This window comes from Cydia strobilella, chromosome 9, assembly GCF_947568885.1.
Source record: "Cydia strobilella chromosome 9, ilCydStro3.1, whole genome shotgun sequence".
Lineage (NCBI taxonomy): Eukaryota > Metazoa > Arthropoda > Insecta > Lepidoptera > Tortricidae > Cydia > Cydia strobilella.
Window position 1 is genome coordinate 4,589,885 of NC_086049.1, and position 72,089 is coordinate 4,661,973.

A 72,089-nucleotide genomic window follows, 5' to 3' on the forward strand; every position below is an offset into this window, starting at 1 on the left:
GATGTGGATAAGATGGTGGAAAGTCTTATGCGATGGTACGGCAGTGTAATACGACGGGACGAGAACAACGCTGTAATGAAGGCCCTAGCTATCCCGGATAAAAAGAGAGTAGAGGGCGACAGCTAATTGCTAATTATCTAGAACGAGCTCAACTAGACAAGCAGACGACTCTGTTTTTGTAAATTGTCAATCAAAACAAAATTACTAGAACATGCCAAAATGGACAAATTATCATTGACATGAAAATTGCACTATTGGCTTGCAAAGAATACAGACATGATGATTGTGACAAGTCAGTTGATACGATTTGCAATAAAATTATTATAAATTGGTTTGATGTGCTACGTACAGTTCGTCGTATAAAGAAGACGTGTCAAAACACGTTATAAGTGTTATAACATATCTTTCGCGACTAAAATGACAGATGCGTTTCAGTTGTTTTGTTTTGTAATCCTAATGTGTATTTGAAAGGGTGTAATAAATAATACTGAATTTTATGAAACTTTTTTTAGAAAGATGCGTCACGGAGTAGGTAAAAGGGCGGATTGACAAAAGAAAAAAATATAATTATTTAGGTAGGTTAGGTACTTGTTCACAATTTTCTCGAGAATCGGTTGAAAATGCGAAATGTACTTTACAGTACATATGGTGCTACTTTCTCGCACTAGTGCGTAAAAGAGCAATTTTCGTGCGTATTTCGAAAGTTTAAATAGCCATATGTACTGTAAAACGTTGTACGATACACGTGTGAATAGGTAATTCGCAACTCGGGTCGATTTAAAACACTCCCTGCGGTCGTGTTTTAATTTATCGCCACTCGTTTCGAATTTCCTCTTTTCCGCACTTGTATCGTAAATAACTATAGAAAGGAGCAGCCGGACACAAGAAAGCATATTTGCCCAAGTTGAAACGGAAACGTTCACTTCGATTGGTAAAAAACTCTTGTCTATTTTATGTGTCCTCAAGCTTTTGAAACTAACTGTACTTGATGAACATCAAAAGACAAATTATAAATTCATGAATCCAAGTCTATAAGAACGTCGACCTACTCTACCATTCTTTATCGGCCAAGATGCTCCGTAAAAGCATTTTATTTTTTCTATTATCTTCCGTTGCAGGTTTTGAAGATAGCGACATAGATTTTTCCGTAGGCTTATTAAAAGCTAGAGATGTTAAATCTATTTGCTTGCTAACTTGTGGCGATAGGACTTGTAAGGTTCAGCATATATTGTTTTAACTTAGGTTTAATTTTGAGATTTTAGAAATCTTTATTTAAAAAGGCTAACCCGAGGGCCACGGAACGAACGCTCCGAGCGAGCACGCTTGACGATGACGCCGACTGTCATATTTGGTGACAGCTGCATTACTGTCGCGGCATCGTTGTTCCCCCTGATGTACACAGTGACATTCGCTGCCGCATTACTGCCGCTACTATGACGTTCATTCCGTCCCTCATATTATCAAGGAAATTGACAGTGACGGCAACAACGACGCGACGTGGCAACAGTTGGAGCTGTAATTGACATTCGAACGTCAACCTTAACGAAAGGGGACGACCGCCACGAAACCGCCTTTCCATACAAACGTAGTCCCCATTTTCCTCTCTGGATATTAACATAATTAAAAATATTTTTACACAATTTCATGTATTTGGGCGTTTTCTAAAATAAATGTTGAAAACCTGATTCTCACAGAGCCTGGTGTTTTTGGATTCTTTCAACTCAGAATCACTAGCACATTTAATCCTGATAATAAAAAAATATCCCAAAAAATTGTATGAAAATTGTACATTCCACTACGTCACGCACAACGCATCAAGTAATTTTTTTTTTCACACTAAAACATGACGTAATGTAATGGACATTTCGGGACGTCTTTTTTTAATGGCAGGATGGAGAATGCTGTCGATTCTGAGTAGAATGATTCTAAGAATGTCCAGATTTGAATGAATCAGGTTTTCAATATTTATTTTAGAAAACGCCCATTTTCATCATGCCCGACCGTTTTCTTTTCGGTCTGGAATAGCTATGATCAAAATACATAAAATTCTGTAAAAATATTTTCCATAATGTCAACATCCAGGAAGGAAAATGAGGACTACGTTTGTATGGAGAATCGATTGTCCCCTTTCCTTTAAAGTGTGCGCCGCGCGCTCAGAGAGCGTGCGTTTTGTGGCCGAGGGGTAAAGCATGGGCCGACACAAATGGATTGCACTTGAACTGAAACTTGCATGGAAACTACAGTTAGTTGTGGTTTGTGGTATTCTCACATAAGTTGTAATTGTAAATGAGATGCAATACATTTGTGCCAGCCCTATATTTATAGCAAACCTTGCACATACTCACTCAGATATATACCGACATTTCCTTACTTATATTTGCTTAAAAACGCTCAAGTTCAATAGTGAACAATGTGTTGACTAATCAAAAAATATGAAACATGTTTTCAGGGAACCATAAATTTGCAAAAAATGCCTCGAAAGTATCAATTGCCGTTTCACATGTTAGCATCGACGATTCTCTCTCAGATCTAGATTCAGTAGGTCTATGCTTAAACCCAGGATCTACTGATGTTGGGGTTTTGATTGATACTAAATGCCCGCTTTACGAAGAGGTTCTTATGTATGTAAGTATTGCCATTTGTGTGCTTTTAAGCCAAAGCATAGAAGAAATAAATAAGCTCAAAGTGCTCACTCCATACATTTTATATCCTTCTAATTGCCTGGCTTTATTGATGACTCATGTTAGACCGGGCCGTGTCCGGGCCAGAGCTTCCAGAGCTTCGTTTTCTATGGAAAGCATAACGTGATCACCTGTCATGTCATAGAAAAGTAAGCGCCGGAAGCTCCGGCCCGGACACGGCCCGGTCTAACGTGAGTCATCCTTTACTCACCCTCTTAAATAAGTACTTTTCTTTATAAATGAAACAAGTCACCATTTGTATTGAAAGACTTTATTAGTATTACTATATTTAAAATATCGTACACGGTGTATTTCAGGCATCTGAAAAACTCCTATTTGATGCAAATCACAAGTGGTTGATTATTGATATTGATACTTGGATATGTAATATATCAGCAGTTTCCAACGTTGCGATGAATGAAAATTTATCATGGTTAATGGACTCATTCGAAAAATTAAATCTGAGCGTAGATGCCGATGTCACACTGTCGCTACAGAAAGGTAATAATTATCAAATCATAGTGATTAAAGTCTTGAGAGCCTAGGATGGCTGCGTTTTTATCGCCTGTCATTGTGGTTGTCACTTTCTTCTAGTATGTAATAGCGAGTAACACGGGAAAAGATATAGACGATGAATGTGCAACCATGATAGGTATTCGTACCTACTGGTCGTAGGTTAGCACCCTGTGTCATATAATGAGTTTTTTTGATATAATTAGAGACTTCAGTGATGACACTAGAAATATTTGCAGGCTCAGAAAATAACATTTACGAAGTGTACAATTTCGGAAAACTACGCGGAGGTAATGTCGTAGTGAAAAAACTGGGAAATTGGCGAAACAGAGGAGGTAACTAGAATCTGCTTAATTAGTAAAGTATTATATAACATTTAAAACCTTCGCTCTTTGAACACATATTAAATCACATTTATAATCAGGTCGGGTCAGGGACGTCAGTAAAATATACTAACTGTAAAATATTAAACAAAATCAAAGCAAATAGATTTAAAATGAATGTTATTAAATATTTATCATTCGAAATCATCATTTAAAATTCAGTTCTACCAGCAAACATAAGAATACAACTCAAAATTTGCATTTGATTACTTTGCCTCACATGTGAATATAATGCAACTTTCTTATCAGTTTTTGAACAATCAAGAGTCTTTACCAGTTAGTGTGGCGAAAATAACTATTATTGCTCAGCAATAACAAAAGGATAATATAAATTAAGTGTATGGCATTATATATTTATATAATAGATTGTCACTTAACACTGCAACTAATGTTATTATAATTTCTCAGATTTAATCAATCATTTAAATGTTTACAAATACTACAGAAGATGGGACTTCGAAAATTCAACAATTAACTACGTTGCAGTCGTAAGTAAACTTACATTAAATTAAAAGATGATAAATTACTAGTTTTTTTTTAGTTTGCACATTTTAGAGTACCGGTAAACAGTACTAGTTTAAGTTTAAGTAAGTAAAATTGATCATCGAAAAATATTTATAACACAACGGTTACACTCACTTGAATTTTTATTAAAGCAAGTAAAGATTCAAGTGAGTGCAATATTTTAAAATATGTCTCACGAAAGTTAAATTTCAATTATTGATTTTTAACCTTTAAGGAATTCACTGATTAAAACTTTCACGATTTTTACTCATTATTATTCACAACGACGGGACTTCGCGTAAAATAAGGAATAATGTATAAAAAAATCGTTTCTGAATGCTCTCATCGTGTATTTCTGCTGTTTGCCAACCGCATCATAAAATTCAAAAGTCAAATCGCTATTCCTTAAAATCGATGATCGATGTTATCCCACGAATAAAAGCCGCAGCCCCAGTGTACGGTATTTGTTTTCAAATTTTTGTGATTATTGGCAGTCAAAAGAAACCCCAATGTTAATTTTGTAGATCTCGTATAGATAATATTTTTCTTATATTATTTATTAATCGATTTGCAGATGTCAACGCCGCCAAAAGTATTTGACGTGAACATGCTTATAGGGAATACTCCGGCTCCGGGGGTCGCTGTTATTACTATAACAGGCACCAGAGTATTGGTAGAAATAGCACAACTACATAATATCAGGTGAGCTAATTCAATAATACGAGTATCTATCTCCTAATCATTTCCTAGCGCATCCTTGGATCCTATTATTGGACGATTGCAGGAGCCTCGAGACCTCATCCAAAATAGGCTGATGAGTGATGACTCTAGTTAAAATAAATAACTTTGTCTTAATTGGTGTGTCATCACCATCAGGGCTTATTAATAATTTATTTCTTGAATATCTAAGGAGGAAAAAAATGATTTAGCGAGATTAAAATTTTTCATAAATGGAAATCAAACTGTTGTAGTGTAATGAGGTATTGACCTGGCAAATATTCAAGTGTCACATACTTAACTAATAACAATAGCATAATTTATGAATATAAACATGTTTACAGATATAATTATACGATCGTAGACAGATGGATCGGGAAATTTGAGAGAAATACTACGCCAGTATGTTATTTTCTTTTTATTGACATAATGAGAATTGGCAAAGCGACCGAGTTTTAAATTATCTATTGATTTTTAGGTGGCTGCTACTTTAGTATACTTTAAAGAACAAGACATCACGCCGATACTACGCGTGACATCGGAAATTTTCCAAAGAGTGGACATGGTGTCGCCGCCTGTAACTTCTATTGAGTATGATATTTGGATTCTATAAACGCTTATTTTCACATAAAGAGGTATAGGTGATTGACGGATAGAGAAGGCGTGCAAATTGAATCAGACATAAATAAGCTGAAAACTGGTATAAGGTGTACACGAGTAACCTTGATAAATAAATCCATACTAATATTATAAATGCGAAAGTGTGTCTGTCTGTCTGTCTGTCTGTTACCTCTTCACGCTTAAACCGCGCTGAACCGATTTAGGGCCAGTTGCACCAACCCGTGACCCCGACGTGATATATTCCACAACCTTATTGCCACTTGGGTGTCTATTCAGTGTTAGTTAGTAACTTAGTAGCCACTTAGTAACACTTGTTAATCCTTTTCAGGACAAGATATTACTACCGCATCCCTACCACCGGTCCCGGAAAGTTCGAGAACCAATTCCTACGGCCTCTGACCAACGGCGTGTGGGGTTGCGTGGTAGCTGTGGTTTTTCTATGCGCCTTGGTGTTGTTCCTGACTGCCAGAGCCGAAAGGAGACCATCCGCTGGACAGTATGCTGTATTTTCTGTGGCAGCCGCGTTTTGTCAGCAATGTATGTGTTTTGTTAAAGAAGAGGCGTGTGTGACGGTTGTTATTTTTAAGCTGAATACTAATAAATCCCTTCATTTTCAGTTTTTGAAGATGGTGGTTACGATGATCCAAGACGAGAATCGTCTGGTAAGGAGTTTCAATAACCATTGTTTAGGCGCCAAACTCTTGCAGGATCTTTAGATTTTGCGATTCTTAATTATTTCTTTACTGTACTAACAGCTCGGCAGCTCACAGTCCTGGTGACAGGAGCATCATGCGTTCTCATATACAACTACTACACTAGCAGCGTTGTCAGTTGGTTACTGAATGGACCACCGCCTTCCATTAACTCCTTGCAAGAACTCTTGGAAAGCCCACTATCGTTGATATACCAGGACATAGGCTACACACGTTCGTGGTTACAGGTAGCTATGTATTTTTGTGAATTCAAAATCAGTCCAATATTAAAGAAATAGCGTGAGATTGGACAAGTCTTCCGCGAACTGATACAAATGTGTCTAAAAAGCCTAGATTTGGCAGGCAGCAAAAACGACGCCCTCTTTCAAGGCGCGGTTTTTCCTTATAAGCATAAGGAAAAACCGTGCCTTGAAATCAGACGGGATTTACAAAAATGTTGAGCTTTTTAATACAAGTTAGGTACAACAATATTTTAATTCCAGAATCCTACGTATTACTACAATAAAAAGAATGCCGAAGTGGAAGATAAATTAAGGAGGTTTAAAGTGTTTAAGAAGAAGCAGGGAGAGCCCTTACTAGTACCTTTGGTGGAAGGCATTGAAATGGTGAAAGCAGGAGGTATTCTCAGGTCTTCATTATGTATCTACGGACACCCTTATTGCTTGCAGGCTTAGATTTAATTTTGATTTATTTACGTGAACTTAAAAATGAAAGAGCTGAAAGTGTATTTAATCTTAAGCATGCAGCTTGGAAGGAATTTAAAGAGCGAAACATAAGGTCTAATTTTAAAAAGATTCGTGTTTTATGGAGTTGCTTCGAGCTGCAAGGAAAACTTTGAGCAAATTGCGCAAAGTTTTAATTGAGGTGGATACTTGGATGTTTTATATTGAATAAAATGCTTTGTTACCGATGAACGATGTAGAGTAGCTAGATGTAAAAAACGAAAGGACAATGTGACCAACCATTCCTTTCTCATCTCAAAAAGTAAAACAAAATTAACCTATTCATTATTAAAACATCGCGGCGTTAAAAAGATAATATATTTAATATACTGTACATATTAAACGAGTTCCTGCCGAGGTTTTCCCGAGGGGCTACATAACAGTATGGGGTTCTTCAAAAAAGGAGTGTACAGGTTTTTAAAGGGTCGGCAACGCGCGTGTAATACCTCCGGTGTTGCAGGCGTCCATAGGGTACGGTAACTGCTTATCAGCAGGCGGGCCGTATGCTTGATTGCCACCGACGTGGTATAAAAAAAATTCACCATTTATAAGTGCTTGTTGCTAGGCCTACATGAATAAAGTATATTTGTACTTTGAATTTTGATAATTTAAAAATATTTATGTAATAACCAATAATATTTTTTGGAGATATTACTGATAAATAAACAATACGACTAAAGTAAAAATAAATCATAATAATTTAGCCTACATACTTTTCACTGCTGAGTACAGGTTGCCGTTGCCTCTCATACACGAGAGGGATTGGGTTATAAACCCATAGCGGGTTGGGAAATATAAGTAAAATTGTGAAATTCGTTATTTATACCCTTACTTTTTTAATGAACCGAGAATACTTAATTAAAATTTTGGCTCTAATCAGTCAATCTAAAAGTCAAAATATCTTACCTATATTAAATGTGATCAAAACCACATATAAAAAAAAGTCTTCGGCAAATTCTGTTTTCCTGTGTGCAATCTGATCCATTTGTTTCAGGTTACGCATACCACACAGAAGTATACAATGCTAATATGTTAATATCTCGCAAGTTCAACCAGGAAGAGCTGTGTGAGCTCGGCTCCCTCCAGTCTATGGAAGAAACACCCCTTTACATTGCTATACCAAAGAACAGTCCTTATAAAGAGTTCTTTAACTGGAAGTAAGTCCTTGCAACAACTATCCATTAGCCTGATGAAATCAACCTCAAGTTCTTGTTAAGAGTTACATTATCACTATTAGTTTAGTTACTTCGTTACTATGATGTGATTCGACTTTTTTTTCCATGGTTGAGCAAGGAGCTATTAAAATTGGAGAGCATGTTAACAGGTATACTAAAAAACCGGCCAAGTGCGAGTCGGACTCGCGCACCGAGGGTTCCGTACTTTTTGGTATTTGTTGTTATAGCGGCAAGAGAAATACATCATCTGTGAAAATTTCAGCTGTCTAGCTATCATGGTTCATGAGATACAGCCTGGTGACAGACGGACAGACGGACAGACGGACAGACGGACGGCGGAGTCTTAGTAATAGGGTCCCGTTTTTACCCTTTGGGTACGGAACTCTAAAAAGGTTAATTGCTCCGTGTTACTTACTGTTTACGCGCTCAATGGGATTCTTTTACTTGTAGTTACAATATATAAGCATGAATCTTCTCAAATGATTTTTTACGCCTAAGACCCTAATCTGTTAAACAAAAGCCATTGTTTCTTTTTTGCGAGCGTGTGGCCATTGTATCTGAGCGCGTGGCCAAGAAACAATGGTTTTTGTTTAACAGATCTTGTCTTAGGCGTAAAAATCATTTGAGAAGATTCATACTATACCTACTCTGATCTTGTAGTCCCAAACATTTTTCTAGTCACACATATTATAAACATTCTTTTACCTACTCCCAATCCTACCAATGTTTAGCCAAGAACCAATGTTATCAAGTACTTTAATAAGACCGTATGATTGCTATAACTTAAAACCCAAAACGCACAACTTATCGTTTAAAAAAAATTTGTTTATTTCGGACCAACATAATCCATTGATTAATTAGCATTAACATAGACCTGTTTGAAATTAACAACAAATTGAATTCCAGTCTTTTACGTATGTACGAAACTGGCGTGGTCTCTCATCTTCAGCGTCAGGCCAATAGTCCTGAGATCTCCTGCGAAGGCAGCTCTCCAAGAGCGTTGGCTCTCGGTGGTGCTGCTCCAGCTTTTCTGCTACTCGCTTTTGGATACCTTCTGGCTACAATCATTGTTCTGATCGAAAGGTACCAAACTACCAAAATATGGATGTCGAGCTGCGGAAAATGCCCAGCAAAACTAACTAACTAGTCCGTAAGTGAGACTAGCATGATCACTCAGATCCAGCGCCGGGCCATTAAGGGCTTAAATTTAGGATTCTAAATGATTTAGAATCCTAAATGACTAGTGTAATATATCGTGTTTAGAAAGTAAGGATATCCTAATTAGGAGCAAGGAAGGTTTCTGACAAGCTTAATGATTTAGCATCCTAGTTAGGATAGGTGTAATAATATTTAGTGCAGTCAGTCGCCTACGGCGGGCGGACGTGTCTTATTTTAGAACTGTGGTGACTAGAACAGTGTAATCAGGAGCGTCCTTCTTATCCTAAGCAGTCTAATTAGGATGACTTAATTTAGCAAAGTGTAATAAGTCCTTTAGTCTGTAAATCTCCTGCAAAGGCAGCTCACCAAGAGCTTCTGCTGATTCGGAATTCCTGCTACTCTCTTTTGGATACTTAGTTTAGGGGAACATAGTTGGGTGAGTAAAAGCGACCGTTGACGGGTAGACTTAGACTGATTTATTAAATCATAATCAAGTGTTTTATACATCTCTAATCTACGGCGGTACAGACATTATCTTAACCGAATCAGCACGTGCTCTAACCTATACTAAGTTATCGTCACGCGCCGATAATATTTTGCTGACCGCCATACTTAGTTTAACTTTTACATCCGAACCCTTGGAGCAATAAAAATAATAAATAATTTAATAAATGTCATAAAAGAAGATTCACGGGCCGAACAAAAGGCACCGGAAATTGTAACTGTCAAGATGGCAGCTTTACTCCATTCGCTTACCGACAGAGGGTGGCTCTTCGATAACGCGACGCGTTATCACATTGAAGGTACGGTTCGGATTCAGACTACACCGGCACTGCTGCAGTGATGCGGCATGTCAAAATTCCAGGCAGAAACATAACATTTTACTTTGCGGCAGTAATGCAATTGGCAGTAATGTCGCGCTGCAATATTGCAGCAGTTACGCTGGTGCAGTCTGAATCTGAACGGTACATTGATGAGAATCCGCATACTGCTCTGCTGTGTGAGCGAAACAGCGCTATATGCGTGTATGCACGTATATGCTCGTAAACTATAATAGCTATGTCCCGCTTGCACACTCGATTTAGCAGTCACCAAATCCAATACCTACAGTGTTTACACGTGTAAACCATAATATTTTATGTGTATTTATTTTATACAATTTTCATATTTTTTTATGTTTTACAATCTTATTATGAATTTATTTCACTGATTACCAGTCCGCCGGACGTTATCGGCCTGTCAGTTGTTCAGAACTGTCAAATTGTTGATCTAACTGACAGGCTGATATCGTCCGGCGGACTGATAATCAGTGGGCCCCTTTATAGTTAAATTTGATTTGCGTAGCAATTCAATAATTTTATAGAATAATATTAATAACATAATTACATTGTTTGCCACCGACGTAGTATAAAAAAAAGAACGGCCCGGGTCCGGGTCTATGACGGATGATCGGTAATCACGTGACGATTTTTATAGAAAACGATGTGTCGGACCCGGGCTGTTCTAACGTGAGTCATCCCTAACTCGTTCGAGTCGTTCGCGTCTCTCCTGTAGACATCGAAAGGTTAAGGGAATCAGCATTTTTTACGCTGCACCCTTACAGGTGGGATACATATTGTCAGTACTTGAGACTCAGACAAGAAAACGGGACATTTTATTGTATTGTCCACAGAAGTGACCTAAAATGTGTTTGGCCCATTTGTATAAGTTAGACCATTCAAACTTATTGCTAGGGCCTTACTTGAATACTATACTTATTTGAATCTTGAATAGATAGGTTATCGAATCGAACTCATATCCTTTTATTGATTAAGATAATTTAAATTTTGGCGTTATTAGACACTATATTTGACGTTAGTTAATAAAGACGAACTATTTTATTACAAGTATTTACTGTTTTGTACTTCTTTTTCAGGCTTGTCGCGAGGAACGAGTCAGGATCAGGAAGATAAAAAATCGAGTAGTAGTAGGGGCAGAAATGCTAACGAATTTGTAGATGTAGATTGAGTAGTGAAAGGTACCCAGGTAGCAAAGTGACGTCAGCGACGTCATAATGACGTCATAATGACGTAACCATGTCGTCATAATGACGTCATCGACGCCAGCGACGTCAGCGTATAAATGCTGTTAGGGTAGGTACCTTTCACTAGCTTTCAGTGAAAGTTGTAAGTTTAGTCAAATGCTTTTAGCCACATTCTATATCTTAGGCCATGATTACACTTGTAAGTTTTACTTATGTAACATTATTCTCTAAAAAAGGTAACCTCCTACCAACATTTAGTTGTAGGTAGACGACCTTAAGAAGTTGACACTGTTGACAGTTGATTATTCGATATAGAGGGTGGATGGAAAAAGGACAGACATCCGACTTAAAAAGAGTGTGGGGACTTCCGGTTCGAACGCCATCTTGATAGTAGCCTCGTGATTAATTCCTTTATTTTTTGTTCATTAATATTGTTTAAAGTGTAATATCGATAGCTTTATTATACAGTAATCTAATTTGGTAGTGTGCAGTGAATGGAGAATTAATCTCAAAGCGTGTTTAACCACCATTTTGGAGTCAACGGCCGGTAGTCCACGTGCTTCTCGTAAAATCCAGCTATCGGTTTTACGAGACAACAACAACGAACTACCGAACAACGTCGTGCTCTAAGAGCATTTGGTATTTCTACCTCTAACCGTGTCTGGCTAGAGCCCTAGAGGCCCATAATTTTATTTACCGTACACTGGCTGAAGAAAATCTAGAAATATTAATTCGATCCCACGTGGATCCCACTTTGACGTTGGCGAAATCATCGACAGTACCGATGGAGCCATACTACTTAAAGATTGATTGATTGATTGAAAAAGAGTGTCAGGGGTTCGAATCCTAACGGTCGATTGTAAAAATAACACTTTACTGATCATAATATCTGAATCTCGTCGTTATTAATATATATTATATATAGTATATACGTATATTATATATGTATATATGTGATTATATGTCATTTTTATTTTATTTTTGCTGTTGTATTTGTAGCACTGCCCACAATCTCTCTGCTTAGCCTTAAGGTTGACTGGTAGAGAATGCCTTATGGCATTAAGTCCGCCTTTTGTACTGTAAGGTTTTTCTTTTGTGCAATAAAGATTAAATAAATAATATAACAGTGAATTATTAAACATCGTTTTATTCGTGTTATTTCGTTATACATTCCAATAAAAAGTGTGGCAGCGTATCATTACTGTTTTGTACTTCTTTTTCAGGCTTGTCGCGAGGAACGAGTTAAGATTAATCAGGAAGATAAAAAATCGAGTAGTAGTAGGGGCAGAAATGCTAACGAATTTGTAGATGTAGATTGAGTAGTGAAAGGTACCCAGGAAGCAAAGTGACGTCAGCGACGTCATAATGACGTCTCTGACGTCATTATGACGTATAAATGCTGTTAGGGTAGGTTCACTAGCTTTCAGTGAAAGTTGTAAGTTTAGTCGAGTTTTTTTAGCCACATTCTGATATCTTAGGCCAGGATTACACTTGTATGTTTTACTTACGTAAGTAGGGACAAAGCTATTTGCTAGAATGAGATAACGATATTCATATCTCATTCTGTAGTATAGCTGTGTCCCTTCTTACGTAAGTAAAACTTACAAGTGTAATCCTGGCCTTAGTTAATAAATACTAGTTGAAATGAAAAAACGTCATTAAATGTAATAAACAATAAAATTTAAATTATAGCTCTTTTTTATTTTACTTTTAAGACCATTAAAAGATAAGAATAAAACACATCCAACCCTACATTTAAATACCTTTCATAAAAGCGTAATGTATGACCATATCGGGTTTTTAGATATCAATCAAACCTAAAGTATAAGAGCAATACAATTAAAACTGTACATGTTTAATAAGTCCATTATTGACATCTTATCCCGAGAAGCTTGTTTATCTGGTATTATCCAAACACAAGTTATGAGGGTTCGAATAAACGACGAAGCTCTGCAAAAAAAGGTAGGTAGTGCTAGTGACCTTGCGCTTCCCTTGGCTCGTCTTGGCGTCATCATTAAATTAGCTTGAATAGTTAGGTACTTGCAAAAACACTGCAAACGACTGCTTATCTGCCTGTTTAACGGCTCCGCCACGACTTTGGCCGATTCGCGACGGCGGCGGCGACGAGGCGGCGACAACCATAGGTGGGAATGAAAGGTCCGATCGCTGTGTTCCGCTCCTACCTATGGTTATCACCGCCGCCGTCGCCGGTCGCGCAAAGTCGTGGCCGAGCCGTAAAGGTTAACTTTAAACCATTAAATTACAATAGTCGACACAGTTGACTGATGATTATTACGTTGACATAAGGTATATGGTGAGTTAAGTTAAGTGTGTTTCTGTATAAATATGGAAACCGAACGGAACCAAATATTTACTCTCTTATTTTTCGGGGTCTGAATCGCTAAGACGTGTCATTTAGCGGAACGTGCTTGTGAAAACTGGAAGTGTAGGTTGTACTCGTAAGTAAATACTTGTAAATAAATACTCGTAAGTAAATAGGGCGAGTACCTACGGGAGATAGGACCTTCGAAAAGTAGAACCATTGGTGATGCAGTAAAGTAAAGTGACTTTGACTTTGACTTTGATTTTGTAAGACAATAATGTGATCGTCAAATAAGACAGTCAGTGTGGCTACCATCAATTTGGCACTGACATAAACGTTATCGAAGACTTAACTTACTTTCTATGCATCTCGCTCGTACTCGCATATTATTCGCCTGAGTGGGGATTAGCCTCTGTTTCGCCACAGTGACAATTGTTACATCACAATGACAATTTAGCACGCATTTACTGAGCCAACTAGCAAGTATTGACGGACATTACAGACCCAGAAATGTAAAGGAAATTGTCAGGTATCAATTGTCAGCTTCGTGAAATAGGCACACCGCCCTTTGTTTCACTACAGTGACAATTGTCATCTGATCAAAGAGATCGCTCTTTAGCGATATGACCACCTGTTGTCTGATCAGTCTTTTATCAATTGTTTTTCCTTTCCTTACCTTACCTTTCACTGACATTTGACAAATAAGAGTATTCTATTATATCTAACTACTTTAAATCTTCACCTCTTTAACTGTTTTGCAAATAAAATATTTATTTACATACAAGATAATATATGTATATACAGTAGTACTACTAAACTAAATTAATAACTAGCTTAAATCTAAAATAGGCCCTTGAGGCATTGTACCAAGCATGCTGGCGGCATTTCCTCGTTGTATCGCAATATTCGCAATGCTGAATGCTGATTCGTTGTGTGAGGAAGCCGCCAGCTCTTCGGTCACCAGTTACGTCAACCAGACGCTTCGCGATTTCTGAAAACAACTTGTGCGCGCTGGGACCCCATACTGTTTAGTTTATCAGTATCACCAATGTACGAGTATACCAAGTTCATACGCAGTTAAAAAAAAATGTTGGTTTGCAGAGCCGAAGCCATGGACGCTGCTTCATCCGTGGCGCGAGTAAAACGCATTCAAGCCGCCTTCCGGGTGCTTGCATTATTACAGATGACAGCCATATATTTTCCGAAGCAGGCTATAGTGCAAGGTCAGTGAATAGGATCAGTGTGGGACGCTTTACGTCCCACAGGGCGACGCCAGGAGGCATAAGTACCCGTGTACATTTTATGACGGTGCCTATAGGAGGTCACTGTCACTGCGTCTCGTCGCTGGGCTATGGGCACCGAGTGGAATGTCCCGAAGTTGGATGTATTCAAAATATTTTCACGATTTGAAATTTCTCGAACTAGCAATGTGTCCTATACGTATGATAACTATGGTCCTTAACTTATTATTTCACTGTACTTGTTTTTATTATAAGTTGCACAGATTTTGTATAAATTGTGTGTTTGTTGACCTCTTAAAAATGGGATGGATGCCTACCGTGAGGGATAGATGACCCGTCGCGAAAATGGGTCAGAGGATAGATGCCCTTTGAAATCAAACCAGATAAATTAGCAGGTATCAATCTTTTACATTCATTATTTTGAAAACCACGTCGTCGGTACGGTCGTGTTCTAGACGGTATTCCAGATGTTCTGGTTATACCGTTGGCTCATTTTTCTCCCTTCTTCATTGTCTGATTGGCTGCTTGCATGCTTTCTTCAGACTAGGCGATGTTATAAATATGCGGAACAACACTCTATTTCCTCTTCTATTTACGAGGTATTTCGCCCTTCTGCTACATAACAATTCTTTGAAACAGTTGAGGATAGATGCCCCTAGGGATGCTCTTGGGGCATCTATACCGATCAAAAATCGGGACAACTATACTTTTTGCAGAGGATAGCTGCCTTTTCCAATAAAAAAATAAAGTAATAATAAAATCAGAATAAAATATATTTATCCACGCAGCTTAAGCTTCAGTGTACCCAAACGAATTGATAAAAAACAGGAATCATAAGCGTGTCAAAAGTTATTCGTAAACAAATACTTATGAATATTATTTTGACGCTCTTCGAAGCCTAGCCTCGGAATGTTTTTTCACTCACTGAAGAAACGCGTGCGCTCGCGCTCATGTTATCGCTCCTCTACACGATGGCAAAGCGTAGGCCAGTCCAAGGGACGCATTTATGCGTTAGAGGGAGCAAGTGACATTGCTATCTCATTCCACTGCAAAGCTGCGTCTCTTGGACTGGCCTACGCTGGGCCATCGTGTAGAGGAGCCATTAACAGCGGCCCTGAGGCTTGCAGGGGGAGCGCTTGCTATTTTATGTGTGACGTTTTCAACCAAAAGGTACCACATTGTCGGTTGTCGATAAGGTTGATTTCGAATTGAAGCTATATGGAAATAGCGCTTTATTGACAACCGACAATAAGTACCCTTTTGGTTGAAAATGGCACATGTAGTGGAGTTTGAGTCCCACAGTTCTGCTACTAGTAGAAATTAAAATTGAGGCATCTATCCAACTGGGCCCACTAGGGCATCTATGCTGGAATTACCCTATGTTAAAATTTCACAAACTTCAGACGCAGCAGGAACAGGTATTACCAGTTTAGTAATGGCAGGATAATAACCGTGTCTTTGTATTGTCTTGTAAAGCATTATTATCTCGCTTTGTAAACACAGGTGGATTTTAATGGATACGTTGGATAAGTACTATTGGCAAAAACTGGTGAAGTGCGAGTCGTACCCGAGCACGAAGGGTTCCGCACCATTACGCAAAAACGGCAGAATATCACGTTTGTTGTATGGTAGCCCCACTTAAATATTTATTTTATTCCGTTTTTATTATTAGTTGTTATAGTGGCAACAGAAATACATCAACTGTGAAAATTTCAACTGTGACAGACGGACGGACAGACAGACGGATAGAGGAGTCTTAGTAATAGGGTCCCCTTTTTACCCTTTGGGTACGGAACCCTAAAAATTACGTCAAGTTGATTAGATAAACAGAATGTATGAACATATTCACCTAATTAACATTTTTGGGTGTATAAATACATATGTATGTAGTTCATACATTTTGTTTACTTTTTAGGGTTCCGTACCCGAAGGGTAAAAGCGGGACCCTATTACTAAGACTCCGCTGTCCGGCTGTCTGGTCTGTCACTAGGCTGTTTTTCATGAACAGTTGAAATTTTCACAGATGATGTTTTTCTGTTGCCGCTATAACAACAAGCCTGGGGCACTGGAGGCCTTGGTCACTTTTTCTTAGTATATTTACTTCAGTTTATTTCAGTTTACATTTAAGAATGTTAGATAATATAATCAGCTCGGCACTCGGCGAGTCCTGCATGTCTGGTCACGGCTTTAATTCGTCGACAATAGTTGAGATCTAAAGGGGTGCCAAGTTTTGTCAATAATCAGAAAAGTTGATATCTAAGTATACTTATTTGGATAATTACTTTCTAAGGGCCACTTGGACCAACCACTAACCCAGGGTTAACCGGTAAAACCTGGAGTTACCATGGTTACCAGTACAATTTGACATTGGGATAACGGTTTAACCTGTTAACCCCGGGTTAGTGGGATGGTGCAAGTGGCGCTAAGTACCGTAAAATATGCCCATCACTGCTCCACAGTTCAAAATTTAATTTAAATTTTAAAATTATTACATTGTGGTAGGTATGTTGATTTATGACAGTCAACACACCTTACTCTTCTTAAAATTATGCTGTTTAAATTTGCCTATTTTTACAGATGGCGCTAGTTATAGTTTCATAATAGTAGGTGGTGGTAGCGCGGGCTGCGTGCTCGCTAATCGATTATCTGAAGACAGCCGCTTTAACGTGCTGCTTATTGAGGCTGGTGGGGACCCGCCTCTCGAATCAAAGGTATACCTATATCTCTCTCTTTCTCTCCATCTTCCAGTGCCTCTCTTACTATACTAACCCGAACAGCTGGAGACTGAAGTCATATTGCTATCCCTTCCATGCTTAATTAAACTCAGCGCTATTGAAAGGGATGGCCTTATAACTTCAGTTGCCACAAAACTTGGTACCGCGACTTAGTATAGTGAAGGTTGGCAGTAGTCAGCTCCGCATATTTCTCCCAGTCTTTCTAAAGGTTGAAAAGCTCATCGACACTTCCGATTCATAGGTATCAGCCATTTTAAATCGATTCAAATTTTATTGCCTGTTGTCGAGGAATAATAAGATTCTTTAAACAATTTCTAAAAATTTTCGGAGTAGTCTTGAATACTTTTTTTATTGCAATGTCATGGCCATAAGTACACTAGTGGCTTTGTGAGCTTTAAGACCTCACAAATCCTAAAGACTGCACCAGTTACAGAAAGTAAATTCATAAAAAAAAAATTGTCGAACCTGCTCACAAAATTTCACAAGAATAGCTGGACATACGAAAGTATTTTTCACCCAAACTGAAACGGAGATTAAAACATTTATTAATGCAATTTTTTTTTCAGCTTCCGGGTTTGATGGGTTACATTCCAGAAACATCTCAAGACTGGAACTATACCGAGCAATATGACAAAAACCGGGACATTTACCAAAGCAACCATACATTGCCATTGACACAAGGCAGAATGCTAGGTGGGGGGAGCAGTGCGAACTATATGTTCTATGTGAGAGGAAATTTTCATGATTACAACTCATGGGCACATGCTGTTGGAGATCCGACCTGGGACTACGAACATGTCCTACCATACTTCAAAAAAAGTGAACATATGGATGATCCTGGCATCCTTAGCTCAAAATACAGAAGATTTCATGGCACGAGCGGCTACCTACATGTAACAAAACAACCTCATCAAGAAGCTTCTGAATATCTTAATATGTTTCATGAACTAGGGTACAAAATACTTTTAGATGTTAATGGTAATGAGCAGTTAGGTTATGGTGAACCTTCATTTACTATCGCTGAAGGAGTACGGCAGAGCACGGCCTATAGTTTCCTCAGGCCAGTCAAAGACCGACAAAATCTACATGTCCTCAAGCATACACTCGTTACGAAAATACTTTTCGACAAATTTAAGAATGCTATTGGTGTAGAAGCTTTAACAGAAGACGGCAAGTTGATAAAAATAATCGTGGAGAAGGAGGTAATAGTAACTGCTGGTGGATTCAACTCTCCAAAATTGCTTATGCTATCGGGAATAGGTCCTAAGGAGCACTTGGGTTCTTTGGGTATAAAAGTAACCTCTGACTTGCCAGTCGGACAAAATTTACAGGACCATCCGGCTGCTTTGGTCGCATACAAGTTTAAGAAGGCAAGTGCTCCGCTACAGCCTCAAAATTACGGTATGCTTCCCGCTGTTACTATGGCAGGATACGTAGCTTTGAATAAATCGCAAATGTATCCAGACTACCAGTCCATTTGTTTTCACATTCCAAACGATTCATCTGCAGCAATAACCTTATGTTCTTTTAATTTTGCACTTGATTATAACACATGTCAAGCTATTTATGAAGCAGGTAAAGGCAGGGAGGTATTGCTTTGTGTACAAAATCTGTTGAACCCTAAATCACGAGGCAAAATTGAGCTTCGGAGCACAGATCCTACAGATCAGCCCTTAATATTTTTAAGAACGTATACAGAAGAAGAAGATTTGGAAAAAATGGAGAAAGCTTTTAAAAAATTGGACGAGATTAGAAGTTCAAAGTATTTCAAGGCGGTTGCTGGCGAAATTGTTGATCATAGGTTACCGCGGTGTAAAGGGATGGTATTTGGGACAAGGGAGTACTGGCGATGCCATGTGCTGAGCACGAAGATGACGATGTACCACTACTCCGGCGCATGCGGCATGGGGCGGGGGCGGGTGGTGGACCCGAGGCTGCGCGTGTACGGCGTGAATCGCCTGCGCGTCGCTGACAGCTCCACCATGCACAGCGTCCCCAGTGGCAATATTAACGCTCCTGTCATCATGATTGCCGAAAAGGCAGCGGACATGATCAAAAAAGATAATTGTATATAAAAGTATGCGTTCTAAGCACGAAATTTGTTTTGCACTTTTGATTCGTCGAATAAATATAACGAAAAAATAAACCAATTTAAGTTTTTTATTTATTTTACAAACAAACAGAGCTCCTTGTGTTTAAGCCGCAAGGTGGTCATGTTGAAACGGTGCCCCCAGCGTTCCTGTATACGCAAGTGAGATAAAGTGCGTGTCACAATTTAAATATCTGGGCCACTGGCTAACCGATGATTAATCGGATGTTGAGAGGGAGAGAAGGGGGTCCATTTGTTTGACATAATTATTGAGTCATAATGTAATGATTGTCAGATTATCATTAGTGATGATGTACCAGCGGATGTGAAATCGAGTAAAAATGGTAAACATCTAAATAAATAATAATCTATTGTGTGTATTATTTAGATAATATTAATAAATAATAAACCGTTTTTATTTTACGCAGCTTTTTATCAATACAACCCGTTTTCAACTGTTTGTTATTTGTTTGTTTTTAAAACAATTATAATTATGAGTAACGTAATATCATATAGAATGCATTTCACAAACTATAAAAATATTTAGCTTATCTACCGTAAGAAAACGAAATATAACTTACGTTAGTTCTCATTATTTTATAAAAGATCTGTGAGTGAACATGTTCCGTGTGGTACTTGGGTAATCCGGGTGGTAATCGAATATAGATAGAAAGGTAATTTTTCCAATTAAGGATGACTCACGCTAGACCGGACCCGGCCAGGGTCGAGCCGTCTGGCAAGTCATTTTCTATGACGGCTGATCGGTGATCACGTGGTGCTTTTTTTTGTGAAATACACGTTTTTAAATTGAATTCGATTGCCTTATCTGTTTTAGGTTCTTGATTACACCGGCACTATAGGCACCTATAGTTTGAAGTAGTTCTTCTCAAATTATTTTTACGCCAAAGACCATAATCTGTTAAACAAAAGCCATTGCTTCTTTTGTGGGAACGCGTGGCCATTGTGTTTCAGCGCGTGGCCATTGTGTCTCAGCACGTGGCACGCGCTCAGGGGTGTTTGTTTAAAAGATTAGGATCTTTGGCGTAAAAACCATTTGAGAAGATTCAAAGTATAAAATAAATCTTTATGGAGGATATAGGTTTATACTAAAGTGACTGGGTGCGTAGACAAGATGCCAATCGTTAGCGTTTCGGGCATTTTCTAAAATAAATATAGAAAACCTGATTCTCAATGATCCTGGTGTTTTTGGGTTCTTTCAACTCAGGATCACTAGCATATTCAATCTTGATGATAAAAAAAATGTCCCAAAAATTTGTATGTAAATTCCACTACCTCACGCACGTACAAGTAAAAAAAAATCACATAAAAACGTGACGTAATGGAATGGACATTTTGGGACATCTTTTTTTAATAGCAGGATGAAGAATGGCAGATTATTATTTATTTAAGAAAACGCTTGGCAACGATTGGCAAGATTGTCTACGCACCCTACGCACCCTGAACGGCTTCGTTTAATTCGTGGTACCTATTCGTATGTATCTCCAGTTAAATCATGGACGTGGCATTAGCTTGGACGAGAATAAGAAGAGTTCAAGCGGCCTTCTATATGCTTCTCGGGTTACGACTTACCGCTGTACACTTTCCTGATTCAGCGACCGTCTCAGGTAATTACTTGCCGTCCCCTTATAAAGGCCGATTTTTGTTAGATTTGGATACATTTTGGCAACTTAGAATAAAATCTGTTTCTGATCGGAATTAATACGTCTCAAAAAATGTGTACAAATTTCCGTTGAGTTACAAAATACTATACGTATTCGTAACTTAGAGGAAGGTTTTTGTAAAACATGAAGTAAAATTGCGCTGATATTGTACAATATGAGAAACTATCTATCCACTAAATTTTATCGAAATCTGACAAAGAAAATGGCAAATAATACAAAAACGATCCATTTTGAAAAACTATTTCTCCTAGATTTAAATGATTGATTGGTTGTAAAAACTAGCTTGTTGAGTATCATCACTATATGTGACACTTTCAACCAAAAGGTACCACATTGTCGCTTGTCAATAAGGTTGATTTCAAATTGAAGCTTTATGGAAATAGCGCCTTATTGACAACCGACAATAAGTACCCTTTTGATTGAAAATGGCACATATAGGTACCTGTTTTTAATATTTACAGACGGCGACCGCTTTACTTTTATAATAGTGGGAGGAGGGACTGCAGGCTGCGTGCTTGCTAACCGACTCTCAGAGTGGAGTCGGTACAACGTGCTTCTCATCGAGGCTGGTGGTGATCCACCTTATGAGTCCATGGTAAACAAGTTTAACATGTCATTATAATTATTTGAAATCCCTTTAAAAAAATTTTTTTTATAATTAATCTGGGGGCACTGCTGTGCCCCCGCCAAGTCGAGCAAAACAAAGAGGCACGGCCGTACCATCCTTTTCTCGAAGCCACTCAGGCCATTTTCAACGTCCTGTAATTTTGTGATAGATAAAGCTAGAACCCTGAATTTTCAGTGACGTATAGAGTATAACATGATTTAGATATATTCTCAATAACATGTAATTTGAACATGTAGTTTAAGAATTATTGCAGTTCCTTAGGTTTGTCACTGACACACTCACTCACGATCATCATAATTCTAAGGTATTTCTTGCAGACCCACAAGCTCCAAATTTGAAACGTAATTCGTTTTTAGCGTATTAAGACAATAAAAACTTAAAAATACTGCAATAACAGTCACGTTTTAAAAATTTAATAACTGCACAAGTGAGTTTGTAATCCTATATAAATATATGCGATAACAAAGTTACGTTTGTAGTAAACTTTTTTGTAGTAAAAGAACTGCGATGCGAGACTTGCATTTTTTTACATGTAATGTTTTTGATGGGATATATTTTTACAGCTTCCAGGATTAGTAGGCTACCTTCCAAAAACGCCATATGACTGGAACTACACAGACCAATACGACAGAAACCGAGAGTTATACCAAAACGGTTCAGAACTCCACCAATATGAAACGGTACCAGAACGGAGATTGTCACTGACACAAGGCAAAATGTTGGGTGGATCCAGTGGCAACAATTTCATGTTTTATGCTAGAGGACATCCTCACGATTACAACTCTTGGGCAGAAAAACTCAGAGATCCGTCCTGGAACTACGAAAATGTATTACCGTACTTCAAGAAGAGTGAACATTTAAGCGATCCTGGAATTCTTGCATCTAAATACGGGGAATTCCACGGAACTGCAGGCTATCTTCATATCACCAGAGCAAAGGATCCTAAAACTAAAGAATATGCTGATATGTTTCACGAATTGGGACATAAAATGCGAATTGATTTCAATAGCTATGAAACTCTAGGATTTGGTGAAGGTACTTTTGCTATTTACAAAGGAGTTCGACAGAGTACAGCTTTTAGTTTCCTTAAGCCAATTAAACATCGACAAAATTTGCGCGTGCTTAAGAATACACTGGTTACCAGAATCCTATTTGATAAATTTAAAAATGCTATAGGAGTAGAAGCATTGACTAAAGACAGAAAATTAATCAAGATAATGGCAGATACTGAAGTGATAATAACTGCTGGGGCATTTAACTCACCCAAGTTACTTTTGCTCTCTGGCATCGGTCCCAAAGAAGACTTGATAAGTTTAGACATAAATGTAGTTTCTAATCTACCAGTTGGACAACATTTAAAAGAACAACCACCAGCTTTAGTTGCATACAAAATGAAAAAATCTAGTAAACCACTAAAACCAACAAATTACGGAAAATATCCCTTTTCTACTTTAATAGGTTTTATAGCACTTAACAAATCTCAAAATTATCCAGATACTGAATCTATATGTTACATCATTCCTAATGAATCGGATGCTGCGTTATCATTATGCTCTTTTAATTTTGGTCTTACTAATGACACATGCCAAGCCCTTTACGAAGCTGGTAAAGGGAGAGAGATATTATTTTGTATGCAAGTTCTGCTGCATCCCAAATCAAGTGGCACTGTTAAGCTCCAAAGTACAAATCCTGAAGATGATCCTTTAATCTCTCTAAGAACTTACTCAGAGAAGGAAGACGTAGAAACTATGGTAGACGCTTGTAGTGTTTTGGATAGAATCAGGTCTTCAAGTTATTATAAGATTATTGGTGGTGAAGTGATTGATCTTAGACTACCTAAATGTTTAGGGTTGAAATATGGGACTGGGGGATACTGGCGTTGTCAGGCGTTAAGCACAAGATGGTCGATTTGGCACTACAGCAGCTCGTGCGGCATAGGCCGTGTCGTGGATTCCAGACTGCGTGTGTATGGCGTGAAACGACTGCGCGTGGCGGACAGCTCCGCTATGCCCAGCATTCCCCGTTCAAACATTATGGGACCCGTGATTATGATCGCCGAGAAGGCTGCTGACATGATTAAGTCAGATAATTCTATTAACCTTGTAAGGCCAAATGTGCATTATAATGTACACTGTTTCAATCTAATTCGAACCTTTCAATAACTACATACAGTTGCATTTAGTTTGTTTCATTGTTTTCTAAACAAAGAAAGTCACCCTTATCTACTATAAAACAAGGTACAAATTAAAAATGGGGAACCTTTGTATGGTGGGCCTTACGAGGTGTAAAAGCAAAAGATTTCTTATACTTATGTCATAAAATATATTCAATAAAATAAAATTGAGGTTTAAAATATTTTACTGAAAAAAAGATTCGATTATTTTTCTCTGAAATAAATCAGATGAATTGCATTGCATTTTCATCTATTTTAACAATCTTATACATCCCTCTGGCTTTTGTGTGAAGTTTATAAAAGAAGTCAAAAAATAGTGCGCTTTCGGTCAAATGAATACATCAAGCAATATTGCGCCTCACATCAAAACGTGCTGGCATGTGTCAGCAATATGTCAAAAGATATACGTGTACCTACAGAAGACGTAGCGTGCATTCACAATTTTTTCTCGTTGTTAGGGTCGTCAAGTAAAAATTTAGTTAGATCAAGAAAAGTCTGCAACTAGTTTGATGGTATATGCAGTACAGGTGTTACTTATACGTTATAATTTCATAGACATTTGACGTTTGAAATAACACTTACACTGCGTGTGCTATCAAAATCGTTGCAGACTTTTCTTGGTCTAACTAGTATTTTTTATATATTAAAATAATAACTTAATATTTCACAACTACAGTAAAACTTCGTTGTCAGCGAGACAGGTTCTCTGTTAGTAAGCGCTTTTTGCTGTAGAGCGTACCTCGCGCACTGACTGTGAATGCCTTACACAGTTTTTTTGAATGTCGGAATATTTACTTTAAGGGGCCCACTGACTATCAGTCAGAACAAAAATTATATCGTCGATATCGTCCGGCGGACTGATAGTCAGTGGGCCCCTTAAGTTCTTAAAAAAATATTTGAGGTAACAATGTAAAGATTTTTGTAACTGTCAACTGTAATACCTATTTAGTGGTTGTCACTTGCAATAATTTAAGATTACAATAAAACTGAATATGTCGAAAGGAATAGACACAAACTACTTTCTTTCATACAATCTACAACCATGGTAAATTACAACAAGGAACACCGGGACAGGCTACAGTTGCCTGTTAAAAAAAATCTACAAAATCTAAATTTAAATTTGTGACGTTGGTAGCCCTATTCATAGTGAAATTGGTTTTGCGTTGCTGTAAGTGAATCAGCCAAGTTTTCCTTTTTGTATTCCGCTGTCATGTCGTGTGCCATGTGTTATTTTATTTTCTAAATATCACAAAGAAGATTATCATATCGATTGAATTTGCAAGTTTTAGTTGAATATGATGTTTTGACCTTAAATTGCGAGTAAAATAAAACACAATCTGAACCCTAGCTATTTACAACTATCTATTTTCTTTCCAAATTTAGCAAAGAAGTTCTTAGTGAGATATATCCAAGGAAATATCTGTATCTATATACATTATAATAGTTATTTACGTATACGTATATAATAGTACAACGTTTTACAGTACATATGGCCCTTTAAATTTTCGACGTAGTTACGTAATGTGCTTATGGTTCTGTAAAATTAAATTAAATATCGGAAGAAAAAGTGCTTTTATTAAACTACAATAGTAGATAAAATACATAATAGATACATCAGATAGGTACGTAAATATATGTATATAAGTAAACTTAAAAATTAAACTAATTCGAAATAAAACTAAAAGGCATAGGTACTACAGAAGTTATTTAACCTTCTAAAAGTTTCGCATGCGGTACTGACCCCATGACGCTGGCCGCGTTACCTCTCTGTATGGCCAACGATATACGCTGGGATGGGACTGGGAGAGGTAAGGGCCTACACACAATTAGACGTTACGACGACGTGCCGTGGCACGTTGCGGCGTTGTGTAACGTTGCGACGTCGTGACGTGCAAATCTACGGCGTGTAACGTAAAAAATCACGTCACGGCGTCGTGCCGTGGCACGTTGCCGCAACGTGCGACGTCACGACGTCGTGTTGCAGGCCGTCGATACGTTGCCGTCGAAATTTGAAAAATATGCCGCAGTTGATCAAGAGCCATGGACCGCACCAGACATCCTGCTGCTATTAAGAAGTCGCCTAAAGAAGAAGCAGAAACAGAAAATACTGGGTCCATCCATTTCTTTCTATCATGAATGATGGAAATCACTTTCAGAGAAAGTATAGTGCGGCGCAGGATTATAACGTTAGTTTTAACGTCACGACATCGTGACGTCGCACGTTGCGGCAACGTGCCACGGCACGACGCCGTGACGTGATTTTTTACGTTACACGCCGTAGATTTGCACGTCACGACGTCGCAACGTTACACGACGCCGCAACGTGCCACGGCACGTCGTCGTAACGTCTAATTGTGTGTAGGCCCTAAGCGCGCGATATTATACCACCAAGTTCTTACTAGTGGTAACTACTGGGATTTTTTTTCCACCTTTTACCACTGGGAAATACTGGGAAAAGGTACTTTTTTCCAGTAGTTACTACCAAAATGTTGTTAGAGTTCAGTACTAATAAAACAGTTAGAAATAGTAATAGTATAAATATAAGTGACTTAATAAATAATTTTAAGTCGATTAGTGTTTCAAGAAACTGCCTTCAAAGTGATCTAAAATAATAAAAACTGTTTTACCGGTGCAAGTGGAAAAACTAAAATAAGGAAGAAAATAAATAAAAGCCCTCATAAAAGCTTTCATGTTCGCCGACCAATGTCCCATTGTCTCCACTGCAAGCCCATATTATGTAATAGTTACTTTAACAATGTCTTGAAAAGTGGAGCAAGCCGGGAATTAATACATTACATCAATCAGCAGGACAACTCCGCAGAAACAGGGCGCTGGCGGCCGGCCAAGCTTTACCTTACTTTGGTCTTAATAAACTTGTGGGCTCACCTCTTCATTTTTGAATCAGTACTAAATAAATACGTTACGGGCTTTCACTTGCATGGATATAGATTTAGATTTATTTCTTTCATAATATTGAATTAGTTACAATAAATTATTGTAGACTAATCGTCAGATAGGTAAATTTATTTTGATTATATTATACAAATTTCAAGCAATACACAATTTAAACATCATCTTTACTAATAGACTAAATAACTACATTTTTAACATTGATGTCAATTAATTATGTAAGTATGGTTATCAATGATTAATGTGTTTAATGTTATCTTTTATCCCATTTTACGTGCATTTTTTAATTATTCGAATGCCATTTGTACTAATAACGTCCCTTGCCAAACTAGGATGATTTTTTTATGTCATACAATCCAAAGAAAACATTGACATATGAAACAGCCGATTTTATTTATCGCGATTTCGGGGTTGGTCCCATGTAAAAAAATCAGAATGACCTATTTATTCACCTTTCAGAAGACTGTTAGACATAACAAAATGACGGAATTCTGAGGTAACAAATATACAAAAAAAATACGGTCGTTCTTTTTTTTAAGTCCCTTAAAAATGTCCGTGTGTGTGTAGACACATACTAAAGGGGCCGACTGTCAGTGTTTTAAAAATCATCATCATAACACTTAAGACAGATCAATAAAGAGATAAGTAGTAGTAGTAGTAATCACTTTATTGTACACAACACATGTTTACAAAAATAAATTATTGTAATGGAAGTACAAAGGCGAACTTATCCCTATAAGGGATCTCTTCCAGCTAACCACCACCACCATGAGACCACGGAATTCTACATCAGATGCTATTAATCCTGCCTTACAATGGGAAGCAGGATTTGTTTGAAGCACGGGCTTATCGTATAAACTGAAGGATTAAATGGTGGGGATTATGAAGTGGAATATGCATTTTAGTGCTTAATATTATACTCGTATATAATATAATTTATATATGAATGTGTGTAAATATGATTGGGTGTTGACTCGATTACGCAAAAACATAAATAAATAAATTATATAAATTAAGAATAAATTGAAAATATTTAGATCAGTACGGTTTCACTCACTGTTATTTTTAGTCGCTTTTGGCGACATGTTTCGGATTGTTTCGGTTTTAAAATATGTCTCACGATATTTTAATTTCGACTAAATAAATTGATTTATATTTTTTGAGTTTTATTTTTGTCAAACCTTTTTGTTTCTTTTTTTATTAGTAGTCACACCCGGCCTCAGCCATTGGAGGGCTTAGACATCTATTTCAGTTTTATATTGATTTAATTAGTATGCTACATTTTGTCCTGTAAATGTATACCAAAAGGGATAGAATGTCTTCCATCTTACTCGTACCTGTTTATAATATGTTTTGCGGAAATTTGTAGAGATATATAATAACGTACTTGACTCAGTTTTAAAGAATCGAGTCGTTAAGTTGAAGCTTGATATTTAAACTTGTTGAAGTTTGACTGCTAGTCCTTCTTCAAAACTTGAGCCCTTTTTAGAGGACTAAAAATTTACAGCAACATTCAAGACTTGCCGTTAAACAATTAGTGGTTTCAAATACATTCAAAAAGTTGGTCAAAAGTGGACTTTCTGATGTTTTATTTAGGTATAGTTTATAAAATGAATTACTGATTAGAGAGAAACATGTATTTATTTAATAAAAACATATAGGACATGAGAATATTTCTAAATATAAATATAGAAAGAAGAAAAGCAATAGAAAAAAAATTCTATCACAAAAACAAAAACTAAGAAAAAGCTATCCGAACCCATATTCATAAGTAGGATAATAAAAATCCCACTCATTTCAGGCGAGTCCGAGTGGCTCAGTGGAAAAATGAAATAAATGCGGCTATCCCGCTCTAAAACCGGGACATTACTTACGCTCAGCCCGGGATTTACCGGATCCGGGGAATCCCTTAACATCCCCGCTGAATTGTTTTTTATGAGAAAAAAAGTATATTGGACCAAGGCCCGATCGCGCAGGGTTCTCCTTTTAATTACATTTCTTTCTTTTCTTAGTGCGAACTATTGAAGTATGTGATTTAATTTTGGCCTGTGTTTGTTGATAAATACGGTTGTGTCGATAAATACGGTTATCGTGAATAATCGTGATGCATCACAAATTGGGATATACGGTATAAACGAGTTAAAGGTTAATTCAGAGGTGCAGTAGGCGCAGAAAATGGAGTTTTTGAAAAGCCGTAGTGCTTTTTTATTTTAGATCACGATACAGTTGCCAAAAATTTTATTAGCGATCTTGGGGCCTTTCTGTAGGGACTTTGGCGATTTCTGAGTTTTTGACTTTAACTCGATAGAAAAAAATCTCGAACACAGGTCTAAAATGCTCTTTAAAAATTATAATAAATTTTGCACTAAGACTAAAAATAAAGTAAATTATTTCTAAAAATACGCAATATTATGCTTAAGGGAACTCAGTGATTATTTTTTTATTACTTTAAAATATAAAAAATTCAAATTGAATATTTTCAATTTGAATATTTCCGGTCCACCATCCATCTCGCTCACGCTTACGTTCAGTGAGAGTGAGAGAAGAACATGAACTGAGCCTAAAAATTTTACAAAATTTTTTTTTATTCAATCTTTTCACTGATCAGAGGGCCTACCGCGAACCACGTTCGACGTGTTGCCTCATGTCCCGCTTACCTACAAATTTACAAGTGCGACAGAGAAGCAGCACGTTGAACGTGGTTCGCGGTAGGCCCCCAGATTATCATAAAGCTCATGTTTTGAACAACCAAAATTTTTAAATGGCATACGATTATTATTACACGTCTTTTTGCAACCGTCCCTAATCTAGAACATATCTCAATCGTCTTGTAATTGCCCGAGATACCAAGTTTTCCAATAAACGTTTTACCTTCGCTTCGAAAGAAGTGAAGGAACCCCAAAAACTGCATCATATTTATTTGGGAGTCACGCAAGGAACCGCTTTAGGAGCTAATAGCGTTCTTTGTTCTGGTTTCAGAGTTGTATTATATGATCTGTGTGATTTGTTATACTAAATGACTATTAAGTTTTGGTGTTTGCTTTTACGGATTTTCCTTATGTCAATGAAACTTGTTCTCTATGCCTATAAACTACATCTTGGCTTGCGTAAAGTAGTCCCAAAAAGGTATACAAATATAGAGCAACGAAACATACAATGAAGGGTACACGGAAAGAACATGTCTAATCACTTTAGTAACATTTTGAGTAATCGCGGTTTTAAAATTTGGAACCATGTCAAAATGTATGGTAATTCCGTGACCAGGTCTTTTTTAACTAAAAAAAAAGTTGTGTTACATATATTATACAGTGGCAGCAAAAGATATAGGTAACTAATAGTTCATTAAGAGCCGTACATTTTGAGATGAAAATATCATTTTCCGAAAAAAGTGACTAGACATGTTCTTTCCTTGTACCCATCAAATATTGTATTAAGATTTTTTTTTAAACCGGCCAAGTGCGCGTCGGACTCGCGTTCCAAGGGTTCCGTACATTACACAATTTTAATAATGTATTTTTTTAATGTGAAATGTGAGTTAAAAAACCCGTACAGGTCGGATTAAAAACTAAGTACTTAATTAAGTCCGACTCACGCTTGCCTGTACATTTCTTATAAGTGTTCCTGTCATCTGTAGGTAACTGTTTTGTGTATTTTTTTTCAAAATTTTAGACCCAGTAGTTTCGGAGATAGAGGGGGAATGGTCATTTTGAGGCTATTTTCTTAAATAACTTCTAAAGTATTTATTATAAAATTACAAAATTTATATATTTGAGATTCACAATATGAGCTCTTTCATTTGATATGTCACACGATATAGTTTGAAAAACTTTATTTTATAATTTTCTCATTTACCCCCAAAAAGTGGCCTCCACGTTTAAAATTAAAATTAATGTCCATCTTTGGGTCACAAACTTACATATGTGTACCAAATTTTAACTTAATTGGTCCAGTACTTTTGGAGAAAACGGGCTGTGACAGACGGACAGACAGACAGACGCACGAGATCCTACAAGGGTCCGTTTTTTCATATTGAGGTACGGAACTCTAAAAATTGAGCAAAAATCACTGTATATCCCTATAAGATTTGAGAATTTCCCTCTTTCCTCAAGGATCCCATGATCAGATCTGGAATTTTAGCAGAAATGAGACCAATCTGGAAGTATATATGCTTTTAAGCAAAAAAAAAACAAATCGGTTCAGAACAAACATAAAAAGCATACCTGCAACCAAATTGAGAACCTCCTCATAATATTGTCTTCGGTTACCGCGATAGTTACTCATAAAATAAAACTATGAAAACGGATTATATCGCGTATATTGAATTTATAATACATCCCGACGTTTCGAACCCTTTACAGCGTTCGTGGTCAACGGGTGACCTCCTCATTTTGAAATATTAAAGTCGGTTAAAAAATCGACAACAATAGAAAAATCGGCGCAACTATCCTTGTAAATCAATCTGAAAGTATAAACCTACTTTGACCAGGTCAGCAGTTGTAGCACGTAAGCTTGAAATTGCAATCAGCATCAAAGCTCGGACCCTGGCCGCCGTCCAAAAGCTTCTGCCAATTCTAAAAGCTCACCTTTACTTTAAAAGTCTATGTAATTACTTAATGATAAGTGAACTGGGCTTTGCTAGCTTTACATTAACTAGATCTGGTTTCTTTGAGATCGTATTCATTATTCACTTTTCCTATTAGCTTAGAAAAGGGGAAATAAGGAAGAAAATGTAAATTTTATTGTATTGTTCAAACCAGGTAGTAACTTCATTTCTCATGCTCTGAAAGTAGGTCGTTGTTGTTGTAAAAAATGTGCAGAAAATGATACGTTTCTGCTCTAGAGCACTGCACTTTCAAATTGATTTGTTATACAACTTCCAATCTGATAATTAACTACCCATTCCATAAATAACGATATTTTTACCTACTTAAATTGTTAATTGCAAGTATCCTCAAGATATACTACTGAAGTTTATACTTAGCCGTGCTTTTTTAAATGCACATGTATTTTACTTTCCTCGTATTCGAGAAAAGTAGTGTTTAACTGGGGTGAAAAGCACCATTTCAGTCTCGGACTATTGGCGCTCTCACTGCGTCCGAGCACCAAACTACCTCGAACCTCGACTAAAATAGGTGCCTTTCATCCCTTGGTTAACAATCTACTATTGAATGCGTGGACACACATGGACCAGAAATCCTGAATAAAAGCCATACATTTATAACCTTTCAAAATGACTGCTGTTATATTTAAAAACACTAGTAACTTTTAAGAAAAGTGTGAAAATTAAATATAACAATCGATCAGGTTCTTGCTATATGCACACAATGATTTAAGAATACCTAATCAAAAAAATAAAAGCAATAAACCTTTTATTTCTTCCAATTTTAATACAATTTTTTTTCTGTTTCATAGTTTTGTGAGATGCATCGTCGCGCATTTCAATACTGGCATGGCATTGTAAGATTTTAGCTTTTTAAATGTTTAATTTGTCGTCGTATACCATATTCTAAAATCGCCAAGGAACTAAAACTCAAAAGCAAAATCCGGTACGAATCTCATGTAACGCTACTTCTGTTTAAAATTGCCATAGTCAGTTTTCTTAAAAAGGTCATACTGTAGTACGATGCCCTTGGCGCTTATTATCTTTGTGCTTCCACTAAGGCTGAATTTATCATACGTATCATATGTTTTATGTTTGTCAGACGTTCTTGGCGCTTAAAAGCTTTTTCATTCGAGGTCTGTACTTTGTGTTCACAATTTACGTTTCCTTTGGGATGTGTATCGCAGTTTAAGATGCATGTTAGTTGTACTTTTGTGAACATCTGTTATTATCTATGTTTTCTGTTCACTATGCTATGTATTACTTTTTGTATTGCTGTTGATGCCCCAAGTAAATATAAAATATATAAAAAGACCTGCGTTGGTTATTCTTCTGAAAGACTTTAATTGTTACGGAATTTATATTTTTCAGTATGTAAAATTGTCTAGACAAGTCAATATATCACATCACACTGAAAAGAGTAGGTAGGTGCAAAGATAGATATAACTCCGTAATAGATGGATACAGTCTAAGAAAAAAACGTGCCTCGAAAATCAAGAAAATTTGATTCTCGTTCAGAGGGCGCTACTAATTTTGGCCTACAGTCGTATAGATGGCGTTGACGGTTTCGTTTGTTATTTAACAATTTTAACGCATATCAGTGAAAGAACATGGATCATCATCAAAATAATTAATGCAAATAAAAAAAAACATTTATCTATATTTAAATACATTTTATCGTATTTTTACAAATCTTCAATTTTAGTTTTAAAGTGTGTCGACAGATGGCAGTGAATTTACTGGGGTTACAAAATTTACTATGACAGTACCACTCTAGTATAAGTTACTCTATGGTAGGTGCAAGAATATGGAGCTTATTTAGCTAACAATATATACTGAATAAAAGCTGTAAAGTAAAATAACTCCCTGACATGAAACATAAACTGATATGTCTTGTTTTGTCACTAAATCAAGCGGAATGCGACAACAGACACTAAAACATTTTGTCATTTTCATAATAAAATTATCCATAACGACTGACTGTGCATGATCTCATCAGATGATGCCATCTGATAATCAATATAATATGGGTAACATCTATTCGCGTAGATAGCTTTGTAAGCAAAAATTGTCGTTTTCGGCATTTATTTAGATGATACTGATAATAGAAGTTATTAAGGGGAAATAAATCGCTTGCCATTACCATCAATGTCATCATCAACATTTCAGTCCGTAAAAATTGGTGCCTTATCGATTCAAGTCGGAGGGTTTTTTATGTATGAGTATTTTTCGTACTGATAGGTAGTTTAGAAGTTTTTTATGCCCATATCAAATCACACCCAATATAGTAAATGCAGAATTTTATATCATCATCAGAACAACCAAACCACTTTTATGAATAAATTTTAGTTTCCTTTAGAACGAATTGCCCAGATAATAATGATACCAACCATTTCATGTCATGTAAAATATTATAGCAGCTAGAAGGTTTTATGCATGCAATTTCTGAACCCGTAATTAGCGCAGTTTTTATGAGTTCCTGGATTGTGCTGACAAACCTCTCTAGATTTTTAGCTGAATTTGCATTTTTAAGTTTAAATAAAATTTAACGTTACTTTAAATTTCAGACAAAGCAAACTAGTTGCCTACGAGTACGTACACTACGAGTATTATTAATTGCAAGATGTGAAGTAACTCGGCTACACTCGTTGTTTCAAAATACTTGTTTACTTAATGTACGTTTAAATTAACTGGCACATTTGTTTGCTTAACATTGAATGGCCTTCAAACATACATTATTTAATGGAGTTTGTAGGTAATGTATAATTAAACAAAAAGTGACACATGCAACAGGTCTCATAATATTTTGCTAGAATAGGGTCTTACTTCCTGGTTTGTAATGGCGTTGGCAACCGTCAAAAGTTTTTATGGTTTTTTTTTAGTTAACGCCGGTATAGATTTTACCTGTTTATAGTTTTGTTCTATGAGATTTGGTTTAAAAGGCATCTAGCATCCAGGCCAAAAATCATTTAAAAAAACAGAATTTGACGCTATTCTAAGGATTGACAGGTAAAACCTATGCTGGCGCCATCTGTAAAATATCTGTAAAAATAGTTCGACCGGCCAACCCCATTGAATTACATCGAAGTGTCACTCTTTTGTTTGCATACCTATTTAGGAAGGAGATCCAAATAGCACCACATGATAACAAATCAATAAGTCAGTAAGGCAAAATCCACACGCTGCAGTACATCATCTGTGTTCGGCCTTATACATATTAAAACACCTATAAATGCAATATCACATTAATTAGGTAATTAGGCGAAGAACACGCGAACGCGAAGCGAAGCGATGCACGTTCGCGAGTTGTTTGCTTACGTAAGACGCAGCGTTAGTATGGAAGCCGTGGTAGCCCACGTCGTCGCAGTACGAGCTATGATTCAGAGTATACGATACGATACTGTCACTTGTAGTTTGGCGGCGCGCCAACCGGCTGTCGCTGTCAGCTGTCGGTGGGTCGCGGCGAATTTACACGAAAATACAGTTTTTTTAGGGTTCCGTACCCAAAGGGTAAAAACGGGACCCTATTACTAACGCCTGATTTCCTCCTACGCTGAAGTCGGTCGCTGACGTCGGTCGAGCGTACCGTCGGAAGAAAAATCTGCCGCGGACGTCAGCGTCGCTGTGCGGGGGCCCATAGAACATTATGTTAATTCGTACGCTCGACCTACGTCAGCGACCGATGTCAGCGTAGGAGGAAATCACGCCAAAGACTTTTTTGTCCATCTGTCCGTCTATCTGTGTGTCCGTATGTCTGTCTGTCCGTCTGTCTGTCACCAGGCTGTATCTCATGAACCGCGTTAGCTAAACAGTTGAAATTTTCACAGATGATGTGTTTCTGTTGCCGCTAACAACAAATACTAAAAACAGAACAAAATAAATATTAAAGTGGGGCTTCTATACAACAAACGTGATTTTTTTCCGTTTTTTGCGTAATGGTGCGAAACCCTTTGTGCGCGAGTCCGACTCGCACTTGGCCGGTTTTGATAGAATGCAGTGAATCTAGAGCTTGGTCGTTTGATTGAATTATTCTCCTATATATACGTTTAGTAAAAGTTCCTTTACTGATGATGACTGATATACTGATAGAAAATGCACAGCCTCAGAAACCTCCCTCTCTCCTCCTTAAAGCTACCTCCAAATTCACCGATCTTGAAATTTGAAACGAATGTTCTTCAGACTAGGCCAATGAAATTAGATTTTTTCGAAGAATTTTAATACCATCCTAAATGCGTGTAATCCGAGTTTGCTCCATCCCAGGAGGCGCGCATAAATTATTGTTCTTTTTCAGTTTTTTGCTTGTAGATCGAAAACAGTATATCTGACGGAAAATTTATTCTAATGTTCATCAGAACATTTATATCTAAGGATCCGAAAGGTACTTAATATGAATTCATAGTCAAAGTGTGTAAAAATGGCTGTCACGTGGAATTCCTTTTTTTGTGTAATCCGAAACCCCTTTTTACCAGTGCCTGAGGGCCTACCGCGAAACACGTTCGACTTGTTGCCTCCCTGTCATACTTACATTACGAATTTGAAGGGCGACAAAGAGGCAACACGTCGAACGTGGTCCGCGGTAGGCCCTCTGATCCACCAAACCTTGCTGGTAGTGACATTGTAATTGATGGTGGGTTTTTCTATATCGAAGTAAGAAGTAACGGGAAGAGGCTAGTAGAGTTATCAAAGAAGTATGTTTGATAATACAAGCTCACTTTCTAAAAATAAAAGCTCCCCTAACAGCATTTATACGCCATAATTACGTCTTTATTACGTCATTATGACGTATAACGACGTCACTTTGCTTCCTGCTGCTTTTCACCGGCATTTAAGTAGAAGTAGTGCAGTGTTGGCAGTGTTAAGTAGTAGTATGATATCAACTTTTAACTTGTACACTTGACTTGCATACCATAAATAGGTACTTACAGGCAGCAATACTATTCGCTTAGCACCTTTGCATACAATAAACTTCTGATTGTACCTACCTACTTGAGAAAAGCTATTGGTTTCTAAAGCGAAACCCATATACCTACCTATGTTTATTTGTATTTTATTACCTTTAAGTTTAACTTTATTACCTTTCGTGGTTTTTTAATGACGAAAAAATATCTGATGTGAAAAAAGCTTCTTGTTACAGAGTAAAAGATATTGAGCCAAATGACTCGTTTCAATATAGTTAGTTTAGTTTAGTTACCTTTCGCGTTCTCATTCTATATTTGTTTTATTTAGTACACTTTTAGTATTGTAATATTTACCTAAAGAGAGAATATAGAATTTTCTTTGGAAGTGCTGGAAAAGTAAGTCTATATGTATCATTTTTATGCTGGGCTATAAAAAAACAACTACACCAAAGTCATTTAGCTGTTCGCGTACAAAGTTTCGCGATAAAGAGTCGTATGTTTCAGCTCAGTGTCTTAACAGACCATAAATTGTAGCAGAACAACTCCTAAACATTTGTTAACGTAAGCATGTTGTTGGGCGATATTCTAGGCAAAAATAAGAAACGAGATATAGACTTGATAATAAATTAGGTATTGAAATGTATCTTGGAGAAAAATTGTTAAATATCCAAGATCGCCAAGCTATTTGCTAAGACATTTCTAAGCTGAATTTAAATTTTCATGACAACTGTTTATATTTCAATTGAACGATTGATTTTCGTTTAACTAACGGACTTTGGCCACGAAAAGTTAATATTCACTTTCGGCAATAAAAATATAGGTATGGCTGCACTATATATATACTTCACCTATAACTTGGCAGGCAACTTAGCGTGAATGGACTGTGGTTTTCATTCCTTAGGCAGCGTCTTACGTAAGCGAACAACTCGCGAACGCGACGCGAAGCGGCGCGGCGCGGCGCGGCGGTCCCACGGCGTTCGCGTTCGCAACGATATCGCTTACGTAGCACACTTCTATAGGTATCAAAGGATTGATTCACACCGCGTCGCACCGCTTCGCTTCGCGTTTGCGTGTGGTTCGACCAGCGGCGGCTGGTGATTCTATATTATGGGTGTTCACTATCACAGTAAAAAACTACACATTCAATTAACCGACACAAAATACGGTCATTGAACTCTCTTATAGAATTTCGCTATTACGAATATCTTGACGACCGATAGACGCTAACTGCAGTTCATTTTACAAATGGATTCTAGGTTGTGAATGTTGTTTTAAAATTTTATGGAAATATGTGCTAAATTGTTAACACATCGGTTTCGGTCCAAGCAAACTCACCGCACAGCCGTCGCCCGGCCCGCCCGCGCCCGCTCCAAACAAGACATATGTACTTAGGTAGGTAACACGATAAACTAAAACACCTAGTTACTTTTATCACAGCGACATAACACAACCACGGTGTTTTTGCATATTGATCTTATTTAATGACATATAAGTTTTTGTTTTTGACGAACATTGTTACGAAATTTTAATAACAAAACTTCCGTGAGACATAGACATATTAAATATCCGCCTGCGTCACCGTCGACGCAAGCTCCTGATGACGCTCCTCAGTACGGAGTGAAACATGTCGAGCGTTTTCGACTTAAAACACGTGAGTGACCCGTCATTAATATATTTAATATTGTTACGAAAGTTCAAGGTTTTCCTTTTATATTGAACTCGAGTCGATTTTGTAAACTTTTTTCACATTCTCCCGTTAAATTCATTCATTTTAAATACCTCACAACAAACAAATTATGTGCACTTACTGCTTAAACTCTTGGTTAATTATTTATAATAAAAAAATGCCAAAATTCCATTCACGCGCGTACTTTAAAATTGACTACTAACTAAGGTCTGTTTACAAACAAGTGACAATATGGCGCGCACAATGCGCGCGCATTCGACGAGAGGGCGCAAGGTCAAACGGGCTACGGAGCGCCGCTCCAATTTTACCTCTTTCTTCATAGAAAATCTTCTGTTTCACGTGCGGAACTGTAGCGAAACTTCTCTTTCGCTCTCATTGAATTTCCTATTGATTTTATGTACTAAATCTTTTTCATAGGAGCGCAATCCAAAGCGCTCCGCTTCGCGCGTTACCTATGATTCCTATGAAATTATAGGAGTAGGCCGAGTAGTATAGGCCGTCTATAAACTTATAATGAATAAAGGTAATTATTTAATTGGTATTTTACTTTTGTACGATAGATCTTAAAGAGTAATATATTAATTAGGCACTATAATTTCATTATGATTATTTATGGGAGTGCACTGCACAAGCGCTCCTTAGAGGAAGCCGCGCCTGGGTTCGACTACGTAAGACGCTGCGTCACTCCTGAATCATCTCGAGAACCCAACTCTTCACCGTCGGCTAATAAATAAGGCAGAATAAAGCTGCAGCGTTGGCCGGCAGCCATCCGATCTGCGAGATTAGAATGATAATGCAAGCAGTTTGTCCGCTACCGTTGCTTACAGTCGCAGATGTCCTCAACGAGATAGATTATAATGAAAATATATGGCTGCGTCATACTTTAGAACTTCGCGGGCAACTTAGCGTGCACGGACTGTGGGTTTCACTGCCTCTCTTGAATCATCTCGAGAACCCAAATCTTCACCGTCGGCTTAAATCAAGGCTACAGCGTTGACCGGCAGCCATCCGATCTGCGAGATTAGAACCGACGAAACTTGACACCCCTCGGCCAAAATTCCTCCTTGTTGAAGGACGCTAGACGATACATACACAGTATACACATACATGATACATATACTATATATGTGTGTAATGATACACATATGTATAGTTATTCTACAATCGGTACCGCTTTGTAATTGTAACTAAATAAATGTTTACTTTTTTTATTGTACTCAGGTATGTGCTTAAACATGTTTTTCTATTTTCTATGCAAACTACTTAGGTAAGGCGAATTATCAGGTTTTTTGATGAACGGTTGAACAGGAATGACTATTCACTCTAAGCACTCTTTGGCCTGCTTAAAAATACCTGAAAGCCTCACTAGTCAGTCTTATACCATTGAATACTTAAACAACTAAATTTTGTAATTCTTGACCCAAAAATCCGTTAACCTTTTTTTGGAATATTTTGCTTACTTACACATCTTTTCCAAAATGTGATCAAAAATCATTATCATTTAAAAATTAAAACAAAGTTTTGACGCACAACCGCAAACGTTTATTACAATTATCAACAAAATGCCGCGGTAAAAAAAATCTACGTATTTTTGGGCCAATTCTGTACATAATTATAATGCGCGCGCAGGTCGTCACCGAGGGCGCAATACATGCAACAGAATTAAATGATACTAAGCTCAAGGTACCAATGACTGTTCCTCGTGCGTGTATATGCTATCTTGTGGCAGGTAATCTTTACTTTCAGCAATTTGTCATACACATAATTGGCTCTAGGTTCTGGAAAGAATTTCATGTTACATGAGCCATGTCTCCGTTGGCATTGGCGTACTGAGACACAAACGAGGACGCAATTGAGCGAGGTCTTTTCCAAACTAAGAGGACAAAATCCATACTAATATTATAAATGCGAAAGTCTGTCTGTATGTCTGAGTGTTACATCTTCACGATTAAACCGCTAAACCACAGATTATATAATACTATACTAGGCTAAACCGATTGAGTTGAAATTTGGCATAGAGATAGTTTGAGTCCCGGAGAAGGACATAGATTTATCCCGAAAATCATCCCTTAAGAGGGTCGAATGCGGAGTGGTATTGAAATAATTAAAGGAGTGCCTGATAATTTGTGTACATTAGCAATTAAGCATATGCTCAAATTGCATTATTGCTATTACACTTTATCCAGGCGCTATTCTTACTCTAGCTGCGGTTACTAAGTCCACGCAGACAAAGGCGCTATCAAAAGCTAGTATGTAATGTAATAGTTTCAAAATATGTTAAGAACGATTTAATGTGATTTACTGCTGCGGCTGTACCTCTGAACCTCTGGAAAATATTCGCTTTCCATCTAAAATGATGATGATGAATATATATACTCTTGCTGTGCCGCCCTCAACTCAATTCAGTAGGTAGGGCCTGATAGTCTCCGCACATATAAAAGGAGTGTAAGTAAGGACTACTTAGGTGTAAAGAAACTAGGTAAGAGCAGTGAGATTAATAACAGGTATTATCACTGGTAATAACACTCAAAGACACCTATGTAATGAGTATAAGTAGAAATGCCTCCTGCCTACATTGTGGCAGGGAGGAGACCAGCTTTCGAGTATATTTACTAGCAGAATGTATTATGTACGCGGCAATATAAGCAACGCGATATAATCCACTTGGTAGAGATAAGTTAGATTTATTTATTTATTCGTATCAGCAATTAATTATATTAACAGTATTCAGTAGTGTTTTAAACGTCAACATTGCAGAATAAAATTATTTGAGGAGAACAGTGTGGGAATGCACCGGAGCAGCAACCTGTAGCAGGGGGGTGTCACTGCGCAGTTTAGGTATATTTGGCCGGCGCACCGCCCGGGACGGTGTATGGCAGTGGGCTGCCGCTCAGCTCGCACGATAGTCGTGTCACGTGGCGCTCGCGCAAAATTGTAAATACGCAATGGCTTCGAAACCTAAATCGCGATCTAATCTGTATAAAAGATAATGTTCTGTTTACGGATGTCTGAATAAACGGAAGAACAAGGAAGCAGAAAAAACTTTTTTTTTTAAATTCCGGACTATACTGACCGACATATTTTCAAAGGAATAAGTACTTCTAGGGATCCCTTATAGGGATAAGTCCGCCTTTGTACATTGTATATATTTTTGTTCTTTTATTGTGTTTGTAATCTGTCTTATGTACAATAAAGTGTTTACATACATACTTCTGTGGCATACCTACTTCCGTGAGAATCAGACATACTATCTCCGGCTAAAATTTTTATGTTTACAGAATCAACGTTTGTAATTCCTACATATTTATCTTAAAAATAATAAATCAGTAGGTATAGGTACAAAAACTTGTCAAGTGACAACCCCGTGCCGACACTCGCAGCTCGGTCATAAAACTGCGGCGTGCAAAGAAGATTCACGGGTCGGTCGGTCCGAGTAGTCTGGGTAGGTAGATACGCACTATTACTGACTATTAGTAGACGTTATGTACCTATTTGGAATAAGATGTACAAAATGTCAGTTAACAATGTAAATTATGGTAAGAACCATCGTTATATGTATATTTCAGTTGCTTTTTGGTGAAAGAAAACATCCTAAGACAACCGGACTAATACGAATGATACCTCGTTTCCCATCAGTTAACTCAGTTTTGAAAAGTCTGATAACTAGTCCTAGTCAGATTATGCTGATGTCTTTCTAAGGGGTAATCAGTAACTCTTATGTGATTGTTGCACGTTAATAAATGTATTTTTCACCTCGGCAGCTCGACCAAGCCTACTCGCGACTTTCCTCACTCCAAGGAGTGAAACAAAGTAGTTATTTAGTTTAGTGAAGACCATGAACTGCCACTTCATACTTCGGGGTCTATTACAAATTTGAAATACATTTTAACCTTTAATATGTTCTCACTTCTGAGGTGCAAAACATTATATGTGTCACACGAGAGCAAAGTTATTTTACATCTCGTGTTTTTGAGTCCCTCGCTACGCTCAAGATTCTAACATAGAATCACTCGCTTCGCTCGTGATCTAATTATAGAATCTTTCTCAGACTCAGACTCTCTTTCTCAGAAGACTCAAAATCAACACTCGCAAGAAAAACCAACTTTCCTCTCTTTTTGCACACACAACTATTCTTTCTGATCTTCTTTTAAGTTGCCAAAAAAGTAGGTAGGATGGTCTATAATGAAGCGCTACGATATGGAGGAGAGTAGAGACGAGTGAAGAATTAAAACTTTAATTTAACGCTAACTCTTCCTACTTGCCCCACTTACAAAACTCGTGACGTACTCCGGTCTCCCCATTAATTAGTTAGTATGATGCTGTATAAATTTGCACGACTGACTCCAGGTAATAATTAATTATACTTAGATTAACTTTTTCAAGTTGTATCAAGAAAAACAAGTCCAGTTCCGTCATAATTATAACATTGTTTTATTATACCTCCCGATACTGCGGCGATGGATTCAGCTCCATACCACAGTGAGGATTTTTTTTAAATATTAAATTGATGTATGTATCAAAATTGTAATTTTAGATTATTTTATTAATAATTCATTTCCTTTGTACGACTTAAGCTTCCTCAATATTCCTAACTGTTTAATATTTCAGTACCGTAAAATGGGGTGAGTAGGGTTCGCGGGGAGAGTTGGGTTATGAAACTTATGAATGGGGAGAGAAGGATTGAAAGGGGGGTGAGATGGGTTTTTAAGGCTAGTGCTACAAAAATAATGTATTCCAATTTAATACTCATAGCTAGAGTAATACTCATACTAATAGTCATAATAAAAAAAAATCGATCCAACAATCTTCCAAAATCACCTTTGTATGAAAACCCATCTCACCTCAATTACGAGGGACTACGGGGTAAGGTGGGCTTTCCTGTTTATCGTCAAAGTTTTGAAATGGAATTACCCGAAATAAAATAAAAACTAAAATACAAACACCGTCCGGAACACTTATTATATACATATACCATTCAGTTTGCATATGTGAAAATAAAATGTTATCGAGGCTTGAATGACAGTTTAGCTTCTACTCACCCCATTTTACGGTACATATGAAACCCAAAAGAGCATAATAAACTCAAAAAGACTAACGAAAGAGCTGCAATTTGCTTGTCCATTCATAGAGGATTTCGATTCATCCCAGGTTTTTTGAAAACATTCATTCCAATCTTAACGTCAATTTTAGGCTGTTCGTTCGAAATATTTTGGAAATATCTAGAGCCTCTGTCAATTATATGTTTTGTCGCCTTAATTCACTGTTTGAAAGTTTGGCTGCATGCAGATGCGACTATGGTGTAATAAGTTTAGTAAAAAAGAAATAGACTAGGTACCTAAACCAGATTAAGTCCTAAAATAAGTTACTATCTCTAAAGTATAATAGGCATCTTGTGAGCATTTTGGGCTACCGTAAGGTTTTGATTTAAAAAAATACAAGAAAACTCTCGCGCAAACTACCTAATTCGTAGTCTGAATCAAATACAACCTATTAAATATAATAATAACGGGTCACTCACGTGTTTTAAGTCGAAAACGCTCGACATGTTTCACTCCGTACCGAGGAGCGTCATCAGGAGCTTGCGTCGACGGTGACGGACCGGCGCAGACTGCGGGCCGCAGCCCTCCGCGCCCGATGACTCGGCGCGGGCGCCGGTGGCGGCAGGGGGGCCGAGAAACTACCCTCGTTTACGGCATTATTGTCAAATGATGGGTTGCACACAACACTCACTACGTCATTCGCTAATGGTTCGTCCACACTGTTTTGTTATCAAATACAACCTGTATGAAAGTGAAACAATTGAAACACCAACCCACGTCTCCCTCGCACTTCACGTTCGAATATGATTTGCATTAGAAATCGGAAATCTGCCGCTGGACAGTCGTATTTAACAGAATGCCTACATCAGACCATAATACCCAAGTACTTAACGCGTAAAGTATTATTAGGACTATATGCGGGGCAGTTTAATGACTTCCACGCAGATGAAGTCGCAAGTAGAGGCTAGTCCTTTTCTAAATAAGCCATAATGACAAGTACCCGTACCATGATGTGAGTCGCTGACAGTGTCAACACTGACATATAAGCCAATGTATATGTAATTTACTTTCTATACATCGCTCACACCTTATATGACTGCTTATATGTCAGTACGAGTGAGATGCATAGTTACGTCAACGTTAGCGTCTATGTCAGTGCCAAACTGGCGGTAGCCCCATAGGACACAACAAACTAAAACAGATTACAGTAATCATAATCAATGGTTAAATAAATGTTTTTATTAGGAAGTGCAGGGTTTAGGTCGCATTGTAAATAACACGTTGGTAAGCGAATATAACCCTTCTTTTAAGGGTTATAAGGTTAATATTTCAGGCACACCCGAGGCGACGGCTTCCGGTCTTATTATACCAATAACAAAGTTACTGATAACTTTGGGGTTGTTTTGCTGCGGTGCAAGTGATAAATGATAAGCGGAAAAAATCTTACACTTCTTATTTTGATGATAAATGTAGTTTGGGTAAGTATTTGACTCAGCGTAATAACAATTCGTGACGTTGTTAATATACATACATTGACACTAAAAAGACATTTTTTGTGTAAATTTATGATATTCACGTGATACCTAACGTGTCACTCTCGGTGGCAACATCAGAACTGCCAAATAGTATTTTGCAAAACCCTAGTTAACTCCACATTATTCTTTGTATGTTCTAAAAACACAAAAATAAGGTTCAAATGAAAAATAGATATATTAAAAAAATATTACAAATAATGATACATCACTACATAGTATAAAACAAAGTCGCTTTCCGCGCTGTATGTATGTCTGTCCCTATGTATGCTTAGATCTTTAAAACTAGGCAACGGATTTTGATGGGTTTTTTTAATAGATAGAATGATTCAAGAGGAAGGTTCATATTATGTATAATTTGTAAAGGTTTTGTGTAAATTAGTTGAACTACCCGTGCGAAGCCGGGGCGGGTTGCTAGTTATATTATAAATTATAGTTTTAAACACAAAAGTTAGTTTTAAATTATAGTTTATATTTGGGCATTTCTATTGAAAGTTGTATCCCCAAGTTGCATTTTAGATTTTTGAATTTATATATTACCTATTTCCACTCAGAATCACGAGCAGTCGATCGTAATAGGAGAAAAGAAGTGTCCCCAAAATTTCATTCATTTTTTGATTGTCCGTTTTGTTACGGTCGTAGAAAGTTGTATTGAAAATGTAACAAAATGGACCAAAAATTTGAGGACATTTTTTTTCTCGGTCGGGATGAAAAAAACTTGTAATTTTTAGTAGAAATAATAATTATGAAAATACTTAATTCTAACACAAAAAATGGCGGTAGGCACCGTACAACTTGGATAGAAATGTCCATTTTCTAAGACTGAACAAGAGCAGCGGGGATACGCTTACAACTTATGACTTATTCGACTAAATCTAGAGAGTTCTCCGACGCAGGCCGGTCCATAAATTTTTGTTCCTTCTGTCATGGCACGATTTATGTATCCGAAGATACATAGTCAATGGAAATTGAGATGTTATTTGGCACTTGGGTAATGTATGAGTTTGGTGATCTTATCCCGGGATTGATCGCTTCGGTAAGTTTAGCAGTGGCTATTTTGGGGTAAGAAGTTTATTGATATAAATTAACTTTTCTATGTGGTGTTTTTGTAATAAGTAATGCCGTCTCCTAATGAAGATCCCTAACAGCATTTATACGTCATTATGACGTCAGCGACGTCATTATGACGCCATAATTACGTCATTATGACGTCGCTGACGTCACTTTGCTACCTGGGATGTACATTGTACAATCGCGGACATTCCTAATGGTGAACCACCTTAAGGGCAAAAATCGTTTAAACGTCTTGCAGACGGTCAGTGGATATCATAAAAGTGATGACCAATAGTATAGTATGGCACTTAAAAATGTGGGTGTTAAAAATAAAGGTTAATTCAGGTAAAGTTTATTGTCGTTCATTGCCTTTGTGACGGCCAGCATTTGCAAACTAAGATACGGAATCCAAAATGCATCCTAAATTGGTTATCTCTATGTGGAGGCGAAGCTTGGCCTTTCATTGTCTGGAATCTAAGAGTGCACCATCAACATTAAGTAACCTTTCAACGGCATCCCCCATTGAAGTCGGTTTTTTAGTATTCCGTGCAAAACTTTGTTTTGACAAACGGAACACTTATGGGATCACTTCGGTCTTGCAAATCAGTTAAATGCGTTTTTTTTCTTAAAATTTATTATATTACGCGTCTGATACACTCCTCTTAGTGCTGGTTGTCTATGTTTCGGGCAGCAGAGTCCGTTTGATGAACATTCACAATCATTACCACCTAAGCGTAAAACTACACGAAATATGACCTGCGAGCTAAAGCTCAAATGACAACCTATCCTAATACCTCCGGCCGTCGACCCCGACACGTAGTCGCCTACATTATCCAGGGCGCGTGTGAACCCAAATAAAGCCTAACGTAAAGGGACAGCCACATATATTGTGATAATCCGACCCCTTATTCGTGTACTCTGCGTACCATGAAACTATCTGAAATTTACTTTGGGGGGCTAGAGTGTATAGACATGGAAGTTGCGGAAATTTTCCAAAAAATTCGAAAAGTTCTCGGAAATTTCAAGAAAATCTCACAGAAAACAAATGACACTCATTTTCAAATGTAAAAAAAAATTGATTGTATAAAAATAAGAGTATTTTTCAAAGTTTTACCATGTGCAATTTTCACAATTGTTCGACGGCATCACTTGACTTTTCGTTCACCTGTCGTCCAGATACGCGAGTTTCTTACATATCAATATGTACCTACATCAAAACAGATTGTTACGATTTTCGTTCGAATAGGTCCCGGTGTTTTAAATACCTTTGGATGGGAGCGGTAATAGCCTAGCAGTGGTAGCCTAGACCGCCGAAAAGCGTGCGACTTTCGATCCAGAGGTCGCGGGTTCAAATCCTGGCTCGTACCAATGAATTTTTCGGATGTTCGTCTTCAGTTCAGATATTCTTGGTTGTACCTACACACTTGCGTTCCACGTCAGCAGTGTACTCCAACCAGGTTTCAGTGACCGAATTACTTCAGTGAAGGATCGAATCCTGTGCTCAGTTACTGACACTTAGAGATTTAGGAGTAACACACACTACACGTGTTTTAGGCAGGCTTAGTAAAGGACAATAGACCGATAGTGGGACCATATTTTTGACCTTAAAGTTATGATAATTCTAAAGAAGGAAAAGTGATGCTTATATGGCAGGGGACATGTTTTTAAGCATATTTGTAATTTAAGACGAAAAGTTAGAACGAGCGTTAGGTATAAATTAGGTATTTATATATTTTGATTGATGCTTTTTGAATATTGAATTAAAGTGCTAAGTTTAAGCTTCATCGTTTAAATTATGTATAACTCTTTAAACTGTTACATTTTTAGAAAAAAAATTAACGTGCTTCTTTGTCAAACTAAAATTAGCTTATTATTTTGTCGATATTGAATTAAAGTTTTAAAAATCCACAATAATATCTCTAAATTCTTAAGTTAATAGACAAAGCCGAAAAATTAGAAAAATAGGATTGCTGCTTAAATTTTAATATGCGTTTTTTGTCCTGTAAGGTCCAATATTGAATTAAAGTCTATAAAGATAAGTTTCATACTATAAAATAATATATGCAACCATATTATGAAAAGTAAGAAATTTCTGTGTGTAGCTTCCATTGTTATAGCCAAATCTATTTAAAAAGGCGCGAAATTCATACCTACGCCGCGCTGGTCCGTCAAGGTGCCGGCGCGGCACGCGGGAGCCTATCGTAGCATTCGTATCTATCTATACCTATAGGTACCTCGCCCGGTCGCCCCACCGCCCGCTCAGCTTCGTAAGCGCTGCTTCAGCTGCTTGACTTTTCTTGTCATTCATTAGTTTGTTTACCGTGCACATAAATTAGATGCCGATATTACGTGAAATTAATGTAATTATGACTTCAAAATGCGTGACTTTGCGTAATTGTATGCATTACAAAGTTATTTTTGTAGTACAGTAAATTAAAGACTACTAGGTAGGATGTACAGTCAGCAATACTATTCGCTTAGCACCGTTGCATACAAACTTCTTTACAGGGGTGGTATCTTTTCTCTGCAGCTGACTGTACAATGTGATTGTAACTATGACGATGGTGTATATTTATGATGTATGTTATTTATTGTGTTTTTTGTATGTTACTTAAGGGCTTCTGTTAAAGGAACGAAAATTTGATTATTTTTGCGCTACAACGCACGGTTTAGGAGATACAGCCCTGTAAATATTTTTTTCTGTTTTTTTTTTCTATTTGTTTTTTTTTTAAATGTTTATTAAGGTTCCACTGCAGGCGAACGAAAATGTTTATTATTTTGCGCTATGGCACACGGTTTAGGAGATACAGAATTATAAAGGTTTTTTGTGGTTTTTTTTATATATATTAACTAAGGGTTTCTTAGTGGAACGAAAATTTTATTATTTTTGCGCTCCGTCGCACGGTTTAGGAGATTCAACCCTATAAAGATTTTTTCTTTGTTTTAGGAGATACAGCCCTCTAAAAAAATTTGTTTTTTTTTTTCTTTTCTTTTTAAATGTTAATTAAGTTGAACGAAAAATTTTTTATTATTTTACGCTACGACGCTATTATTAAATTATGTTAGATTTTGAAATTTTTATATTAAATATATCTACTTATATATAAAGTTGAAGTTTGGTTATTGAATTTTATATTATATAAATATACAAAAAACAAAGAAATATAGGGCTGTATCTCCTAACCCGTCCGTCGTAGCGCAAAAATAATAAAATTTTCGTTCCCCTTTAAAAACACTTTTAATATACAAAAAACACAAGAAACACAATAAGAAAAAAAAAACTACACGGCTGTATCTCCTAAGCCGAGTGTCGTAATATTTAAAAAAACAAACAAACAAAAATACCAAAAAAATCTTTATAAGGCTGTATCTCTGAACTGAACCGTGGGTCGTAGCGCAAAAATAATCTAATTTTCGTTCCCCTTTGAGAAACCCCTAAGTAACATACAGAAAACACAATGAAAAACTAAAAAGAAAAACAAAGAAAAAATCTTTATAGGGTTGTATCTCCTAAACCGTGCGACGGAGCGCAAAAATAATCAAATTTTCGTTCCACTAAGAAACCCTTAAGTAATATATTTAAAAAAAACACAGAAAATCTTTATAAGGCTGTATCTCCTAAACCGTGCATCGTAGCGCAAAATAATAAAATTTTCGTTCCATTGCAGTGGACCCTTAGTTAACATTTAAAAAAAAGAAAAAAAAACAGAAATAGTAACATTTCGATGCTAGTGAGGAAAGTATGTCATACTTTACATACTTTCGAAGAATGACATTTCCGCACGTGTATCGAACGACGTTTTTTAATACCGTTGCGAAAAAATAAGAAAAACAACAAGTAAGGAATTCGAAACTTTTATATTATTAATTCTGTGACATTATTGACATTAGACTTATATTGACCGGGATATAGACCGTGATTACCTTTTGTATTATTTGTGAGCTCCCGATATTTCAAAACCACCGTGAATCATTCAAAACTCTAATTATTGACATTGACATTATGAAGAGGTGTTTTTATAGCTTTTATTCGACTAGAATGGATTTTGTTATTATTGTTGAACCCACTTCATACAACATTATACACATTGTATTGTTTTACAAATATAAAACATTGTACTATTATTACCTAAATATCGTTATTAACGATTATTTCAATACTCAATACTCAGTAATCAACATAAAAACTTACTGTTAAAGTAAGAATACGAAAAATATACATATTTCATATTATATTACTTACCTCTTCATCATTATAACACGTCTATTTTTTTATATATTGAATATTGAAAAACCGTTCTTAATAAGTTATCTGAATAGAACGGAACGCCTGTCAAAGGAGAGGCGTTTTTTATTTCTGCTTTAAATTTCCAAAGGCAACATTCGATATTATTTTTATAAATGTACGATACACAAATAATCGTAATTAACGATATTTGGGTAATAATAGTACAATGTTTTATATGTACAATTGTCTTATAGAACATGCATTTAAAAAAAATCTTTCATTGAAGTGGGTTCAATAATAATAACACCCAGCTAAAAAAACACCTCTTCATAATGTCAATGTCAATGATGTCACAGAATTAATAATATAAAATCGCTATTATAGGATCCAACCGAATATTCTTGTCAGACCTTGGTTTTTCAAATACCATAAGATTCACAAGTCAGTTACCTCCTCTATTATTCGTCTTCGACTTGGCCACAATACTTCCCCTGCTTGGCTAGCTAAAATCCATATTCTAGATCATTCATTATGTGAATGCGGCCTGGAGGAAGGCACTCTTGATCACATCTTCTTCAACTGTCCAAATACTAATGCCAGTTTTTATGATTTTCTTCCTGACTATATTCAACGTCCTGTTAACATAAACCATATCCTTACTTTGGTTAACACTACCTTTGTTTATGTCCTTGCTAAGTTTATGAAAGATTTTAATATCAAGCTTTAGCTCCTTTTAAAAGTTTTTACCTGTTTGTTTTCCCAAACTTTCCTGTAATGTTCTTTTAAAAAAAAAAAAAAAGAAAACCTGATCCTGGCAGTCGGCTCATTACTTTCTATAGTTTCTATTGGTTTTTCTGGCCGTCCATTTTTTCTATTTTTATTCCTATAGTAGTTTAGATTCTCCAACCGATCAAGCATCTACATGGACTGGATCAAGTTCTGATACTGAAATTCTGCTCCCACAACCTTGATGCTGGCAAAATTGTCCCAATGGACAGATGCCATAAGAACCAAAAACTGAACTGAAGTTTCGAATTCTTTACTTGTTGTTTTTCTTATTTTTTCGCAACTGTATTGAAAAACGTCGTTCGATACACGTGCGGAAATGTCTAATAATGACATACTTTCCGCACTAGCATCGAAATGTCCTATTACAGGGCTGTATCTCGTAAACCGTGCGTTGTAGCGCAAAACTAATCTAATTTTCGTTCCCCTTTGAGAAACCCGTAAGTAACATTAAAAAAACATAATCGAACAACAAAGAAGAAAACAAAAAAATAAAAAATCTTTATAGGGTTGTATCTCCTAAACCGTGCGTTGTAGCGCAAAAATAATCTAATTTTCGTTCCCCTTTGAAAAGCCCCTAAATAACATACAAAACACACAATGAAAAACTAAAAAGAAAACAAACAAAGAAAAAAATGTTTATAGGGTTGTATCTCCTAAACCGTGCGTCGGAGCGAAGAGCAAAAATAATTAAATTTTCGTTCCACTTTAAGAAACCCTTATTAATATTTAAAAGATACAACCCTATAAAGATGTTTTAATTTTATGTTTTCTTTTTTGTTTTTCATTGTATTTTTTGAATGTTACTTACGGGTTTCTCAAACGAGAACGAAAATTAGATTATTTTTGCGCTTCAACGCACGGTTTAGGAGAGACAGCCCTGTAAAGATATTTTTCTGTTTTTTTTTTGTTTTTTTTTTTTAATGTTAACTAAGGGTCCACTGCAATGGAACGAAAATTTTATTATGTTGCGCTACGATGCACGGTTTAGGAGATACAGCCTTATAAAGATTTTTTTTAAATATAAATTAAGGGTTTCTTAAAGTGGAATGAAATTTTGGTTATTTTTGCGCTACGACGCACGGTTTAGGAGTTACAGCCGTGTAAATATTTTTTTCGTTTTTTTTTTGTTTTTTCTCATATTAAAAAGGGGTTTCTTAGAGGCAAAGAGGATATAATAAGATAGAGTGGTACTGTCATAGTAAATTTTGTAACCGCTTTAAATTCACTGCCATCTATCGACATACTTTAATACTAAAAATGAAGATTTATAAAAATACGTTAAAATGTATTTAAATATGGATAAATGATTTTTTTATTTGCATTAATTATTTTTATATGATTTTGACCCATGTTCTTTCACTGATATGCGTTAAAATTATAAATAACAAACGAAACCGTCAACGGCATCTATACGAGAGTAAGCCAAAACTAGTGGCGCCCTCTGATCGAGAATCAAATTTTCGTGATTTTCGAGGCACGTTTTTTCCTTAAACTGTATCCATCTATTACGGAGTTATATCTATCTTTGTTAGAGGGGAACGAACATTTTACTTTTTTTGCGCTCCGACGCACGGTTTAGGAGATACAGCCCTATAAAAAGATTGTTTTCTTTGTTTTTTTCTTTTATGTTTTCATTGTGTTTTTTGTATGTTACTTAGGGGCTTCTGATAGGGGAACGAAAATTTGATTATTTTTGCGCTATAACGAACGGTTTAGGAGATACAGCCCTGTAAATATTTTTTCTGTTTTTTTTTTTCTTTGTTTTTTTTTAAATGTTTATTAAGGGTCCACTGCAGGCGGACGAAAATGTTATTATTTTGCGCTACGGCGCACGGTTTAGGAGATTAAGCCTTATACGGATTTTTTGTGTTTTTTTTATACCTATATTAATTAAGGGTTTCTTAAAGTGGAACGAAAATTTGATTATTTTTGCGCTCCGTCGCACGATTTAGGAGATTCAACCCTATAAAGATTTTTCTTTGTTTTTCATTGTGTTTTTTGTATGTTAATTAGAGGTTTCTCAAAGGGGAACGAAAACTAGATTATTTTTGCTCTACAACGCACGGTTTAGGAGATACAGCCCTCTAAGATTTTTTTTTCCTTTTTCTTTTTTTTTATGTTAATTAAGGGTCCACTGCAGTTGAACGAAAATTTTATTATTTTGCGCTACGACGTACGGTTCAGGAGATACAGCCTTATAAAGATTTTTTCGTTTTTTTTAGTTTTTTTTTTTAAATATTAATTGAGGGTTTCTTAAAGTGGATCGAAAATTTGATGATTGTTTTTGTGCTACGACGCGCGGTTTAGGAGATACAGCCGTGTAAAGATTTTTTTTCTTTTTGTGTTTCATTGTACGACCGGTCTGGCCTAGTGGGTGACCCTGCCTGTGAAGCCGATGGTCCTGGGTTCGAATTCCGGTAAGGGCATTTATTTGTGTGATGAACACAGATATTTGTTACTGAGTCATGGGTCTTTTCTATGTATTTGTATATTATATATATCGTTGTCTGAGTACCCATAACACAAGCCTTCTTGAGCTTACTGTGGGACTGTCAATCTGTGTAAGAATGTCCTATAATATTTATTTATTTATTTATTGTGTTTTTTGTATATTGAAAGAGGGGAACGATTTTTTTTTTATTTTTGCGCTGCGACGGACGGTTTAGGATATACAGCCCTATATATTTTTTTTTGTTTATTGTTGTTTTTTTTGTATGTTATATAATATAAAATTCCATAACCAAAATTCAAATTTTTATATAAGTAGATATACTCAATATAAAAATTTCAAAATCTAACATAACTTTTAATAGAAATGTCCTCATACATCATAAATATACACCATCCTCATAGTTACAATCACATTGTACAGTTAGCTGCAGAGAAAAGATACCACCCCTGTATAGGTTTGTATGCAAAGGTGCTAAGCGAATAGTATGCTGACTGTACATCCTACCTAGTGGTCTTTAATTTACTACAAAAATAACTTTGTAATGCATACACTTTGTTTAGTAGACAAACATAATTTTGCGTGCAAAAATAACTGCGATGCATACGCTTTGTATAGTAGAGAAACTTAATTTTGTGTGCAAAGATAACTTTGTAATGCATACAATTTGTATAGCAAACAAACTTAATTTTGCGTGCAAGTAAGTGCCATACTTTTTAGATCGCCTGGCAAGGTTAAAGACACGACACGACCAAATGTTCTGGTTTATTATTTTTATGACTATTTAGATACTTAATTTTAACCTGTTAAAAATACAGATTGCTTTTAGAACATTTTTTTGAATTTTGTGAAATATTATTTTGCACGCGTCTAGCAAGGTTAGGTTACCCGCTAGCCCGTTGATCTATATACCGTTGATCTACCTATATATCAATACCGTTTGACCGCTGCCTCGGCGGCGCACAGCGCGGCGCGCGCGAACATGCCGCGCGTTTGAAATGTAACGTAAATATAAGCACGGAATGCATACGTATCAGTATTTAGTGACGCACAAATTTTATATTTCTAATCTTTTGTGTGGGAACTAAGATCATTGTCATGACCGTTTAATATTAACTCTACAAACTTTAATTCAATATTGGCTATACTGCTTAACCAGAAATCAATATCTAGAGAAGCACATTGTCTACATTTCTAATTTTTTACAAGTATAATAAGCTGATCCATAATATCGTAATTTTGCAATATCAGCTACTCTAATTATTTATTTACAAAATAATTCATGTTTTTAAGTTCACCAGAAAGCACATGTTCCAGATTTCTAAAAACCGAATATTGTGTATAAATTAAAGTGGTATTGAATATGTTAAAGTTTTTTGTAACTTTAATTCTATATTTACAAAGTTATTAGCAGAAATTAAAATATTTCAATATATCCGAACGCTCACCCTAAAAATTTCTAACTTTTTACGAAAGTCTTATTTAACATGCTAACAATGACATATCGAAAAAGAAAAAACTTTAATATTATCAAAACCCATTTTTGTTCCACCGCTGGTCTACAATGGCATTTGGCACTTCGTATTTAACGTTGAAATCACAGAGGCAATAAGGTACTTTGCTGATTCGGGTTTATCACGACCACCCATCACTTGATTTTTGCGCGCGGCACCACAGTCATAGGAGTTATAATTGGTTTTATTTGTTTTCTGTGGGTTTTATCATGAATGGCCGTTGACATTACTGACATACAAGCAGTCAAGTAAGTCAAGCAGTCAAGTTTTTATGGCTGTGTAAGCCATAGATCAACGCCGTACAAGATTGCCTGTCAAACACCTATCAAAAATGCGACCAAAATCGGAATAATGTCAAGTGAAGTATTGGATTCAGAAGAAATAAAATACGATTGCGTAGGTAAGTTATTTGCTGTTTGTATATTCCAAGATATAATCACCCACCGTGTCACCTGAATACAGCTTTTCATATTTTATCTATTTAACGCTAATCGCATCGCATAGCCTTCTCCCCTCCACAACACGCTTGCGCCATCCATTACGGTCTTCAGCTAAGGTTTCCCAGGCATGGTGGTTGATTTCAAATAACAAAGTACTGAAAACAATATTTATATCAGTCTCCCTGATATTTTCCAAGCTCCCGACTACAGATCCTGTTTGCTTTCCCAATAAATTTGCGTATTGATCTAAAGACCCACGGGGGAGCGCTCCTTAACTAACTAAATTATTTATTTAAACCAGCTTTATTGGGTGTGTTCAGGTAATTAAGACTAATTTTACCATCGTGCTTTGATAGATGGGTCAAAAACGTTCCGGGAGTCTTTTCTGTAGAATATAAAAATTACCGATTTATATACATTTTACTAAGACTTTATACTATTTATATTAAGACATTCACTGCCAGCAACCCGCTTGGCGGGCGCTATGTTCGTAGTCGCTGTTTTTTTATATACGGGATAAAAGAATATAGAGAACACACACTTCTTCTTGAGATTTTGCATGTTATCGGCTGGTCCTGAATGTGTTAAAAATTACGTGGTTATAACATATTTTTCTATAAGGGTCAATCACAAAATTAGCTTTTAAATCAATTCTTCTTACGATATCCAACTGTCCACAGTAACGACGCATAACTTATACATAATACTTATGGATAAACATAACCCTAACCTCCTCCTCCTTGCGCCGTTTTCCTCAATATTGAGGGTCGTGACCTCCCTTTTGTATCACTTTCTCTCTTACGATCTTTCTCCATCTGCTTCTGTCCAATACGTTGGTCTGACCAGATCGCACCGCTCTTGAGTCCACAGTTCACATGGCTCTCCACACCGCCAAAAACATAACACACACACACTTAAAAAGTTTTTGACCCAGATGCATGCTTCTTCTGCCTCCCGTTATCCCGGCATTTTGCCACTGCTCATGGGAGCCTGGGGTCTGCTTTACAACTAATCCCAAGAATTGACGTGAGCACTAATAGTTTTTACGAAAGCGACTGCCATCTGACTCTCCAACCCAGAGGGGAAACTAGGTCTTATTGGGATTAATCCGATTTCCTCATGATGTTTTCCTTCACCGAAAAGCAAGTGGTAAATTTATATCAAATGATATTTCGCACACATGTTCCGAAAAACTCATTGGTACGAGCCGGGGTTTAAACCCGCGACCTCCGGATTGAGAGTCGCACGCTCTTACCTCTAGGCCACTAGCGCTCCGACCCAGATGCATGCTGTTGATGATGTATTTTATACGTATGAAGTAGTTATCTATGTTACATTAGAGTGAAAACCAGAGGTTTCATGTTACTAATATCTCAAAAGAGCAACCGGACAATACCGATATTTTTAACGAGAAAATTTATTTCAAAAAGGATTTAAAACTATAATAGTGGAGCTAACGTCCTCTTTACACGCAGAAATCTTTCGTTTTACAATGCCTGGGATAGTAACAAAACAATTTTCAGAGAATAGCATCCCGTAATAGGATTAGAGAGCGCAGGCTAGCCTGGAGATTGTAAAGGGGAAATAAGACAGGAAAGATGCATTATTTTCACATTCTCTTTATGCTATTCAATGTTTATGTACAAGCGTATTAGTCCGTGTAAATCAGTTTGATAAAGATACCGTTCCGATTTAGACTACAGCAGCATTAAATAAATTTTGTATTAAGCATAAAAGTCTAAACGATGCTATTAATAAGCTTATTATGTTTAATAAGTGTAACACTCTTACGGTGGATGTCACTAGGGTGCCTTCCTAAGGCCCTAATGGTGAAAATATTCGCTGTCTCGTTGGTTGTTAGTTGGAAACTATTTCATATTTACCTATTTATTTTATATGTTTTTGCATTTTAAAAGAGTGAGGAAAAGCTTCCATAAACGTCAAACCTTATGAAAACATTTTTTTTTGTTTTCCCATCTCGTGGCTGTATCACTGTGACAGGGATTAGGATTTACAGGCAAGGAGCTAAGCAGGGGCGCCCGGCGCGGACAAACGCTGATCTACTTCTTATATACTACTAGATAAAAGGGTAGATTTACTTATGAAATATGATTTGAAAACAATGTAAATTCACCAACAATTTGGATTTATTCTAAACTAAATATGTTCAATAATCAATTATGTAATGCAGTGCGCTTACTTTACTACTATTTGCTAAACACTCAAAAAAGGAGTACACGAACTGATTTATTCGTAATAAATCACATTACTTTTGACCTTATCATATAAGCGAGCTTAGGAGCTTATATTCAAAACCTGGTTTTTCACAAAACATTTAAAGTTAAGGGGCTACCTGAGGTTTTCATCGATTTTTGACAAGTTTTGAATCGTATCTCTTACTTTTGCACTACATATAGAATTATAAGACAAGCGGCTATCGGTTCTTCAATCTTTTATCTCCATTTTTGTCTATCGGATTGTGAAAAAAATGAATACTTATTTATTTATGATTGTTTTAAACATTGTCTAAAAAAACACTTTTTTCGTATCTCGATTGCTGTGAAAGATCTTACTTATACGAAATCTACATATTTGGGTTCGTCTTAGACGTCTCTAAAAATTTGTCTAAGGTTTTAATTTTAAACTAATTAACACAAAAGTTATGGCCAGAAAACCAGTTTTTTGGCCTAAAATTGTTCAACTTTGATGCCAAATATTTCGAAAACAATGAACTTTGAAGTAAATATGGGATACTATATTGCTAAAATCCGTTGCTGTTAATATGATAAGCTACAAAAAACATTAGAAAACTAAGGGATTCAAATCGAAGGTCATTGGGGCATGGGATCCCCTTAAGTTAATGTTATCAGTCTTTAGGAAATTTAAAATAGCACCTAAGTATATCAAATGTTTCGTTAATGCATAAATCGTATTTTTCCTATGATTTTTTATAGCGAGATTATATGCAAAAAGAGTTTGTCCACAAGAATTTCTCATGCAAAAAGTAATTTACAGTACATATGGTGCTACTTTTTCGCACTAGTGCGGGAATGAGCACTTTTCGTGCATATGTCGAAAGTTTAAAGTGCCATATGTACTGTAAAACGTTGTACGATACACGTGCGAAAAGGTAATTCGCAACTCGTGTCGATTTAAAACACTCCCTGCGGTCGTGTTTTAATTTATCGCCACTCGTTTCGAATTTCCTCTTTTCCGCACTTGTATCGTAAATAACTATTGTCACATCAGCCAATCGCTAGTCTGTTTTGCCGCCATTTTGCCTAAGGAGAAAACACTTTTTGTTTGGTTTGATGTAAACTTTTTCAAAGGACCCTTACTTCAAACCCTGGGGCTACGAACAAAATATATTTTGTCCTTTTAACATCCAGGCATAAAAGGTTTTGTCCAAAATGTCCAAGCATAACACGATATGTCCGTTTTTATATCGCAAAGATCTAAGTTAATTTGTATGAATAGTTATTCCGAGTAATCTTAAATTGGCATTAGTCTACAATATTCTTTTTAATTAACAGTCGCCCTCCATGTATTATAATTGAAATACGTGCATGTTAACCGAAGACTATTTATTGTGTGACAGAATGACATGACAGCGATTCATATCAAAAACATATTTGGAACATCACAGTTCCATATTTAAACAAACACTGTAGATGGCACTGCTGGATATTAAAAACTACACCCCCACTATATCTAAGCATAGCCATCAGCATTAAAAAAACAGCTTTAAAAAGAACTAAACATACCTACTACTTAGGCACAAGTCCTAACTTCTCAAGAAATCTAAAGTGCTTGACAAACCCTAGACTCTTTGTTAATAAGTCAGCTGGCATCTCAGCTGTTGCTAAGTATTTTGCTTCTACCACACCTTTAGCAATTATATCCCTACTAAAGTGGTAACGTATGTCAACGTGTTTCGACCTATTGTGAAACACAGGGTTGGCCAATAACTTCAGGGCACTTTGGTTGTCATTATAAATTGTAATTAATGACATCTTATTTGTAATTTCATGGTACAATGACCTTAAGTACATAGCTTTCGTTAATACATTCAGAAATACTAATATATTCTGATTCACAACTGCTCAAGGACACGCTATTCTGTTTCTTACTGCACCATGAAACTACACTACCAGACAAAGTGAAACAAAATCCTGAATAGGACCTCCTATCAAGAACATTACTGCCCCAGTCAGCATCAACAAACCCGGTAAGCTTTGAATCAGACTCACTACTATACCTGAGGCAATAGTGTTTTGTTTTCTTGAGATAACGCAAAACACGTTTGGCATGAGCCCAGTGTTCTCTACCATGACAGTTATTAAACTGGCTCAGATACCCTACACTAAACGCAATGTCAGGCCGCGTCAAAACCGCTAGATACATGAGACTACCAATGAGTTGTTGATAAGGTAATTCAGTATCACAGCTCTCACCTTTATCTAAGTTCAATCTTTCCTCCATAGGAGTTTGAGCAGTGTTACAGTCTGTCATATTGAACTTATGCAACAACTTGTCAACATAATCCTCCTGATCTAAAGTTATTACATTATTTTCTTTATCAACACACACATTCATACCTAAACACTGTTTGACCTGACCAAGATCTTTTAATTTAAAATGTGAAGACAGTACCTGTTTCAAACTTTTGGTTTCCTCTTCATTATTAGAAAACACAAAGAAATCGTCAACATATAGAGCTACTACAGTCAAACCATTATCATTTTTCACATATAAGCAAGGTTCAAGTTTAGACCTAGTATAACCATACTCGGTTAAGCAATCATCTACCCTCCTGTACCACGCCCTTGAGGATTGTTTAAGACCATATATGGCTCGCTTCAACTTAAGCACCTGCCCTTTACCTTCAGATGAAGGAAAGCCTTCTGGCTTCTCCATATAAATATCCTCCTCAAGATAGCCGTTCAGGAAAGCAGTAGTCACATCTAAATGAGAAATATCTAAATTTAATTGCACAGATAAAGCAAATAAAAGTCTGAGAGTTGTATGCCTTACCACTGGCGCGAAGGTTTCCTCATAGTCCACTCCGTACTTCTGAGTATAGCCCTTGGCTACTAACCTGGCTCGGAACCGCACATTGCCCTCACTATCGTACTTCTTCTTAAGTACCCACTTGCACTTTACGACACTAGAGTCTTTTGGAACGCTGACAAGCTCCCAGGCCTGGTTTTCTTCAAAACTTTTTAACTCTTCTGCCATAGCCTGTCTCCATTGCTCTTTCTCTGGTCCGCGCAAAGCCTCTGATAGTGAAAGACCACTGGCATCATCCATCTTACTAGCATCTGAACATAGATTTGAAATGCCATACCTTTCAGGCGGTTTTCTTTGTTCAGCTGTTCTTAGAATTGGTCCGATCCTCTCAGGAGCAGGAACATTCTCAGGAGCTGAAACATTCTCAGTTGTGGTATCTGGATCCTCATACTCACTATCGGTCAAAGTTCTGCATGTATCTGGACTCTCATCCCCCACTGAACTTTGACAGCCTATATCAGCTTTCTGTATATTCTGTTCTTGAACTTCAATTTGACAATATTTCTCTGATTTTTCAATAATCTTTACATCTCTTGCTGTGAAAAAAGTTTTCTTTTCAGGATCGAATAGTCTGTATCCTTTGACCCCTTCTGGGTAACCCATTAGGATAGCTTCCTTAGACTTTTTCTGCCATTTCAACCTTTTCTCTTTGGGAATGTGGACCATGACAGTACTGCCGAAGATTCTTAGGTGACTTAGGTCTGGCTTGGTCCCTGTCCACATTTCAAAAGGAGTTTTGTTGTTCAATCCCGAAGCGATTGTCCTGTTCCTTAGGTAAACTGCACAACTACATGCTTCTGCCCAGAATTTTGTGGGAAGCTCAGCATCAAACAATAAGCATCTAGCCTTCTCACACACAACACGATTCTGGCGTTCGCACAACCCGTTTTGTTCAGGCGAATATGGGTTTGTCCGTTGATGCAGTATCCCATTTACCTTCAGGAACTCGCTGAACTTCTTGCTGCAAAATTCAAGACCATTATCACTCCTTATAATCTTGATCTTTTTGTCAAGTTCATTTTCAACTTTGGCTTTAAATTCTATGAAACAATCCAGAGCTTGACTTTTCTCTTTCAAAAAATATATAAATGCCATACGACTATAGTCATCCACAAATAGCAAATAATAACGTGATCCTCCAAGAGATGTCACTTCCATTGGACCAGCTATATCCATATGAATAACATTCAGTAAATCATCACTTCTATTGCAATTGTTAGGAAATGGCAGTCTGCATTGTTTGCCTTCACAACATACCTTGCATTTACTGATGTCAATCTTGTCGCCAATACTGAAACCTTCCACTGCATCCTTCATTTTCGCCATGTATGAGCCATTAACATGTGCGAGACGACGATGCCAGGTCTCGGCAGACACTGCCATAGCAACGTTGGACGTATTTTCTGGCATATTCAATTTGTAAACGCCGTTTGTTAAAGCAGCCGTAGCAACAAGCTGTCCACTTATGTTGTAAATCTTACAACCTGTTTTAGTGAAGTCTACTTTATTACCTTTCTTTATCAGTTGGCTTACCGATAACAGGTTCGTAGTTAAACTCGGTACACATAAAACATCTTCAACGGTTATGTCGAATTCACTGTCGGGAGTCACAGTCACAATCTGTACGTTTCCGGAGCACAACACTGGCAAACATGCCTTATTTGCTACAACTATCTCGCTAGTAGCCGGCTCGTACGATGCATTCATAACCCAACTTTCATTCGCCGTAAAATGGGTACTAGCGCCGCTATCGATGTAATAATCATTTTTCTTGAAATCGGCACTTAAAAACACAGCACTGAATGCATTCGACTGTTTTCGTGTACTATTTTTTTCGATATTTGGGCACTGGTTTCGATAATGTCCGAATTCCTTGCATCGAAAACATTTGACATTGACATTTCTGACTTTTGTCATTTCGCCGCCATTCTGTTTACCACAGACAATCTTTGTTTTATTCTTCTTGTTATGTTGGTAACTTGACGTACTCGCGAACGCATTCTCAGTCTCGTTCCCATTCCTTGTCAAATTTGAATTTTTCTCTTCCATGTCTAAAAGCTTTGTTTTGATGGCGTCTGTCGTGATAGAAATGCCGGAATGCTCTATTGCCATGATCATCGGGGAATATTTCTCAGGCAAACCTGCTAACAATAGCGAGCCGATCCATTCATCACTTATTGCAAAACCCGTACCACTTAATTTTTGACCATTTGCAACCATTTTCGTTACGTATTCTGACATCGAAGTCGAATTTTCGAGTCTTATGGAAATCAAATTTCGTAACAACGTAATTTTTCTCTCGAAACCGGAGTCGTCAAATAAGCTTTTGAGTTTAGTCCACAATTCAACCGTAGTTGTGACGCCTTTTACATGGACATACAAGGAAGGATCGATTGTCAAAATCAATTTCGCACGGGCTTTTTCGTCATCGGCAACTTCTGTACCCGTAGTTTCTGGCTTACGCGTAATAAACTTCTGCGTGCCGTCTAGGATAAGAAAATTCTCTGCCGCGAAAACCCATTCACAATAGTTCTCTCGGCCACGTAACTTGGGCACATTCGCCACATAGTTTGGTGACGACATCTTCGGATTTCTGTCACAGATCGCACTCACAATATATCACACACGATACACTATAAACTAGCAATCTAATACTTGACTAAACCCCCCGTATTTATCAATTTAAAAAGCCCATAACCTATAATTGAAATACGTGCATGTTAACCGAAGACTATTTATTGTGTGACAGAATGACATGACAGCGATTCATATCAAAAACATATTTGGAACATCACAGTTCCATATTTAAACAAACACTGTAGATGGCACTGCTGGATATTAAAAACTACATGTATTAAGCAATCAAATATATTACTAGGTACACAAGTGTTTAAGGCGTTGTAGCCTGTCTTTCATTTTTGATTCAGTCCATAAAAGTACATTTAGAGCTAGCTCGCATTAACCGAAATCGGTATTCTTAAATCCCCGTAAAGGTTGACTTGACAGCTACTTGAGTCGGGTGTATGAAGGGTGCGGCAAAGGGTCACTTCGATACGCTGGAACCAAAATTAGGTTTTGAAACTACCGATGGTTACGTTTTGTGGTCACAGTTATTTGATGTAGGTGTACATAATTATGTAAATATCAATAAATATATATTTATTATGCAATCTACACGCCGAAATTACATATAGGAAGGTATACTTACCCAAGTGTCGGCGAAGTTTTAATGTTTCTCATTTCCAGCAGAATCTTACTATACATTTCGGTAAGTTTTTCCAATTTATACTATACTCGTAAAAAAAAACCCCGACGAAGTTGGACCTTTCACTATACTTTGACTCATCTGTGCATGCAACTGTAGTAAAAAAAACCTTTGTTTTTTTAAAAATTTTAGTTCATGATTTCAACCGCAAACTTTACCGTTTGTACTTTGTATCATTAACGCACACCGTGAACTTTGCCGGCTGATAAACTGCAGATAATCTGAATTTACGGTGCAATCTACGCGTTGAAACTACGAATACTTACCCAAGTGCCGTGTCGAAGCTTGTAGATTTTCCCTTATCCTAGCAAAATCTTACAGTATTTTCGTTTTATAGTTAAAACTAGATTGTAGAACCCGCTGGATAACCCATACAATGGAATTTACACTCTCATTTTAAAACATGCTTAAATTACATGAAACTTGGCATAAACAACGTTTTAGGTACATAATATCTATTCCGGTGCAAAAAAATATTATATTAAGAAAATATAGCAAGTAGAAACTCTGTATGTTAAACTTCTGCTGTGCTCATTATCTCAAAAATTTTGTTTTCTTAATTTATCCGGCGACGGCCTTTAAATTTTGTTTAAAAGGGAATCAAATAATTCTGAAAACTAGGTACCATCCTAACATTACATCAGATGTCCGAACTTTCTTTATACCTAACAAATCAGCTCGCAAAACTCTATGTAATAAGTACAGTAGGAAGAAAATGCGTGAAGGCTGTGTTTCTTTGTACATCTTTTATGAAGCAAATCTTGCGATGTGATTTTTAAAGAAAAAACAAAACTTAATTATTATTCATGAAACAAAACGCAATCAGCTGTAGAAAATACGTGTTCTTTTTGAATTTCAGGAGAATCTTTTTAAATCTGGAAATCTTAAGTTTGTTCAGATTTTGGAAGCAATCAAATCACTATGACTATGTATTATTTGTGTTTCCATGTACATTTATTTTGAGGTTGTGCAATAAAGAGGATTTGTATTGTATTGTATGAAGAAGTAGACTGTATACATTTTAGTTGCCAAAATAATATTAAAATACAAATGTTATTGTATTAGGGTGTCGAATAGGGTGTCGAATACTTACTTCCGCAGAATTTGTCACTTGTTTCATTTACGAACTTAATGGCTTCTAAACAATATTTAAAAATGTTTAAAAAATAATAATAGAAATGGAAAAAATATTAGGAACCTACAAATCATCGATAGTATCTTAAATTATTTTGGGTGGATCTCAGATGACAGTAGATCGGTTACTCAGATCATACTCTCACCTGACAGAAAATTTAGCAGGATCAAACTCAGTCCATCTCATGGTATTCCTGACTCAAGTAACATTGAGTTGAGGTAGTTCTAAACCCACCCTTCAATTACTCCTGCCTTCGATGGATTAGTGTATAAAACAGGGACAGATTTCCCCAGCGACTGCGCGGGTCAGGGAGGCCCCTCAAGGGTAATTCCATGAAATTATGGGTTATAGTGGATTGCCAATATCCGTATGACCGGAATTGGTTCTTTGTTCCTAAGGAGGTGATTGTTAAGTCACCTACGTTGGTTCACGTAATTATTGTTACGTCGATACACGCATGAAGATGCATGCATGCATTTTGCATCGTTTACTAGACAAACACGTTACAACTTTGCTGGTAAACTCTAAGTCTCCATTTCAATTTAATGCATTGTTTCAACAAAACGCATTCAATAGACATGACCCCTTTATTGCAAACAAAGGGAAACTCCTCAAAGTGGGAATGTCATTGCTAAGTTTCACTTTGCCTCTCGACGTCCAACTACGAAGAAAAATGAAGAAACCAACTTATAACTTTCAAGCTAAATAGTAAAATAGTTTTGCTTGTGATCTTGTGAATTCAAATTTGACTTTCCCACCGTGGAACCGTCTATATTAATATTGTTTATTTATTTATATTTTATATTTATAATTATTACTTTGCCGTGAAGGGTATAGTAATTTTATTTGTAGCTGGCCCCGAACGGCTAAACCTTTGTCTATTGTTAAGCAAAACCTGCAAAAAAAGGGTCAGTTATTGTCGTATAATTCTAACTGGCACCTGAGTGCGGGCTAGTCCAACGGTCAAAAAACCAGTGTAAGTGCACTCTCCGATAACGCGCCTTAGACTAACGCATCTCGATGAAACATTTTAGAATGGTTCTATAGCGTGCGACTTGCCGGCACAGTAATCGTAGAGGGACCTCACAAGAAATCGCAACTTATTTTTCTGTTTGTTCATTTTTGAACCTTATTGCTATCGCCATAGAGTGGTAATTGAATAACCGCTAAAACGGCCCATCCATTTTTTTAATGCACGTGTAGCACGTGCGGTTTCCTTACAATAGACAAATCTCTTCAGTGGTTAGCTTTTAAGCCCACACCCAACAAGATGTAAACCTTTAGTAGGTATACAGGGCCTAGCCAACATGACACAATCCTTGGTAGAAAACGCCAATTGAAACTTAAATAATCTATGGAAATAGTCACGTGACTTTTCGTAGCATACTTTTCGTTTGCCGTTTGTCGATGTACGATTGTCATGTCATCCTGGCAGCAGTAAATTAGAACTGTGGTTTCTATTCGTTTTGTCTATGATTTTTCGTTGGGTAAGTTTTCCTTCTAGCTTCTAGGATAAAAGTAGACGGTTTAAAAACTAGTGGCTCTGTGAGCTGTAGACCTCGCGAGCATAGCTTAAGATAAGATGGATGTGTAGAGCTGTCCTGCCGACTAACCACAAAAAGATCGGTAGATTCGTAATGTAAAGTAACCTAGATAGCGGATGGAATGTTTATTGTTAAAAAAGATTAGAAATTAAATTAAAATTCTTGTTTGAGACTTTGACAAGGCACTGATATTTTCAGACATTAATTGTCATGTGCTCGTAGCATCCGTAATCTCTTGTTTGAAAAAATAATTCAGATAATAGCTGAGATACCTACATGGTTCAAACCCCGACGGTGCAATTTTTTTTTTTTATAATTTTAACGTTCTTTTTCAAGTTAAGCGTATGTTATTTTATTATTAATTGAGTGTCGCGAATTCTTCTACCGATAACTACAAAAACGCTTATATTGATAGCTTAGTGCTGTTGGCGTGCGAGTCACATTTTTGAGTAGGTAACAAAATTTTACATTTACTATGAAGAAAACGTGAAATTTTATTCACATTTTTCTATCTCGCCAATCAGTCCTGTTACATTTAAGAGGGTAGAATAGCTACAGACAATAGGTACTTTTTTCATACAATTTCCATTTCGGCAGAAAACGGTTTCCACTAACTAAATCTTAACAAATCACTTTGATTTTGATGTTGATCGCTTCAGCATAATATATTGTAGGTTTGTAAATTTCGCTTTAAAAATAATTGTCATAAAAAATAGCATGTGAAAAATAAAAGTTTACATTTTCATACAAACTGTATGGGAAAACTTTTCCTCGATAGGCTGTATCAGGGATACAACATTTTTGTTCCCCAATAGCCTTTGTTGCATTCGCGTTTTTCCCCATTCTGCTTTTTAGCCATGCGTTTATTTTTTCAGTAGTTAATTTAATCACACGCCTATGTCCCAGTCGCTTTTTTCCCCAAAGAGTAATGTTTTCACGATAGTCACACTAAGTTGGTCTTCGCATAGGGCCGCTTAGGGACCTCATAGCGTAAAGCAAGCGCCCTGTATGTAAGACTTAAATGTTGGGCTTTACCCTAACCTACAGTGAAAAGGTTGTAGGCAAGGGAAAAAGGCGCCACAGGCGCCCCTGTACGTAATCTTTATAGTGTCAAAGGCGCCGCAGGCGCCCTTTACGTAAGGCGCGCTTTTGTTTGTCGGGCTTCGCTCGACCCTACAGTGTAAAGCCTGTGTGAAAGAGCGCGGTTCGCACGCTTGAATATCAGGCTTTACCCGACCCTATATTGTAAAGCCTGTAGGTATGAGCGCATTTGAGCTTTTTATGCCTTAATTTTCGCACACGGTGGCCTCAAACAAACGCAGTCGTGATATTCCCGTAAAAATGCCACATTTAAACTCTTTTCCAGCTTTTTATAATACCGCTTATTTTATTTTTATAATATTTCAGAAAGATCTATCAAATGAACTCAATTGTATCGAAATCGGTTAATGGACTGATGAGTAATTATTAAATAAACACTGCAATGACCCCTATTTTAGCTCCGAATGCGTCATTTCTAGCGTAGAATCAGCGCCATATATGTCAGCAGCACATGCAGTTCCAAGTAATGGCTACTTTCGTTGATACACTGATGAACCAAAAACCAAAACCATTCATAATATACCGCCACCGCGCCATAACACTTTTTCGTTAATATCGGTTTACGATCCGAGCCCCTCTACGGGTTTTTAAAGACGTGCACCTTACGTTTCACGTTAAAAAAAGTTTGTCAAAAATGACCTTTTTCTCGCATCCTGTAGGTACCTATGTTTTTTCCAAAATCTGTTAACCCCAAAATTCATTAATTTGAAATTTAGGGAAGGTTTTCTAAGACCATTTTCGCGTAGCAGCACAGGATCTGGTAGCTGCCCTGGCTGGTTTTTGAATTTCTAAAAGTATTGAAATGCTTAGTAGTGGAGATATGTCGAAGGGAGCCACACGAAATCAAGCGCACGAAGTGCGGGTCGGACTCGCCCACTGAGGGTTCCGTACGTTTTAGTATTTGTTGTTATAGCGGCATCGGCACCAGAAATACATCATTTGTAAAAATTTCGGTTCATTAGATACAGCCTGGTGACATACAGACGGACAGAGGAGTCTTAGTAATAGGGTCTCGTTTTTACCCTTTGGGTACGGAACCCTAAAAATCGGCCCGTTTCGACCTGACGATGTCACCACCTGTCGAACAAATTAGGTACTACTTAGGTCACCTGTGTTAAAGTGACATCTTTGTTAGTTATTATTAAACAACACAAACAGGCTTTAAGTAATATTTTCTCAATTTTTTATTGAATTTTTCAATAATATTATTGAATAATTGGCTCCATAAACCCGCTCAGACAAACGAATCTATACTACATAAACCTCAAAGTTTATGGTGCAAGAAATCTACTTATTTTAAAAGAAAAACTGTAAATAAAATTGTATGAAATTCGGAAAAAGGAGAACCACTTAAAGCTAACTAAATGTATGCCTCTGCCGTTCAAAACACTTTAGAAAATTAAAATAACAAAAAGAAAACATATTTTGTAGGGCTAGTTAAATAAAAGCTTGTAAAGATGAAACGAATACGCTAAGCCCGCGCTTGATCAATTAATTTCAAAATAGAAAAACAAAAAACAAATAAAAAAACAATACGAAATTTAACTTTCATGTAAAAAACAAAATACAAAAAGTTATGTAGCAGCATACAATTACTGGGGATCGAACCAGGGACCACCCGGTGCAAACGAAAAAAGCGAATGTTTACAAAACACACCATGATAGTGCTTACCTAAGCTGACGAAATTCAGCTACTCATTCTCGAGTAAAAACTAAATATCTAAATACCGCCAAAGCCAGCAGTACAAACTTTCTGCATTTTTCGACATTTAATCTGTAAACATATCTTAAAAAGAAAATACTGTTATGATATCGATACGACTATTTGTTTAGAATATTTATGCCATTTAGAAAAAAATCCAAAAACCGGATCGACAAAAAAATTCTATTTAGTCATAGAGTTTGGTCACAAAATTTCACGAGAATCGGTTGAGAATTGCGACCTGTAGAGGAGAACATCCGGACATACAAAAGCAAAATGCGCGAGTCAAACCGTAGACCTTCGCTACGCTTCGGTCAATTACCGAAGAAAAAGGTAAAAAAAGACGGATGGGAGGGACAGATTTTCAGTAGACCTTTGTTGGATGTTGTTATATAACTACGTGTTAAAAAAACGACATTTATTAACACCGAAAAAAGTACAGATATACATACGCTTCAAGTACGACCATTGTATTCATGAATACAGGTTGCACTATTACAAACCGATTGTCCGTCGGTTTAGGCTGTTCTCTTAACAAATTACATATACAAAGCCGAATTGTACCCAACTTTCCTCTGATATTATATACTTAATATTTCATAATTAATAGTTCACCTCTAAAACTGTCCATTATCTTCACCAGTAGCGTGATAGCTAACAATTTACCCAAAACCGATAAGCCAATATGTTCCCTAGCTAAGTTACTTTGAACCTTACGTCGTAGGATTACCGTTTAAACTTGTTGCAGAAGCAAGTTGATTTAATTAAGGATTATTTTAACGGTACAGGCAATGTTCTAGCAGTAATGAATATTGGTGTTCCAGGCCTTAAGTGTGTGTAAGGGGCTAGTTATTGGCTTTATGCTTCTAGAAATCAAATTGGTAAATTATGAAAGTAAGCATTAAAACATGGTAATAATGTTGATATTGAATTGGTGTATGGTTTGCTACGATATGGTAATTTAGTTGGCTCAATATTAAGCTGGCACAGCATATGGGAAAGAAATGCACCGGTCTTATTTACGGCTAGCGATCCGCCCCGGCTTCGCACGGGTTACACCAGACCTTAACCTTAATATTGCGTGCCCTGGGAGCCGAAGCCACTTTGCCAACTAAAATTATATGAATTTATTTTCATACATATATAAACGACATATTTTCATAGAAATTTGACATTAAGGAAGACATTGCCACACTTTATCATTGCAAATGACATGCAAAGTTAGCTTGGCCCTACGCTACATCCTCTGTCTGCTTACTAATCACCTATTCAGTTAGGGTGTGAGGTTGTTTTATCTGTACCTATAATACCCTGCCGTTCCCTTAGCTTAGCTGAAAATTTGAAAAACCTCGGATCTCGTGTGTTGTGGTTTGGTTAAAAAAACGTGTTTGACATTGTTTAGTAAAATTGATTTAACATTATCAAATTTTAGATTATTTAAATTTTTAAATATAAATTCCTATAAACCTAGCAGGTCAATGACTATTTATTTATGATTGCCAATATAGGGAGCATCCCACAGGAACTTGTTATTGTACCTTATAAAACGATAACTTTGGCAACTTTATAGACTATCGAGTAGACTATCATCTCTTTACGATACTTCGGCGGCATGGCGCGCAATAACCAATGTAAATTCAACTTTACATTTTTGAGTTAAGGTCGACAATCGCTTATAGAGAAATGGTTAAAGTACTAGGCATTAGGTATGCATAGTCACTGATAGAACATCTCGGGAAAGTCACGGCCCTTCGGTGACGTCATCAAGGGGTTAATGAACTTGAGGAGTAAGGTGGGAAAAAGAGGTAAATATTTAAGGGCATGGCAGACCTCGGATTTGGGGGGGGGGGAATTATCGATGCTTTTCTCATAATACTAGTCGTCCCCAGCCTCGTTTGTAACTGTAATTGTAATGTGTGATTGCGTAATTCCTAATTACTTTTCATCGTGAAAATTTTTATCTCGTTCCCTGAGTTGACGAAGCCCCGCTAGGCGGACATTATGCTGAAGCAACCTAACGAACCTATCCTAGGTATCAATTGGTTCAGTGTGACTTCCGTCAAAACATTACAAAGGTACATTACGATCTGCCTGATCTTACGATCGGCCGCCGACATTCATACTAAATAGGTTTAGGTTAAAAGTATTCACAATAGAGGAGAGGATATAATAAGATAGAGCGGTACTGTCATAGTAAATTTTGTAACCACAGTAAACTCACTGCCATCTATCGACACACTTTAAAACTAAAAATGAAGATTTATAAAAATACGATAAAATGTATTTAAATATGGATAAAAGATTTTTTTTTATTTGCATTAATTATTTTTATGATTTTGCCCCATGTTCTTTCACTGATATGCGTTAAAATTGGTAAATAACAAACGGAACCGTCAACGCCATCTATACGACAGTAGGCCAAAGCTAGTAGCGCCCTCTGATCGAGAATCAAATTTTCTTGATTTTCGAGACACGTTTTTTCCTTAGACTGTATCCATCTATTACGTAGTTATATCTATCTTTGCCTTCTCTTAATGCCACTGACCACTGAAACCGTGTCAGTACGGACTATATTAACCATATTTGTTACTATATTACTTTCATATGACAGGCTTATTATGATTATTCTGTCGACGCTCCGTCTGCCGTCAATACATAGACGCGTTGTGCTCATTTCGTGCGGCGGTGTGTGGTTTTCTGCAGTTTCTTTAACACCGCGTTACGTGTGGCACAAGATTATGCTAAAATAATATATGTGAACGCCACGCTTATTATATATAAAACACCATCATAAACCTTATTGATACAAGAGGATAAATTGAACGGACACCGTGCGCGTCAGTGGCCGACTGGCCGTCTTTGGCGTTCAAAGGTTTAACTGACTTTGAGGGCCTGGCGTTTAATCATAGCGATTTGTCAGCGAAAAAATCTAAATATTACATTATATTTTGTCAAGAACTCAAGGTATAAAGTACATCATGACTATGTCAGATTATTACTCATATAAAAAGCTGCGACACTGTGATTATTCTGCCGACGCTCCGTCTGCCGT

At 36.8% G+C, this 72,089-nt stretch overlaps 3 protein-coding genes across 4 annotated transcripts; all 3 read left to right on the plus strand.

The window, feature by feature from the left end:
- The first annotated feature begins 1,056 nt into the window (after positions 1–1,056).
- On the plus strand, positions 1,057–12,533 carry LOC134744075 (ionotropic receptor 75a-like). 2 transcript variants are annotated; one of them, XM_063677741.1, is made up of 15 exons: positions 1,057–1,211; positions 2,450–2,625; positions 2,999–3,182; positions 3,434–3,529; positions 3,986–4,065; positions 4,656–4,783; positions 5,143–5,200; positions 5,277–5,389; positions 5,748–5,956; positions 6,037–6,081; positions 6,175–6,359; positions 6,615–6,750; positions 7,849–8,011; positions 8,936–9,112; positions 12,434–12,533. In XM_063677741.1, the coding sequence occupies exons 1-15, from the start codon at positions 1,073–1,075 to the stop codon at positions 12,516–12,518; spliced, it is 1,974 nt and encodes a 657-aa protein (XP_063533811.1). In that variant the 5' UTR covers positions 1,057–1,072; the 3' UTR covers positions 12,519–12,533. The 2 variants fall into 2 exon arrangements, with proteins under 2 accessions (XP_063533811.1, XP_063533812.1); XM_063677742.1 differs by lacking the exon at positions 12,434–12,533 and adding an exon at positions 11,103–11,198.
- Positions 12,534–13,513: 980 nt separating this feature from the next.
- LOC134744076 (ecdysone oxidase-like) lies at positions 13,514–19,667 on the plus strand. Its single transcript, XM_063677743.1, has 4 exons — positions 13,514–13,669; positions 14,635–14,756; positions 17,352–17,485; positions 18,076–19,667. The coding sequence occupies exons 2-4, from the start codon at positions 14,645–14,647 to the stop codon at positions 19,582–19,584; spliced, it is 1,755 nt and encodes a 584-aa protein (XP_063533813.1). The 5' UTR covers positions 13,514–13,669; positions 14,635–14,644; the 3' UTR covers positions 19,585–19,667.
- A 1,408-nt stretch (positions 19,668–21,075) lies between these two features.
- Positions 21,076–24,070, plus strand: LOC134743982 (ecdysone oxidase-like). The gene is made up of 3 exons (XM_063677614.1): positions 21,076–21,223; positions 21,742–21,875; positions 22,472–24,070. Exons 1-3 carry the CDS (start codon positions 21,112–21,114, stop codon positions 24,068–24,070), a joined length of 1,845 nt encoding a protein of 614 aa, XP_063533684.1. The 5' UTR covers positions 21,076–21,111.
- The last annotated feature ends 48,019 nt before the right edge of the window (positions 24,071–72,089 follow it).

What these genes read in the sequence shown, in the direction of transcription:
- LOC134743982 (XM_063677614.1), top strand. Translation starts at nt 21,112, where the DNA reads ATGGACGTGGCATTAGCTTGGACGAGAATAAGAAGAGTTCAAGCGGCC. An exon ending in TGATTCAGCGACCGTCTCAG is followed by an intron (nt 21,224 to 21,741) that starts GTAATTACTTGC and finishes TAATATTTACAG; the next exon opens with ACGGCGACCGCTTTACTTTT. An exon ending in ATCCACCTTATGAGTCCATG is followed by an intron (nt 21,876 to 22,471) that starts GTAAACAAGTTT and finishes ATATTTTTACAG; the next exon opens with CTTCCAGGATTAGTAGGCTA.
- LOC134744075 (XM_063677741.1), top strand. Translation starts at nt 1,073, where the DNA reads ATGCTCCGTAAAAGCATTTTATTTTTTCTATTATCTTCCGTTGCAGGT. An exon ending in AAATTGGCGAAACAGAGGAG is followed by an intron (nt 3,530 to 3,985) that starts GTAACTAGAATC and finishes ATAATTTCTCAG; the next exon opens with ATTTAATCAATCATTTAAAT. An exon ending in GCACAACTACATAATATCAG is followed by an intron (nt 4,784 to 5,142) that starts GTGAGCTAATTC and finishes ACATGTTTACAG; the next exon opens with ATATAATTATACGATCGTAG.
- LOC134744076 (XM_063677743.1), top strand. Translation starts at nt 14,645, where the DNA reads ATGGACGCTGCTTCATCCGTGGCGCGAGTAAAACGCATTCAAGCCGCC. An exon ending in GAAGCAGGCTATAGTGCAAG is followed by an intron (nt 14,757 to 17,351) that starts GTCAGTGAATAG and finishes CTATTTTTACAG; the next exon opens with ATGGCGCTAGTTATAGTTTC. An exon ending in ACCCGCCTCTCGAATCAAAG is followed by an intron (nt 17,486 to 18,075) that starts GTATACCTATAT and finishes TTTTTTTTTCAG; the next exon opens with CTTCCGGGTTTGATGGGTTA.